General features: G+C 45.1%; 6 protein-coding genes, 1 long non-coding RNA gene and 2 other non-coding genes across 10 annotated transcripts; 4 read left to right on the top strand and 5 right to left on the bottom strand.

Annotated features, from left to right (window-relative positions):
- Positions 1–5,051: 5,051 nt before the first annotated feature.
- Positions 5,052–5,123, bottom strand: TRNAD-GUC. Its single transcript has one exon. It is a non-coding gene; the product is annotated as a tRNA-Asp (tRNA).
- Positions 5,124–10,489: 5,366 nt separating this feature from the next.
- LOC123442619 (nascent polypeptide-associated complex subunit alpha, muscle-specific form-like) lies at positions 10,490–14,988 on the top strand. 2 transcript variants are annotated; one of them, XM_045118709.1, is made up of 4 exons: positions 10,490–10,865; positions 10,978–11,029; positions 12,039–13,802; positions 14,248–14,988. In XM_045118709.1, the coding sequence occupies exons 1-4, from the start codon at positions 10,704–10,706 to the stop codon at positions 14,706–14,708; spliced, it is 2,439 nt and encodes an 812-aa protein (XP_044974644.1). In that variant the 5' UTR covers positions 10,490–10,703; the 3' UTR covers positions 14,709–14,988. The 2 variants fall into 2 exon arrangements, with proteins under 2 accessions (XP_044974644.1, XP_044974643.1); XM_045118708.1 differs by having other exon boundaries at positions 10,492–10,865; positions 14,206–14,988.
- A 699-nt stretch (positions 14,989–15,687) lies between these two features.
- LOC123442617 lies at positions 15,688–16,441 on the bottom strand. The gene is made up of 2 exons (XR_006630494.1): positions 16,161–16,441; positions 15,688–15,996 (listed from the first exon to the last, which is right to left on the bottom strand). It is a non-coding gene; the product is annotated as an uncharacterized LOC123442617 (long non-coding RNA).
- Positions 16,442–23,508: 7,067 nt separating this feature from the next.
- LOC123439299 (E3 ubiquitin-protein ligase SINA-like 4) lies at positions 23,509–24,888 on the top strand. Its single transcript, XM_045116037.1, has 2 exons — positions 23,509–23,912; positions 23,988–24,888. The coding sequence occupies exons 1-2, from the start codon at positions 23,643–23,645 to the stop codon at positions 24,669–24,671; spliced, it is 954 nt and encodes a 317-aa protein (XP_044971972.1). The 5' UTR covers positions 23,509–23,642; the 3' UTR covers positions 24,672–24,888.
- Positions 24,889–35,779: 10,891 nt separating this feature from the next.
- On the bottom strand, positions 35,780–35,851 carry TRNAD-GUC. Its single transcript has one exon. It is a non-coding gene; the product is annotated as a tRNA-Asp (tRNA).
- A 2,999-nt stretch (positions 35,852–38,850) lies between these two features.
- Positions 38,851–42,078, top strand: LOC123442615 (14-3-3-like protein B). The gene is made up of 6 exons (XM_045118706.1): positions 38,851–38,977; positions 40,362–40,811; positions 40,899–40,977; positions 41,105–41,227; positions 41,592–41,708; positions 41,805–42,078. Exons 2-6 carry the CDS (start codon positions 40,402–40,404, stop codon positions 41,862–41,864), a joined length of 789 nt encoding a protein of 262 aa, XP_044974641.1. The 5' UTR covers positions 38,851–38,977; positions 40,362–40,401; the 3' UTR covers positions 41,865–42,078.
- On the top strand, positions 38,984–40,245 carry LOC123442616 (F-box protein GID2-like). The gene has a single exon (XM_045118707.1). It carries the CDS (start codon positions 39,174–39,176, stop codon positions 39,825–39,827), a length of 654 nt encoding a protein of 217 aa, XP_044974642.1. The 5' UTR covers positions 38,984–39,173; the 3' UTR covers positions 39,828–40,245.
- A 550-nt stretch (positions 42,079–42,628) lies between the features above and the next one.
- LOC123442613 (sulfoquinovosyl transferase SQD2-like) lies at positions 42,629–46,652 on the bottom strand. The gene is made up of 10 exons (XM_045118703.1): positions 46,169–46,652; positions 45,915–45,981; positions 45,748–45,818; positions 45,174–45,291; positions 45,021–45,094; positions 44,235–44,290; positions 44,051–44,134; positions 43,856–43,943; positions 43,684–43,761; positions 42,629–43,513 (listed from the first exon to the last, which is right to left on the bottom strand). The coding sequence occupies exons 1-10, from the start codon at positions 46,279–46,281 to the stop codon at positions 42,949–42,951; spliced, it is 1,314 nt and encodes a 437-aa protein (XP_044974638.1). The 5' UTR covers positions 46,282–46,652; the 3' UTR covers positions 42,629–42,948.
- Positions 46,653–47,743: 1,091 nt separating this feature from the next.
- On the bottom strand, positions 47,744–51,816 carry LOC123442614 (EKC/KEOPS complex subunit TPRKB). The gene is made up of 6 exons (XM_045118705.1): positions 51,474–51,816; positions 51,314–51,380; positions 51,094–51,216; positions 50,859–50,942; positions 48,261–48,347; positions 47,744–48,163 (listed from the first exon to the last, which is right to left on the bottom strand). Exons 1-6 carry the CDS (start codon positions 51,542–51,544, stop codon positions 48,077–48,079), a joined length of 519 nt encoding a protein of 172 aa, XP_044974640.1. The 5' UTR covers positions 51,545–51,816; the 3' UTR covers positions 47,744–48,076.
- Positions 51,817–70,345: the final 18,529 nt, after the last annotated feature.

Here is a 70,345-nt window from a genome sequence, read left to right as displayed (position 1 = left end):
CGGTTTCCTTAAGGAAGAGTTGTATATGATACAACCCGAAGGTTTTGTCGATCCTAAGAATGCTAACAAGGTGTGCAAGCTCCAGCGATCCATTTATGGACTGGTGCAAGCATCTCGGAGTTGGAACAAACGCTTTGATGAGGTGATCAAAGCATTTGGGTTTATACAAGTGGTTGGAGAATCTTGTATTTACAAGAAAGTGAGTGGGAGCTTTGTGGCGTTTCTAATATTATATGTGGATGACATATTACTGATTGGAAACAACGTAGAGTTTTTAGAGAGCATAAAGGATTACTTGAATAAAAGTTTCTCTATGAAGGACCTAGGAGAAGCTGCTTACATTCTAGGCATTAAGATCTATAGGGATAGATCAAAACGCCTCATAGGACTTTCACAAAGCACATACCTTGATAAAGTTTTGAAGAGGTTCAAAATGGAACAGTCCGAGAAAGGGTTCTTGCCAGTTTTACAAGGTACGAGATTGAGTAAGACTCAGTGCCCAGCAACTGATGAAGATAGAGAGCATATGCACTCCGTCCCCTATGCTTCAGCCATATGTTCTATCATGTATGCGATGTTGTGCACTAGACCGGATGTTAGCCTGGCCATAAGTATGGCAGGTAGGTTCCAGAGTAATCCAGGAGTGGATCACTGGACGGCGGTCAAGAATATCCTGAAGTACCTGAAAAGGACTAAGGAGATGTTTCTCGTGTATGGAGGTGACGAAGAGCTCGCCGTAAAAGGTTACGTCGATGCAAGCTTTGACACAGATCCGGACGACTCTAAGTCGCAAACCGGATACGTATTTATTCTTAATGGGGGTGCAGTAAGCTGGTGCAGTTCCAAGCAAAGCGTCGTAGCAGATTCTACATGTGAAGCGGAGTACATGGCTGCCTCAGAGGCGGCTAAGGAGGGTGTCTGGATGAAGCAGTTCATGACGGATCTTGGAGTGGTGCCAAGCGCACTGAATCCAATAACCTTGTTCTGTGACAACACGGGTGCCATTGCCCTAGCAAAGGAACCACGGTTTCACAAGAAGTCCAGACACATCAAACGACGCTTCAACCTCATCCGCGACTACGTCGAGGGAGAGGACGTAAATATATGCAAGGTGCACACGGATCTGAATGTAGCAGACCCGCTGACTAAACCTCTTCCACGGCCAAAACATGATCAACACCAGAACTGTATGGGTGTTAGATTTATTATAATGTAATTCACATGGTGATGTGAGGGCTAGATTATTGACTCTAGTGCAAGTGGGAGACTGTTGGAATTATGCCCTAGAGGCAATAATAAATATAGTTATTATTATAATTCCTGTATCAAGATAATCGTTTATTATCCATGCTATAATTGTATTGAATGAAGACTCATTTACATGTGTGGATACATAGACAAAACACCGTCCCTAGCAAGCCTCTAGTTGGCTAGCCAGTTGATCAAAGATAGTCAGTGTCTTCGGATTATGAACAAGGTGTTGTTGCTTGATAACTGGATCACGTCATTAGGAGAATCATGTGATGGACTAGACCCAAACTAATAGACGTAGCATGTTGATCGTGTCATTTTGTTGCTACTGTTTTCTGCGTGTCAAGTATTTATTCCTATGACCATGAGATCATATAACTCACTGACACCGGAGGAATGCTTTGTGTGTATCAAACTTCGCAACGTAACTGGGTGACTATAAAGATGCTCTACAGGTATCTCCGAAGGTGTTAGTTGAGTTAGTATGGATCAAGACTGGGATTTGTCACTCCGTGTGAACGGAGAGGTATCTCGGGGCCCACTCGGTAATACAACATCACACACAAGCCTTGCAAGCAATGTAACTTAGTGTAAGTTGCGGGATCTTGTATTATGGAACGAGTAAAGAGACTTGCCGGTAAACGAGATTGAAATAGGTATACGGATACTGACGATCGAATCTCGGACAAGTAACATACCGAAGGACAAAGGGAATGACATACAGGATTATATGAATCCTTGGCACTGAGGTTCAAACGATAAGATCTTCGTAGAATATGTAGGATCCAATATGGGCATCCAGGTCCCGCTATTGGATATTGACCGAGGAGTCTCTCGGGTCATGTCTACATAGTTCTCGAACCCGCAGGGTCTGCACACTTAAGGTTCGACGTTGTTTTATGCGTATTTGAGTTATATGGTTGGTTACCGAATGTTGTTCGGAGTCCCGGATGAGATCACAGACGTCACGAGGGTTTCCGGAATGGTCCGGAAACGAAGATTGATATATAGGATGACCTCATTTGATTACCGGAAGGTTTTCGGAGTTACCGGGAATGACGAATGGGTTCCGGGAGTTCACCGGGGGGGGGGGGGGCAACCCACCCCGGGGAAGCCCATAGGCCTTGAGGGTGGCACACCAGCCCTTAGTGGGCTGGTGGGACAGCCCAAAAGGGCTCTATGCACCATAGAGATAAAAATGAAAGAGAAAGAAAAAAAAGGGAGGTGGGAAGGAAGGGAAGGACTCCCACCCACCAAACCAAGTCCAACTCGGTTGGGGGGGGGGGAGTCCTCCCCCCTTGGACTCGGACGACCCCCTTGGGGCTCCTTGAGCCCCAAGGCAAGGTCCCCTCCCTCCCACCTATATATACGGAGGTTTTAGGGCTGATTTGAGACGACTTTTCCACGGCAGCCCGACCACATACCTCCACGGTTTTTCCTCTAGATCGCGTTTCTGCGGAGCTCGGGCGGAGCCCTGCTGAGACAAGGTCATCACCAACCTCCGGAGCGCCGTCACGCTGCCGGAGAACTCTTCTACCTCTCCGTCTCTCTTGCTGGATCAAGAAGGCCGAGATCATCGTCAAGCTGTATGTGTGCTGAACGCGGAGGTGCCGTCCGTTCGGTACTAGATCGTGGGACTGATCGCGGGATTGTTCGCGGGACGGATCGAGGGACGTGAGGACGTTCCACTACATCAACCGCGTTCACTAACGCTTCTGCTGTACGATCTACAAGGGTACGTAGATCACTCATCCCCTCTCGTAGATGGACATCACCATGATAGATCTTCGTGCGCGTAGGAAAATTTTTGTTTCCCGTGCGACGTTCCCCAACAGGCCCTCTCTGCCAGGTGGTCGGGGGGTGTGGCGCGAACGGCTAGGCGTCACACGGTGTAGTGTGGCGCCTAGGTGTCGGACGCCACACAAAAGGGTCAGCCGGGTGACATATTTTTCCTGAGGGGTCACTCCATGAGTTCTTTCCCCCCAGGGATCATTTTTGTCAATTTTGCCTCGTTTCATGCCTCTGTTGTCACCTCTTTCACGTCAGGTCCTAAGCTGTTGAAATGGACAGCATTTTCGGTGTCTGCCCAAACTGATTTGGGCTGATTGTGACTGTGACTTACCAGATATTCCTGTCTAAGCTCCTACACATACACACAAGAAAAATTAGAAAAATATCAGTGTTAGAAAATTATAAATTAATTTCCCTTTTTAGTAAGATATTCCATGGTTGGTCAATTCAAAAGTCACTGCTACCTACAGCCTCCGTCACAGTTTAAAAGAAATGATTTTATTTACATGCATTTTCAGAATAGAAGAAGACTAAGACGCGTGACATTAACTATTTAAGTACAGAGATTGGAACAACTTAGCGCGGGAAGTCCCATATCTTGTCTTAGCCTCGCCTCACCTATTTCCTCATTATGAGATCAGAATGAAATAGAATGGAATCTCAAGTCTTAGCTAGATCAGGGCTACCACGTTCCCTCAGACGAAAAAGAAAAGAATACTAGACTTGTTGGACTCGCAAAGTAGGATCAGGCTTTTTCTACTAGAAACAGAGGAGAGCGAAAACTAAGTCAAAGGGGGAAAAGTTGTTTATAACATCCAATGTCTCCCACGAGGGTGCCTGAAACTCCAGTTTTTCTAGGAGGACGTAGGTATATATATATATATATTTAACACATTTGAGTTTGTAGGAAGATTCCCCGCTCTAAATTTTTTTCTATTTGGAGCTTCTTCCAAAGAGGTTGGGACTACTTGGTTAACTATGAGTATTAGTAGGCTGCATGTTCTCCTCGTTTAATGGTTGTGTGAGTTATGGTGTATTATCTTTTTAAATATTTAGGCGCCGTATGGTTATTGTGTGAGCACTTGTAAAAAAATTTAGAGTCAATCAAGATTTATCTTTGATCTCAGAGATCGCTCATGCGTGCCTTCTAAACCGTCTCAAAATATAAGACTGCGGTTCGTAAGAGCATCTATATCCACGATTGCAAATTTGGGCCCTTAAATGTCTGCGGACGTGTTCGGTCAGTGGCCGGCGTGTTTTCTATTTGTCATTCGCACAACCATACTTTTTTTATATATCCGGTCACTTATACGTGATTGGTGTAGAGGAAGAGAGAAAGAAAAGAATGAATAAAGAAAAGAAAATATGGTCGGAGATGGGCACTAGTAGAAAAACAAACGAGAAATTGAACAAAAAGCTGCCGAATTGGCCTATTTCTTGCGCGTACTTTACGTGAGATATATTAGTCCCGGTTTGTAAACGGACCGGCACTAATGTGACCATTAATGCCGGTTCTAACGGCTAGGGGGGCGGGCATCATTAGTCCCGGTTCGTGTTGAACCTCTAGTAACCGGTTCATGTCACGAACCGGGACTAAAGGTGCGGTGGCAGGCTGGGGCCCCACTAGAACCTTTGTTCTCGATCCGTGGCACGAATCGGTACTAGTCCCGCATCCGCATGCTCACCACTGCGCTCGTCGTTGCCGCATAGCTGCTGGACGTGCTCCTGCTCTACACATGCGTCACCATCGCCGTCCGCCGCATTCGCGGCAAAGGGAAGGGCGGTCGCGCGTCGCAGTCCTCCCGCGCCGCCGCGTTCGTCCGCCGCCACGGCCGCCCGACCTTCACCTACGAGCAGTTCCGTGCGGCCACGGACGGGTTCGACGCCGCGCGCAAGCTTTGCTGCAACGTGTTGTACAGAGGAGGATGAGCTTCAGTAACTTATTTCTTTGCCGAAGCAAAAGAATATGAATGTCCAGAATTACCAAAAATATACTGAGAAGAAAAAAGCGCCGTTGCCGGGGATCGAACCCGGGTCACCCGCGTGACAGGCGGGAATACTTACCACTATACTACAACGACTTCGTTGCCTACAGTTTCTTAATTACATTACTTAACAGCAGAGTTTTGCAGAGTGACATTTCAAGACTTACGTAGCGTGTGCGTTTTCTGTAGAACCATATCAACCAACATTGTATGCATGTATAGAGCAACAACGAGACATGAGCCCATCTAAGGCAACGAAAATTAGTGTGCTCCGGGGGTGGAGGCTTAGGGAAGAACATATTCCTCTGTCCTTGCAGCAAAGCTAAGGAAAATATCCGTATGTGAGAATATTCTATGGGGAAAAAGGTGCATACAAAATATCTCTGTCAGGCACTACAAGAAATTAAGATGAGGAACGAAGGATACAGTTGAAGAAAATTACTCCTTTCATTCCAAAATAAATGACTCAACTTTTATAAATTGCTTTTGGAGCTCGGCCTTCATGGAGGCCTTTAAATTTGAAATTCAAATTTCATGAAAATTCATAATTTTACATTTCAAAAAATTCTGAAAACAAATACAGAGATAAGTGAAGGCATAACACACATGTGTGTAAATTTTTAGAAAAAAATACGTTAAAATGAGGGATGTATAAAAAACACAAATCTGGAGCTTTTTAACACATACTATTCATCGTTTCAGGTCATGATTTAAAAAAAATCATATTTCAAGGTATTTTTTAAGACGAAGGGAGTGCTTTCTTGTTGGTATCAGGGTCAGGAGAGGGTATTTTTTAAGACGAAGGGAGTGCTTTCTTGTTGGTATCCGGTTATGTGTCTTCGGTATCATCGTCATTATCATCTCTCCCTGCTTCCAACATGTGTGTATCCCCTCTCCTGTTATCCCACCTCACCCCAATCATGACATCCATTATGCCAGTCAACAGCTCCTTCAACGGTTTAACAACTCGCAGTACACTTTGTTTACAATGATAATAGCATCTCCAATAACAGTGTATATTTGAATGTCTATATATTTACATAGACAATGATCTAAAAAATCCCTCATATACACGTTCAATTTTACAGTAGAACGTCTATATATAGAATGTCTATATTCTCTCTTCTATATTTTAATATTATTTTACAACTACCAATTCAACTGTTTTATTCCAACGATTCTATTCTAATGGCTATTTTTCCAACGTCTCTATTTGAACGGCTATATTACATGCCTATATATACCACCTATTCTCACCTCTCTAAAATCATGTCATCTTGTACTTCTTTGATCTCTCTTTCAACTCCACACATGTCTTTTATCCTACAACACAATGAGTGAAACATGATTCATTTTATATATGCTCATGCATTTGTCGTCGTGGTCTTCATCGAACGACGACGAGCTAATTCTTGCAGCATTTGCGGAGTGCGAGGAGGAAGAGGAGGCGAGTGCTCGACGTCATGGCGGTTCCATGCTGGGGCGACAATATTTGTATCGCGAAAGAGATGCCAGATTCGTTCTACTCTGGGACGACTACTTCAAAGAAAATCCAACATTTCTCGAAAGTTATTTTCGTCGAAGGTTAGTATTACTACATTATTCTCTATTGGCCTGTTTGTATCTCCCTATCTCATATTTGTTTATCTGCACATGTATAGAATGTCTTGTAATTTTCTTAATCGCATAGCTGAAGTAGTACTTGAGCATGATAGTTATTTTGAGCAAAAAAGAAATTATGTTGGAGCTCTTGAGTTGCATCCTCTGCAAAAGATGACAGCCACAATGCGACTACTAACTTATGGTTATGTCGCTGATGCCACGGATGAGTATTGTCGCTCCGAAGAATCTACTAGTCTAGCATCTTGCCAAAAGTTTGTGATAACTATTATAAAGTCTTTGGGGGAGTAGTATCTGAGATCTCCAAATGAAGAAGATACTGCTAGGTTACTTGACATAGGGGAGCAAAAAGGTTTTCCTTATATGTTAGGGTGTATAGATTGCATGCATTGGATTTGAAAAAAATTCCCTAAAAATGGCATGGCATGCATGAATAAAGGTCATGTGTATAAGCCCACAATGATTCTGAAGGCAGTTGCTTCGAAGGATCTTTAAATTTGACATGCATTCTTTAATTTATCAGGGTCTCTCAATGACATAAATGTTTTTCAATGTTCACTTGTGTTTGCAAAGCTAACCGAAGATGAAGCTCCAAAAGTGAATTATACCATCAATATATGGTCATCCCTACACAATGGGGTACTACCTTGCAAATGGTATATATCCTTCTATCTGCAAAAAAATTGATATGACAATACATCATCTAACTAGCAGCAATAATATCAACAAAATCATCAACAATGTGTTGGATAAATAGCTTGAGCAACAAATTCAGCATGCACACATATTTAGCAGCAGATGTGTCCAGGACCAGCCACACATATTTAGCAGCAGAGGTGTGATTTTCTTCAGTCTTCCCCAATCAACAGAACCAGCCACACACGGACAACAAATCCCGCCCTCGACCCCAACCTTCGAGCAACAGAAACGACAGCGGCAGCGGCGACCGATACGCGGCGACCCTTCCCTCGACTCCAACCCCCCGCGCTGCGCCCCTCCCTCCACCCAGACGAGGTGGCGGCCCGTGCCTCGACTGCAACCCCCACCGACGCGCCCCTCCTTCGGCCCAAACACGGTGGCGGCGACGACCAGATCCACAATGGCAGGCTTCTCTTCTCATCCCTCTCACTCCATGAGAAAAAGAGGATACCTCACCTCGGGATGGAGTGGTGTGGCGCGACAGGCCTGGACATCATGGAGGGCAATTTGGACGATGTGCATATTTGGACACTCATTTACACGAGGTGCTGGATGCTGGTTTTGGGCTCACGTTATGGAAAACTAGCATACATGTCTACATACACAAGCTATTGAAGATGCTCTAAGAACTTCAATGGGGTAATTAATGGATCTACATGTCTCACAAAGTTGCCTGGTTCTGAAATCTCGCCGAATACAACATTTAGATCGTGCATTACATGTAGGTCAATGAATGTAACATTTTTTCAAAACAAAATAAGAAAGTATTTCAAAGAGATAAACAGTCATGTGATCTACTCAATGTTGTTCGGTAGCATATTCAGCATGTAACAAGGACTAGGAGCGGGGGCTCTAAGAGCATCTACAACCAGACCCCTTAAACCCTCCTCGAACATCCGGACAGGCCGCCCGGTTACTCCTTGATTAATAAAATTTGATCCGGACGGGCCTCTCAAACCGGCCTCAAACGTTCGGGCTGACCGACACCTTCATTTCCAGCCCAAATAAGGGCCGGATACGGGGGAGCCCGGGAGCGTATGGGCACGTCCGTCACGTCGGACTGATGGCTTAACCTCACGCGGACTCGTCGGGAAACCCGATGGTTCAACGGGCGCCTTGAGTGTCGATGTCGTGTGAAAGTCGCGTGGCGCCGTGCCGGCTCCCCGCCCGAGAGGTCGGGGCCAGCTATTTAAGCCGGTCGGCGCCCCCCAACCCTAGCACGTCCGCCTCCTCCCTCTCTCCGCCACCACCCGAGAACTTTCCTCTTCGAGCCCGTCAGCCATGCCACCACGCCGCTGGCATTACACGATCCAGCATCGTCTCTTCCTCCTTCAGCAGGTCTGAATCCGAAGGGAAGCGCGACTACCTCTGGAACCAGAGGAGGATTTCGAGGAGGGGGAGGAGATGGGGGAGGAGCCCGAGGAGGAGCCAAATGCATGCGCGGGAGGAGGAGGCGCTGGCGGTCGTCGATATGTGGCCGGAGCAGCTGGCCATCCTCAATTCCATTCGCTCGGAGTCGGCTTCGGTGGTTAGGCGTCGGATGATGGAAGCGCGGGCGATGCAGGAGGCGGCGCAAGCGGCTCAGGCCATCTCTGACGAGAAAAAACGTAGTACGGTAGTTAGTGCGTAGGATATATTATGCATGCTTTTGTATGGATACGAGGGATGAAATATGAGAGAGTTAGATGTGAAGAGAAAAATTTAAGGCGTGGCCGATCAGTGTCCGCGAACGCGTCCAGATGCGTCCAGACGCGCTCGCGGACGTTAGCCCGGATTTGCAAGGTTCGGCTGTAGATGCTCTAAAGTAACACGGTGTAGCATACACTCACAAGAGTAACACAGTGTACACACAACTAAGATGATAACACTCGCTGCTGAAAAGTGACAGGTCACAGGTTGAGAAGAGTTCAAAGAATTCTGCACTTGTGACGCACGAAATCCTCGACAAGTACAAAGAGTGCCCACTCAGAATCTACAAGAGAGCTTGAGCTCACAACAGAAGCTTCAGGAAGACATGCTGTATACCACATTGTGCAAGGACATAAGAGAAAAACAAAGGGTCGGCCTCCAGATGTTAAATCACGAAAAAAGAAGGAAAAGGAATATCATCTGTGGTAGTTTTAGTTATACCTTGAAATAAGCTACAACAGCAAACAGAGGAAATTTATCAGTGACAGAAAACAAGAACCCCATCACTCCAGTAGGACTGCAAACATTCTGAGTACTAAATAATTTACTTAAGCAACAATCTATTATGCTTCATTCCATTCTAACACGTCCCGGTTCTGCTCCACACACACACAAAATAAACACTCAATACCCAATTCACTCCACAAAAATTACACGCATTTCGAAAGCAGATGATTTTACCTACATTGCTGCGCATGCATTCACTTTATACTCCCTCTCTCTCTAGATACACTTGTTGCAGAAATGTATAGAAATGGGTGTATCCAGAACTAAATTACGTCTACATACATCCATTCCTCCGATAAATATTTCCAGACGGAGGAAGTATACTATGCACTGTTCTAGAAAAGGAAACCCTAACGCGCACACCTACGCTTCTTTTCTTTTTTTGCGAATCGCACACCTACGCTTCTTAGATGGCCTGTGATTGGCAATTCACTAAGGTATCCCCTGTCGGCCAGTCTGGTGGTACAAACGACAAAGGCGCCCTGGATGCCCATCACTCATCCCGTTTGTCTGGTAGAATGGGAGGAAGGCCGGTACAAGCAAGGGGCCATACAGGTCTGAATCTGATGCTAAACTTGCATTCATAGACAAAACCTCCGTGCTCCGCATCTCCTTTGGTTAAAGGGCCAAGGAATGAGTAAAGCGAGACATAACCGAGCAAACAGAACAGCGTCCCTTACTTCATTTGAGGCGTTCCCCCGTCGATCGATTTGGTTACTCAAAGAGGCAGCGTCCAAGGAACAGCTTTCGACTTTGGTTTTCCACCCTTTTTCCCCCTTTAAACAGATAAATTGAGGTGCCTTCGCAATCCTGATGATGCGACCTCGTGATGGCAAGCAACCGCCTAAAGAACACAAGGTCGAAAATCGAAACCGGAATCCAGATTTACTTCGCTTTCGCCTTTTGCTTTCATCTCTACTTTGTTCTTTTTTTTTCCTTTTCTTTATCTCTGCCTCTATCCAATTCTGTCGTCCCATACACTCCACTCGCCCCCTTGGTTCTCACTTTAAGCATCTTGTCTTTGCTTCTTCATGGAGGCAGACGATGGTGACCTTCTTATATTAAAAAAATGGAGGCGGGCTTACAGTACTCACCTCACCTGCATACACCTCCGGCTTCACTTCTTCAACCAGAGGAGAGAGAGACAGAGCTCTGGCCACCATGGCGGGGCTCGGCACCGGCGCGGGGGCTCCTCTTGTGAAGGTGTACCATGAGAAGTCCATGATCCTGCCCGATGTGTCGAGGGTGCTTGCTTGCCTGTACGAGAAAAACATCGAGTTTGAAACCGTCAAAGATTCCTACAAGGACATACTCAGGCTCCAGGTACTTGCTCTCTTGGTTTCTGTGGCATACCCAGATTGTAGAAGCAGCAGTTTCTTGAATCTGTACACGTTGATCTCATGTCAACTTCTGGTTTTCTTCCCTGCCTCTGCAGTCAATGAGGAGTGTTCCGGTTCCATTCTACGACGGACCCACATTTCGACAAGGTAACACTGCTTGTTGCATACTTCAGCCATTTTAATTCGTTGATATGCACTCCATGATTAGTTGTTGCTAAGCATGCTTGGTTACAAGAAAACTGGTTTGTTTACAAGTTATATACACGCTCACTCGAATGAGATATAGCCTTCTGTCTCAAGACTCTCAAAATGAATGCCTTGTAGTTGTAGCTAGGAAAAGTTGATGTAAAAACATCCACCTGAACCCGGTGAGATAAATTCAGGTTATACCTTGTGAATCAGCCCTGCAAAAAAAAAAGTTCAAAAAATAAATAGAATTGACATAACAAACAATAGTTTGAGATCTAAGAAGGTTTTGATACGGGGTTCATGGCTGGCAATATAACATGCTTAGCTGCTTATATATTTCTTTAGCATTCTGGTTTCCAAAGCAACAACCCCTCTCATTTCTGTGTGCAAGTTGGAGTGAAAGTAGTCAGGATTTCCTCCACATCAATAGTTCGTGCATACCAGTGTATTCCTGCTCATCAATATCTAAAGTAGTGAAGCAGGATGTAGCAGGGGATATTATACTTAATAGATTCCTAGCGTGTGTGTCAATGCTTCTTCAAAACGATTATGATAACTTTATTGGTAATCAATAAAGCTTTCTCTTGGCTAAAGAAAATATTGCAAGCAGCATTAGCCTCAAATTGCTCCATCATCATGGTTTGTAAATGAAAATATGAAATGCAACACTATCAGGATTATCTTGTAAACATGCTACGGAAATGAATAGCTTCATGAAGCTCTTCAGTAGCAACATTGGAAAAATAATTAACATTTCAAATACAAGTATATCATGTTTTCACAATTTTGCTAGCAAGTTTAAAATGAGAGGGACGCTAAGAATTTATAACTACACTATCTCAGTTTTTACTGTAAAGTTTATGCAGGACTTTTCTACAGTAATAGATACTCAGTAACCAGAATAATTAATGATGCAACTTCGATCAGAAATCCAGAATACAGCACTAATCCATCTTCCAAACTGCAGAGTCGAGAGCAATCTGCCGCTACATAGCAGAAACCTACGAGCAGCGTGGGTATCCTTTCCTCCTGGGGAAGGATGTCCTGGAGAGGGCTTCCATCGAGCAATGGCTCCGGCACGAGGAGCACGCCTTCGATCCTCCGAGCCGGGCATTGTTCTGCCACCTGGCCTTCCCTTTCCCCGACGAGGACACGAGCGACATCGACAGGGAGAAGCGGAAGCTGGAGGAAGTCCTGGAGGTTTACGAGCAAAGGCTTGGCGAGAGCGAGTTCCTTGCTGGGAACAAGTTCACTCTTGCCGACCTTGTTCACCTGCCAAACACCCATCACATAGTGACGTCCGACGAGTTCGCCTACCTGTATGACTCGAGGAAGAACGTGCAGAGGTGGTGGAATGCGATCTCTGGACGGGACTCTTGGCAGCAGGTGGTGAGGGATATGCAGGACGTGGAGGAGCAGTACCAAATGGAGGAACTTGAGCAGCAGCAGCAGCTGGAGCAGCAGTGGCAGTGGCAGCCGGAAGGCCCGGAACCACCGGCAGCATATGGCGGCCGCACCATCCGCATAGACCCTCGAAAGCAGGCAGGCATGGAGTCGAGGACGATCCTGGTTCCGCCGCCTGGCAGCGGTACAATATCATCCTCATCTTTCACAGTTCAACCTCTTCCCGCAGAAACAACCTCTCATGGCCCAAATTCACCTGGCAAAATGAAAGAAAGTAACTTCTTTCCTACCACTGAGAAAACACCAGCAAAGTCAAAGCAAAGAAATCCCACCACTCAGAAGAAACCAGCTGCTAGCAGTGTTGAAACAACTACTAGTAACTTCTTTACCCCAGCTGCCCCTCCTAGCACCACCAAAATGTCTCAGAGAACTGATGCCGACAAACCCACCTCCAAAGATGCCTCATCTCCAACCAGACCCAGCCAAGGATCATCCAAAAAAGCTCCTGATAAGCTCCATCTCTCTGATGATGAGGCAGCAACCCTTAGCAAACCTATGCTTTCGCAAGAAGCCCGCAAACCCACCGACAAAACTCCATATTCGCAACAGCCCTCTGAGCAAGCGAAGAAGGCCGCGGCTGATCAAAAGGATGCTGCTCATTTGCCAAAGCATGTGGCATTCAGAGACATTCAGAACGAAACTGCGCCGCAAGCTAGAAGCCGTGGTGCCAAAGACAGCACCAAAGAAGGTAGAGAGGCTGATCAGAAGAGGGCTGCAACAGCACTAACCAGGGAACTGCCGCCGGGTTCTCAGAATACCCCTCAAGCACCGTCAGCTGATCCGAAACCATCTGACTCGGCACCAATGAAAGAGGGTGCCAATAATGAAGATGACCGGTTCTCAACTAAGAGGCTCAGAAAAATGCTTGAGGAAAGTGATCCAGCAGTACTCAAACCACAGTCGACAGATATGCAACCCCCTCCGGTACAGGCAGACGGCGCAAGAGATCCTCGCACTCCAGTCACAGCTGATGAAAGGAGAGCAACTTCACCGCCGAAAGGAGGGGTGGCTGGGGATGATCGTGGTGCCAGTCCGCCACGAAAATCACCATCCGCCAATGAGCGACAATCATCCCCACAGATGCCAAGCCAATCACCACCTGGTGAAAGCGCAACACCACCAGCACCACTGCAAGCACCAGCATCTGATGCTCCTGGGGAAAATGAGGCAGTCAAACCCTCAATTGCCGATCCAAGAGGTATATCTACTACGCCAAAGAGACTAGCATCAACTCCTGGAACTCAACGTCAAACGGCTACCGCAACAGGTAAAGTACTGACTACCGCAGTAGGCATCAAATAGTTACCTCAAACCAGGCACCAAAGGTCTTCCAGATAATACTAGTTCCAAATGTTAACATAGTTTCATGCACCAACCATCTGATACACACCTGATACATAATACGAAAAGGCTGCTTTTATTCGACGGTTCAGCATTCTCAACCCTCATAGAACCATTCATCATATCTCATATTACTAGAATGCTTAACATTGGACCAGTTGCGGTTATAGATTATAACTCAGTCCCAATTAGAATAGCTGATTCATAGTCTAAAGCCATGTTTCACATCCCTGGGCCATGTGCTAATGAGAGAAATCCTCTACATGAACCAGTATAATCTACGTCGTACTCTGTGGACTGATTGTGGGATTATTGGTATCATATTGCAGACCAACTTTCAGACCAAGCTCCAGCAGCGTCTTCTTTTGCAGATAGAAGGAACGAGAAGACTGGCATTGATGAAGCCCGTCAAACCGCCACAGTGGCACCTGATGTGCAGCCTGGTGGGAGAGCTCCCAATAGTTCTGGGAGTAAGCCGATATCTTCCAAGGATATTAGCAAGCAAACAGATGAAACATTATATTATCGCAGCTCAGAAACATCCAGAGAAATGCCATCATCAGCCCCTGAGAAGAGCATGAGACAACAACAGTTGCAAAGTGACAAGTCCATTACATCACCGCAAGGCATTGGGAAGCAAGGTTCTGAAGCTGCACCGCCGGTGTCTGGAACCGAGAAACCTGGGAGAACTCAAGGACAAGATTTAGTAGAGTCTCGGGAACAAACCTCCCCTGATACTCAGCAGGTGAAAAACAACAGAAATAATAGCAAATCGGATGGCTCAAGCAAACCCACCCAATTTGATGGTAATAAAGGTGATGTCCCTGAGTGACAGAGAGGCGGCTCGTCGACCAACCTATAACATGTTTCTATCACGTCATCCGGTTGCAGCTTCGTTGTTGTCGTCTTATCTACCTACCTAGTTTAACATGCTCGTTAATAAGGTCCATTATCTGTCACCCTTGGACCAAACCATGCTAGCCAATTTGTCTACTCCACCTGGTATATCGTTACTACTTTTCAATGGTGCATTTGTTTGCTGTTCTTTTCCTGAAAAATGACTTGTTTAGATGGTCCTTGCATTAGTACTGTTTTGAATAATGTGAGTGCAACATTTTATTCTACATAAGAACCATATGCCTTATCCATATGTGTTCACCTCAGTGATGTGCTTGTATTTATCCATACCTGTTCTGGATAGGCCTAGCTTGCAGCCCCTAAAAGGGGAGCCAAGTTACACAGATGCTCGACAGACTATACAGGAAGGGCAAGCAAGAAAATGTATAGAAAAATAGATACACTGGTACGAATATGATTTATGATCACAGTTGCAAACCCACACTTACTGTAGGAACAAATCTGAATTTGGTTAATATTTTTTATAATCAACTGTGGGTTATATATGTTATCAACAGCATAACAAATAGCAGAGCAGGAATGAACTCAACAGCACTTACCAAAAACATATTCAAGGAATTCCAAGGCTCCATCAAAACAATCGCACTCAACAGTTTGACGCTACCTCTGGATTGATGCTGTAGCTGGAAAGGTAACTCATACGATAAACTGAACAGACAACAAATCAGTAGCTACCAATGAGAATCATGTTAGTCCAAGTGTACACCTCATCTCTTTGATACTGAAGCTGGATTTCTCTCAAACAGCGCAAGCATTTTCCCACGGATTTCTCGGAAATCTCCATGTGAAAAGTGAAAACAGACACCGGTAGCACTAACAACACATGGAAATTGGATGTTTGCTCCAGTAAGTCTCAACAGATTGCATAGAAAAAACAAATAGTGCAGAAGAAATTTGGTATCAGGCAACACGACATATGAATATTTTTCAAGTTCGATAACATAACTGGTACATCGCCCCTAGCTCAAGTAATCTAAAGCTGCAAAGAAATCATCTTCAACTTTTACAGAGATAAGGATGGCAATCACTACCTACAGCTTATGAATCAGGTGCACTTCCTTGAGGATGCACGACTCCCATGGTATTATTCCCCTTGTCTCCTCGTTTCTTGGAGCAAACCCAACATAAGAGCTTTGTTGCAAAACAAGCAGCCATGAACTATCACTTGGACTTGTACACGGATGACTTGTACAGACCTCCTGCTAAAAGAACGCAAAGCCACATCCAATTGTCGCTGTGAGAGATTTTTCTTTGATGACATGCTGGATATTCGGATTGGGGCATGGAGCTCATGGAGCAGGAGCTTCTTGGATCCCCACAACATATCAATTTTGTCTGTATCAATCAATCGACCAAGCTTGTGTACCTGGAGTATATATGATGCGGGGATGGATGGAGGTGGCAGGAAACCGCCGTTCTTCCTTGTGCCGCCTCGTGGAACGAAGAGGCAGCGTCCTCCGTCCGCCGTTGTTACCACCACCTGTGCCGGCTTGGACTGGCTGGGAGAGGGTCGCGTCGAAGGAACCCTCGGCGCGAGGGAGGAACGACGAGCCGCCGCTGGGGGTGGAAGGAGAGTGGTGATCCGGGGCTGCTAGCGCCGCGGGAGACGGCCGAGAACGGAGGCGGCGACGGCGCACGGCGGCGTGTCGCGCGCGGGAGGGAGAGACACGACGGCGGGCGCGGCTATGCGACGCCCGCAGCGAGCCACACGCTAGCGTCGCCTGCAACTACTACTAGCTGGTAGTGGGCCCGCCCAGTTACAACATGGTCCTGTCACGCAGACGTCACGCTTCTTTTTTTAATATTCTGAATGAAAAATAAAATACATGTATTATGAAAACAAATTAGTAAATGTAGTGTAGAAAATGTAAATAAATGTCTGAAATGTGAATAAATGTCTCAGCTTTGTATTACCTCTAGTACAAAATTATATTGAGCCTAAGACACTTATTTTGGGACGGAGGGAGTATTTACAAAAACGTTCAAAACAAGTATTTCTGAAAATGTGAATCATAAATTTAAAAATGCTAAATGTATATAAAAATGTTTTAGATAAATATGAAAAATGTACAATGCGTATGATAAAATCAGAGGAAAACCATATATTTTGCAACAATGTTAATCATGTATTTGATAAATGCTAACTGAGCACAGCAAAAATATTACTGGTAATATACAAAAAATGTACAACGGTTATGAACAATGTAGACATGTGTTACAAGATAAAAAGGAAAACAATGAAACCAAAGAAAGAAACAAAAAAAATTGGAAATCGAAGAAAGAAACACAAAACCAAAGAAAGAAAGGAACTGGAAAAGGAAAACCAAAATATCACAGAAAACTCGATTAAAACTGTAGTACAAATAGTGCAAAAATGACTCTAAGAACCTGATCTCATTTCGAATGATTGTGTGTTGCTTTTCTTCAACTCCTCTTAATATAATTCATGGACTTGATTTATTTGGCATATCTAATGGGTGTGGTACTATCTGTTCAAGAGTCATCTCATGAACATAAGAGTCGCACAAGAACGTTGTGCTTGAGAGGTTCTTACAAGCCTTACATGTCTGCGGCTACTTCTTATTTTTATTACAAAAATTATTGTAGTGGACAAAACTTTGCTGAACTGATGTTCGTAATCATTTATTTTGTCAGGTACTTTTAAATGGCATTTTATAATTACAATAATAATAATAATATGAGCATGTGGTTGTTGAATGTAGAAAGGGGCTTGTTTGTTTGCGGAACTTGGGGTGATACAATAGTTGATATATGTGTGTCTTAATGTGTTCATCTTCTTGTCCTATACCATTTGTGGAACTTGGAGTACTTACCATTTAATGGACTTGTGCAGAAACTTGTGTGCCTAAAGAAACTTATAAGTCATAGTCGAACATGGTATTTTCATCAGCACGCATATGCACAAGGCCAAGGCAATGACAGCATGTGGCAGGCGCAAACGATCACGTGTGGGTCACAAGAGAGTGTGGGAGGATGAACAACATGATTTTATGAAGATCCTCGCCGCCGATGACATTACAGCCCCGGCAAGGGTCGTCGAAGTTGCGAGGGGCGTTGAGGATTCCATGATTTCCCGGTCGACAACGTGGGTTCGCGGTGGCGAACGAGGGAAAATCTTTTAAGGAGCGATGTCACATAGTACTAAATTGGAGAAGAGTTGGGAGTCGGAGTAAACTTAAGAGGAGTACAATTATCCTTCTCTAACTGTTTAAGGGATCGGTTTGATACTTGCCTATTTTCCTCCTCTAGAGATTTTTAGAAGATCGGTTAGAGATGTTGTGGTGCTCTACCTGGAACCGCATAGCTACCGGTCAATAGAGTAAGGGCAGTGCTAGGCGTCGGCGGACCGGCGCTAGCTTTTGCCAATCGGACCCCAACCGTTTGATACAACGATTAAATACCATCAGATTTGTTTACCGTTTCGTCCTCCCTCGCGAGTCAATGCCCCGAGCACCGCCGACACCCCTGCCCCGCGCTTGAAGCACGACCGCAGCGTCCTTTTCGCCGGTCGGCGCCCTCGGCAGATGTCCTCCTTGCCGGTCAGCACCCTCGTTGGCCGTCCGCATCGCCGGCCGCCGCCCGCACCCTCGTTGGCCGTCCGCATCGCCGGCCGCCGCCCCTCATCCCCAGCTCTACCCCCATGCAATAGTTGCGCCCTCCAGGTTGCAACTCCGTGTGTCGCTTGAAGCTTTTTCTTCTCTGAGATGTAGCACCGCCATGCCGTCGATCTGCAGCTCCCCGGTGTCACTGCTCCCATCATCATCGGTATGTTGTATCGTTTGAAGCTTTATTCACTGTGGTTGAAGCTATTTTCACGAGTTGAACATCAACGGTTGAAGCTTTTTCCATCAACGGTTGAAGCTTTTTCCACAACGGTTGAAGATTTTTATATGTCGCTTGAAGCTTTTTGCTGGTTGTAGCAAAAATGACAGGCTTTCCTCGTTGGTCTGTGGTTGAAGCTTTTCAAACATATGGTTGAAGCTTTTGTGTCAATGATTGCAGCTTTTTGTGTTTCGCTTTCATTGGTTGAAGCTTTTCATATCGTCGATTGAAGCTTTTTTCCTAGCCGGTTGAAACTTTTTTCATCATCGGTTGCAGCATTCGCGTTTTGCGTGGTGGATGGCCTTTGATTCCCCTCGTCTCTGGTTGAATCTTTCGATAATGCCGGTTGTAGCATTTTTGATCGCCGGTTTGAAGCTTTTTTTCGTCGTCGGTTGCAAAAAAGCGATGCTGGTTGTAGCTTTTTCAGGGGGGTGTAGCTTTGACGCATGAACTTGCAGCTTTGGCTTCGCAACCTCGCCCGCGATGCAAACTCCGGCCAGCAACCTCGCTGCCATATATCTTCTGGGAGAGGGAAAGGGAGAGGTGGGGCGGCCCTCATCGACGGCACAACGAACACAACGAAAAAGAGGAGTGGTGAGGGAGGATGGGGAACGGGAAGAAAAAAGCAGGTGGACCCACGTTAATATGCGGCCACGAAGCGCCGAAGCATTTTCTTATCCAACCGCGCACGTGCGTCCGGCGTAAGGTTTCTGCCGGCGCGCGGGTGGTAAACGTTTACCATAGAGTAAGGTCTCCTTTGATTGAAATAAATTTTACAGGATTTTCTATGGTTAGAATACTTAGGATTTCTTCTGTGTTTTTTTTTGTGAGAGAACTTTTTATCTATTCATCATAGCATGACAGTACACATAACACAAAAATAATAAAAAATGTATCCATGTCCTTAGACCACCTAGCCCGACTACAAGTACTTGAGCGAGCCCAAGGCGCACTACCGTCATCACCACTTTCACACTTGAGCGGGACCAAACTTGTTGTAGTAGATGGTTTGAAAAGTCGTCATGCTAAACATGAAAGCTTAAATAATCCACAAACTTCATCGACGTATATTAGGTGATAATCAGGATGAGTTGTACCATCATAAGGTTGCTATTAGCTTATCTAACATATCCAAAGGAATCTCCTAATAAATATTTTCAGTAGGTTCAATAGGTTGAGGAGAAACATTTTTAACTTCCGTTCGAGATGAATATGCCCCGAACAAGCCATTCAAAGGGTGATCGTCCATAATAACAAGCAACAGTAACTTTCAGCACGTACCGAAAATGTTTTTTTTATCAATTTTCACTTACCAAAGGCGCTTCACTTCCCGACAACGACGTCAGAAAAGAGTCTTGATGACCCACAAGTATAGGGGATGAATATTAGTACTTTCGATAAGTAAGAGTGTCGAACACAAGAAAATGACAAGTGGTTTTCAGCAAGATATTCTCTGCAAGTTCTGTAAGTAACAGTGATAAATTGTTTTGTAGCAAGATAATTCGTAACAAGTGACAAGTAACAATAGTAGCAAGTGTGCAACAAGGTAGTTCGATCCTTTTTATAGCAAAGGACAGGCCGAAAAATACTCTTATATAAAGCAAACGCTCCTGAGAACACATGGAAATTTCTATCTAGTCATGTTCATCATGTTGAGTTGATTTGCGTTTGTTACATTGATAATTTGATATGTGGGTGGACCGGTGCTAAAGTGATGTTCTTACTTGAACAAGCAACCCACTTATGATTACCCCCTCTCGCAAGCATCCGCAACTACGAAAGAAAAATTAAGATAACTTTAACCATAGCATGAAACATGTGGATCTAAATCAGCCTCTTACGAAGCAACACATAAACTGGGGTTCATGATAAAGTGTCGTGTAGTCGACGTTCACACGACACCACTAAGAGAAGCAAAAACATAAACATCATCAAAGTATCAAACGAATACCAACTTCACATCATTACTTATAACAAGACTTCTCCCATGTCCTAAGGAACAATATCAACTACTCACTCCTCATCGACATGTTCAAGACCAGAGGTGTAATAATGGTGATCAAGGATTTGAACATAATATCTTTCACCAAGTAATCCAACAAGCATCAACTACGAGATGTATTCAACATAACTAGTTACCCACAGGTACCAATCTGAAGTTTTGAGACAAAGATTGAATACAAGAGATGAGCTAGGGTTGGAGATGAGATGGTGTTGGTGAAGATGTTGATGAAGATTGGTCCTTCCACAAAGGAGAAAGCGTTGGTGATGATGATGGCTTCGATCTCCCCCTCCCGGAAAGGATTTCTCCCGGCAGAATCTCTCTGTCGAAGAGCAAAAGGGTCTCTGCATAGGTTTCTGCCTCGATACAGCAGCGATTCGTCCCGAAAGTATGTTTATGATTTTTTTAGGCCAAAACACACCATATAGGAGAAGAGGGGGTTGGGGAGGCCTGCTAGGCCACCACCAGGCAATAGAGCGCGACCAGGGGTGGTCGTGCCCTGTTAGCTCGTGCCCAGCAGGTGGCCCCGCCCGTGGTATTTTTGGCCCAATAGTTCATATATATTCCATAAACTCCATGAAATTTCAGGTCATTCGGAGTCCAGTGATTTTTCACCCTTTTCTTGTTTTTCAGGTCCAGAATTATAGTTTTCGACAATTTCCCTCTCTGTGTTGTACCTTTCAAATTCAGAGGGAAGAGGCATATATACTGGATAATAATAGCATATATATATATATATATATATATCAATAATAATTCATGATGCATAATGGACGTATCACCCACTCGCATTCAATTATTACCTTAAAATGTATCTTGCAAGTACTCGTGTGGAGATATGCAAGCCGGCGTATTCTGAGGAAATTTTGGAAGATCCCACCGTCTTTGATGAGCTAACCCAGCATGAATACAACAAATATGTCAGGAAAGTGACCCGAGTCCCTTGTGCTCGAGTGATGAACTTTTTGGTAAAGTGTTCCCCTTTGCGCTTTCTGTTGGCCATATTACACATATTTGCTTGCCTAGTATGTTTATGTCGTTCCCGTCCACAACGCAACCAGATAAAAAAAGCAGCTGATGAAATCCTGACTATTCTACACACAACCCCGATTGGAAAAAAGCAATGGGGAAGGTGCACTTCGAGCATTCATTAAGGTACATATCTCATTCGGTTGTTCGTGTTACATACGTTGCTAAGTTGGATATCTCATTCACTTGTTCAAGTTACACCGTTAGCGCCAAAGGTTAAGGCAGTTATCCAATCTTATCGGTAGTCATGACCCAGAATATTCAAAATCAGAGCTGTCTAGGTCCGCTACACCATCTAACCCCCATCTGACCATGTGGCTCTTCTGGAGGATGAGACTAGGCCGACAACTCATCCGTAGGATGAAGGTGTGGTAACCCAAGAGGTATGACAATGACACATATTCATCTCTTTGATGCATTGCTCACTTCATTATGCCACATGTTTTTACCATATCGTTTGCTTTTATGATAGGTTGATGATGACATGACACTACAAGACTATCATGTTCGGCCAACATACTTGTTGAAGCCTACGAAGGAATTCAAACGGTTCACGCGGTCACACCTGAAGACTACAATAATAGAGGCAAGAGGGCGGTCGGTGGAAGCTCGCGGATGGTGAGCTTGGATGATGATGTCAACGATGAGGAGGAGGAACCCAAGCCGGTTCCAAAGCCGATCGCTCCTTCCAGGAGGAAGAAGATAGCCAACAAGAGGGGAAGGAAGTGGTCGTCGTTGTTTTCTTATGAAATTGAACTAGTCGTAGTTTTCTCATGTTGATGAACTTGTAACAATCCTGAACTTCTTGTCTTTGTTGAATTTAAAGTGACGTTAACTCTTAGTAGTGTTCTACTTCTTGTTGAAGTGATATAGAAATTTTCATAATGTTGATCCTGATTGCTTTATGTAAGATGCATATTTTGTATAATTACTGAAAATGTTGAATGATAATCTATTGAATACCGACTTCTCTGTTTCGATAATACTGTGTAGTCTCTAAGACCACGACATTGCACACACATTTATAAAGTTTAGGATGAGGATGAACCAGCCTGAGCATTGGTAACAAAATGTGGAGCGCCCAACGACTAGACGCGGTACATTGTATGTGTGGTGCCTAGACATAAGGGGTTGCACGACTGAGTGTGGGGCCGAGGCTGGCCCAGGTATACCATACTTTGCCTTTATATATAGTGCCTAAGAGCCATGTGTTGTATAGTGTAACGTGATGTCTGACTGTCGGGTGTTACAGAAAAAACGTTAGCTGTGTGTATTATTTTGGTCGACGGTTCATCTTTCTGAAATAGTTATGTTCACGTGTTGGATTTGTCTATTTTGTCCCAGGGTTGCCATCGTGGCAACAGGTGCATCATTTTTCTTAGAAGCGGTCCTTTTTATCAATTCAACTCGGCATGCGATCTTTTTAATAAAATAAAAAGCTGTTGTGAGAATCCTACGTACTCCAAAGAGGGCTTAAGGGCTCCTATCATACAAAGGAATTTTATTGAATTTTCGGAGGATTTGGATCCTTAGGATTTTTTCCTACAATGGTCGTTTGATTCGTAGGATTGAAATCCTTTAGAATTTTTCCATAGAATTCATTTGTACTACATTTTGGAGAAAAAATTTCATCCACTCAAACCTCTTTGTAGATTCCTTTGTTTTTCATGTGCTATCAAACACACTTTCAAATTATGTAGTATAAAAAAAAACATGTCACTCTATTCCTATGTTTTTCTTATTCCTGCATTTTAAGAATCCTACCATTAAAGAGACCCTAAAAAGTCTGTGCACCCTGTCGCACCCCACGATGCTGGCTGCGCGGTGCACTGGTGCAGCCATGGCAACGGCAGGCATGGTTAGCCTCGCACGCTACCTTTTTACTACTCAATAACTCCCCAGCTGCTGCTTGTTTTACCGTGCACACTCCACCTCTCGCACCCACACCAAGAACAGGGCCTTGTTTCCTCCAGGATGCAGGTTGCAGCCGGCTGCAAGGGCTCGCCGGTGGCGACGGAGACGGAGATGGGCGACCCTCAGAGCGCCGAGGAGCCGAGGCTGGCGGCCGAGCCACTCCTCCATGCACCGATGAAGCAAGAGATTGCCGTGCACCAAGCGGCCGGAGACAGCGGCGCGGTCGTGGCGGCGGACCACGGCTCCAGGATGGAGATCGCCGTGAAGATGGACGTGACCCTGCTCCATTGCGCCCTCTGCTTCAGCCCCTTGAAGCCCCCCGTCTTCCAGGTTCGCCTCCCTCGTTCCTCTCAAGCGTTCGAGTCCGTGTCCATGACAGCAGCTGGCATTTGATTTCTCCGGCAGTGCAAGGGCGGGCACGTGGCCTGCGGCCGCTGCGTCGCGGAGCCCTGCGCGGAGTGCGGCGGCGCCTTCGACGCCCGCAACGCGGCGATGGACGCCGTCGTCTCCTCGACCACGGTCGACTGCGACCACGCCGGCTGCGGGCGCTACGTCACCTACCACGACCTCGCCGGCCACCGCGGCGAGTGCCCGCACGCGCCCTGCGCATGCACGGCCCCCGGCTGCGCCTTCGCCGGCCCGGCGCCGGCGCTCCTCGGCCACCTGACCACCCTCCACTCCATGCCCGTGCACAGGGTCCAGTACGGCAAGGTCCTCGTGCTCCAGGTGCCGGCGTCGCAGGAGCCGCGGGGCCTGCTGCTCGGGGACGAGGACGGCCGCGCGTTCCTCATCGTCGGCGGCGCGCTCGGCCCCGGCGCGGCCGTGTCGGCGGTGTGCGTCAGGGCGGAGGCGATGGTGTGGCCGCGGTACACGCTCAAGGTGTGGGCGAGCGGGCCGGCGCCGGCGCCCAACCGGAAGGGCAAGGCCGACACCGTCATGGCGGAGATCGAGGTGACGAGCAGCACGGCGCCCGGCGCCGTCGCCGTCGAGGAGCTGGCGTACCTGGCGGTGCCGCCCAAGTTGCTGGTTGGGGCAGGGGCGTCCCGCCGGATGTCTCTCAAGATTCGCATAGACAAGTTCACCTCCTGATGAGTTGCTTATTAGTCCGCTACTACATTTTCACTTAATGCAGGGTTTAGGTTAGTTTGGAAAGGTTCTCATGCATTGCAATTTGAAGATGATGGATTTTGGTTGCAGTTCAGTATAGTACAGTAGTAGTAGTTCAACATCACACCAGGTACTTTGCAAATTTTTAACGGTGAAAACTGTTTCGTGGCCGTTGGATTCGAAGCCTAGATGTTTGAAATTGTTGCATTTCTTAATACGGTTGTGCATCGTGTGAAGGTTCATAACTTTTGTGCTCCAAGAATTTTCATTTGCATTTGTGATCTGGGTCTTATTGTAGGTCAAGCGGAAATTGTAATTGGTGCGGCGGTCAGATAAACTGCTGGTCAGGTGAAAGTTGCGCATTTGCTAAGAATATTACAACATTCTTTAGAAAATATTAAATGAGCGAACCACTAGTTAACAAAACGAAATACAAAATACTTCTTTTTATTGTAAACTAACCTATGATTGGATGGTTAAAGAGACAATGATATCCTTAACTCATCAGGTTCAAGTCCTAATGCTTGCATTATTTTTTAATTTATTTTAAAATTTCCGATGATATGCTTTCGGTTGGAGGAGATGTTTCCATCGATGATGAGGGTTCAATTTTTCGGAGATGCTTGTAAAGATACGATGTGCGTGTTTAAGTTCATACGAATAGGCATATGGACGTGTATATAAATATTTCTGTCTATACTGTGTTTTTTTACACACCGACATATACGTAACCACTTGTGTAAATTATTTGCCGAACCACTCGGATGGCCCAGTCATTAAAAATGCACCGAACCCCTTTGTCGGTAACGAGATTGAACTAGGTATGAAGATACCAACGATCAAATCTCGAGCAAGTAACATATCGAAGGACAAAAAGAACAGCATACGGGATTAACTTAATCCTTGACATAGAGGTTCAACTGATAAAGATCTTCGTACAATATGTAGGAGTCAATATGGGCATCCAGGTCCCGTTGTTGGTTATTGATCGAAGAGTGTCTCGATCATGTCTACATAGTTCTCGAACCCGCAGGGTCTGCACACTTAAGGTTCGGTGACGTTTCGGTAATATTGAGTTATGTATGTTGGTGACTTAGAGTTGTTCGGAGTCCCAGATGTGATCTCGGACGTCACGAGGAGCTCCGGAATGGTCCAGAGGTAAAGATTGATACATAGGAAAGTGATTTTTGAACTCCGGAAAAGTTTCGGACATTTCCGGCATTGTACAAGGAATGACGAATGGGTTTCGATGATTCACTAAGTGGACCCACCCACCCCACAGGGTCTCATGGGTTGTGGGAGGACGTGGACCAGCCCCTAGTGGGCTGGCCGAAGCCCCCACTAAAGTCCAATGCGGCTAGGAGGTGGGAAGGAAATAAACCCAAGTGGGGAAGGATGGAATCCTACTAGGAGTAGGATTGGAGGTGAACTCTTCCACCTCCTCCCACTTCGGCCGAACCCTTTGAGGGTTTTGAGGCTGCCTACTCCCCTCCCTCCCTCCTATATATACTAGAGGATTTGAGGGCAACTCTAACCCTAATAAGCCACGTGTTGCCCTCTCTCTCTAGGCCGTTTTATTCTCTAGATTAGTTCAGTAGAGCTTGGCAAAGCCCTGCTTAATTAGGTCACCACCACCATCACGTCGTTGTGCTGGAGAACTCATCTACCTCTCTGCCCCTCTTGCTGGATCAAGAAGGCGGTGATCGTCATCGAGTTGTTCGTGTGCTGAACGCGGAGGTGCAGTTCGTTCGGCACTAGACCGGGATGAATCTTAATAGGATCGCGGAACGGATCGTGATGAGATCGTGGGACAAGCTACGATTTGGATCGCCAAGATGTTCCACTACATCAACCATGTTATATACGCTTCCGCTTAACGATCTACAAGGGTGTGTGGATTCAATCTCTCCTTTCATAGATGATCATCATCATGGATAGATCTTACGTGCGCATAGAAAAAAATATTTCCCATACGACGTTCTCAATAGGTGTTCGAGCAGTTCACGGGCATCAGCTCCATCATGTTCTACGCGTCGGTGTTGTTCCAGACCATGGGCTTCGAGAGCAATGTCTCTCTCCTTTACCCCGTCGTGACCGATGGCGTTAATGTCATCTCCACGCTCGTGTCCATCATCCTCGTTGATAAGATCAGCCACCGCAAGCTACTCCTCGAGGCCCTATGTCCAAATGCTCAAGCTACTCCTCGAGGCATGTGTCCAAATGCTCCTCGTCGATAATTTGGAGTCATCTTATACTCGATTTTACTTTGTACTACCTCCGACTCTAAAAGGCCTGTAAAGGAGTATATCCAAACTTGTACGGTCAAACGGCAGAAAGTTTCACTAAAGTCACCAAACTACTAGCATTCAGTTGTTATTTTTACCCGGTAGACCCGGCCACACGTACATTAATTCAGTTACATCTCACCGTCAGCAGGCACATGTGCATATCACGTCAATATTATCATCTAGAATCACAAAGACATGCAAGATCAAACAAACACTGCAGACGACGACCCAATCTTTGCATGCATGCATGCAACACTGCAGACGAGCCAATCTTTGCATGCATGCATGCATGCATGTGTTGGTCGATCAATCTGTATTCCGTAGTTAGGGTTCGTACCCCTGTTTGTCCATCGTCAGACGTAGGGCAGGGCGCAGCTGGTGGTGCGGCCAGCGCCGCAGCACATGGCGTCCGAGGAGTTCCCAGCGGCGGTGCAGCTGCCTGGTCCGGTGGCGCAGTTCTGGCAGCTCTTGCGGGTGATGTTGCGCATGGAGCTGGCGAGGGACAGCTTGGGGTTGAGGCGGACGGTGGAGTTGAAGCCCTGGCAGAGCGCGGCCGTGGCGTCGACGGCAAGGTCGGGGTCCCGCTGCTGCCGCTCCTTGACGGCCTCGGCGCACATCCCGCACACCCACTTGCCGATGATGAGCAGGACGATGTTGACGGCCCCCGCGCACAGGCCGGCGCCGATGATGAAGAAGACGGAGGCTGCCTGGTGCTGCCGATGGTGGACTGCTGGTTAATTCAGCATTAGTGCAGGGGTCTTTGCAAATAGACATGAGTTGACCCGTCCGATCGAGTTGGTAGGCAGTGATTGGGTGTGGACTAAATTTACACATCAAATGCAAGTTATAGGACTGGATAGAATTATTTTACGAATTTCTCTATCTAATCTTATCTTATCTTACCTACTAATAAAGCAAATAATGCTTCTTCCGTACGTCATCCAAATTGTCCATAAATTGACTAAAATTACCCACCAATGCCACCTATAAGTCATAAAAAACATTTAAACAGGAAAATCTCCTGACTGGGCCGGCTCATGTAGACACCTCATATATTACGCTCTGGGCGTTGGAAAAAATATGCAGCACACCAAAAATGTGCCATTTTGTTTATTTTGTTTTTCTACTTAGTTCCATTTTGTTTTTCTACTTTAAATAATTTTTCTTTTTAGTTCCATTTTGTTTTTCTACTTTAAATAATTTAGAACTTCAAACAACTTTTCTCAATTTTAAGAAACTGAGAATTTCGAAATAAAATATTCAAAAAAAACATATTTTTTTGAGAATTCAAAAACTCCTAAGGAGTTTTGAAATTTTTTTGCATATCAAAAATGTTTAAACTTTGAGGAATTGTCCATAAAATAAAAAAAAGTCAACAATTTTAAACAAAAGTCCGTGTAAAAATCTTAAAAACAGTTTGTGCCTCTGTTTTTAGTCTCATTTTTTATTTTCATTTTTCTGTTCCATTTTTAAGTTTAAATAATTTAAAACTTTAAAAAACTTTTGCAATTTATAAAACTGGGAATTTTAAAATAAAAGTTTGAAGAAAATATAAAATGTTTGTGAATTCAAAAAATGCTCAGGATTTTTGTAAATATTGACATATTCAGAAAAAAATTCATAATTTTGAGAACAATGTTGATGAAAACAATAAAAGTCCATGATTTTGCTTGTGTGTTATTTTCGCAATTGAAAAAAATGTTTGCTAATTCAAAAAATGTTCATGCGTTTCAAGAAATGTCCTAAAATTTTAAAGACATAATATGATCAGCACCATTGGAGATTATAATTGTTTTTCTCCCGTTGCAACGCACGGGTCCTTTTGCTAGTCTTTTTAAAAACAGAGTACAAGTCGCTCACATGTACTACAACTAGTAATAATAAAGCGTCGACGGCTTCTGTCGTCCGTTGTGGCTATTTTGTAGAAAAGCCACTGATGTTTGCTGAAAACAACCCGCAGTCCTGTTTTAAATCAGAAAACAAATCGTTATTTTTTTGCATTTTTCCAAAAAAAACCTGATGTTTCAGGTAATCAACCCGTAGTCCGGATTTAAGTCAGAAAACGAATCGTTTTTTGCTTTTTTCAGAAAACCCCCTGGTGTTTCGGGTAATTAACCCGCCTTCCGTATTTAAGTTAGTCGAAACGTTTTTTTTCTTTTAACAAAAAAATCTGACTTTTCAGTTAATCAATCCACATTTTATCTAAAACAAAATTATTCATATCTTTTAAACCGTAACTCCGATTTTAACATTTATATATGAAATTTGATTAAAAAATATATTTTATATTTACCTGTTGAATACTTCTTAAATGTTATTTTTGGTGCAAACTTAATCTGTAGTGCACGATTCTTTTTTTCCTCTCTTTCTAACGATGATACGAATTGCAATAAACATCCATTAAATTAAAACTAGATTGAGAGGAAGGAAAATCATCTTTAACCACACATGCACACCTTTGAAAAACCTCGTGGGGAGAACAACATATTTTCTCATCTTATTCCGAATGATTGTACATTCAAACGTGTTTTCGTTGTATGAGCACTAAGACCATCGTTGGCAACACAAATGTGGTGCCATGTGAAAATATATTACGTTCAGAGCGTGTGTTATTTTCTCTTCCGTTGCAACGCACAGATTTTTTGCTAGTAGAACTAAAAGATACACGAGTTGTAGAACTAAGAGCATGTACAATAAGGTACAGTCAGCAGGCTGTAAGGATTAAAATACAATATTTTTGCTGAGTTGGATGAGAGAGAAGAGGAGAGAGAAGGGAAGCGGTCGTGAAGAGCTAACTCAAACACGTGCTCCTAGATGCTTTGTGAGAATGAAAGGTGAGCCATATATAATAAAAATAGAACTCTTGTATAGCTAACTATTGTACAAGCTAGCTATAAGATGGACTATAAGACTGCTTATAGCCAACAGTTGCCTATAATATTAACCATGCTCTAAAGGATTACATCTTGTGAACAAATTGTAGGACTTGTGGTGCTATTGATTACTAACGAGTCAGCAACTCGTATGGTCTGCAATGACATCTTTAACTATCCAGCTCTGTGCTGGTTCCTTCCTAGCGAAGGAAAACGTACAGCGTCAAGTCGCCACTCCCCTACGAGGCTACGGGTATGGCAAAGCTGCAACGCTAGGCACTGGCATGGTTAGCGACGCACGCCACATCTTTCTTCTTTTACCACTGTCAGGTCAAATCATCGGATGAACTGTGTATATACACATGTGATCATTAAAGCAAACGGACATGTATTTTATCTGTCTTTTATACATTTGGATCACCCAGTTTCCTTTAACGTTTGGGTCGGCTATGGCTCACTTCGGCGTTTGGATCGGCCATGCATTCAACGCATGGACACACTTTTATATTTACGGCATGCATGCATTCATTTTCTATTGTATATAGATATTTTTATTTAAAACTAAAATATTATATTTTTATTTCATCAAAGACATTTTGATACATGCATTTACCAATTCATCGCTACGAGAACGAAGACCAAAGAAAACAAGAATCAAAATTAGACTGTTTAAAAGATGTTCAACTTCCAAAGCTTTTTCTACTAGTTGGACTAATATCTTTTCTATTCCTTATTGTTGATCTCTGGATTTTTGAGCTTGATAACTTCTTTCTCCGATTTTAAAAAACTAGACATTCCACTTTGATCTTTTCTTTAGTCTCATCTCCAACTTCAATTCCAGCTTGAAGTGCACGGACATCTAGCAAATTACGATCCGATCAAAAGATCGATGTATTCCTCTTACCAACACCTGCGTGCAGCACAGAGGCATTGTCGTGGCTGCATGGACCGACACCCGGCCAATCCATGACAAGGCACAGTTGCTGACAGACGGATTTGATAAATCCAGCTGACAGGATGCGCCAGATCCCATCATCGCAGATCTATCGCTTGGCCTCATGCATCGAATCGAGGGAGGCACCAAGCGGGTGGTTGTGGTGGGAGATGCCAACATCCAAATGGATGAAGATGTAGGAACTGGATTTTACATTATTGCTGGTAGTCGTGAGCTGTTAAAAATATGTTTTGACTTCTGCTTGTCACTTTCTGCTGGGTGTAGGTGGTGCTGGCACTATTTTTGTAATGCCTAATTTTTAATGCAAGTATTTGTGTCCATTTCCTTCAAGTATTACTTTAAGTTTTCACGTCAATTACAGTAGTAGTATTTTTTTTGCATCGATTACAGTAGTAGTATGTACTAAAACAAAGAGCTGTGTTGTAACTGTTATGCATCCATCCATACCTAGTAATGTAAATGATCCTAACTATTAGTTGTTTATATTATTATGTCGGATTCTCGTCGAAGTCACCAATGATGCAAATGGCAGTTTGGATTGTGCGTGCATGAGTTTTGTGCAAGAAGATTGTTTTGGAAGCACATCGACTTCTCTCGTTACAGATTTTTGAAAATCAGGATTCCGAAATGAGAATTTAGCTTTACTCTATATGGTTGCAGAAGCTACAGCTTGAGTCTCATGCAAAGCCAGTACCTGCTTTCTTTGAGTGGTGACTTGGATAATGCTCCGTATACTGTTGGTGTGACCACCAGGGGATCTCCGTCAGGTCTTACTGGGCTACTCAACTTGGGAAACACATCTTTCATGAAGAGTACTGTACAATTTCTTTCTTTCTTTTTTGAAAAGGAGGAACCGAGCCTCCGGCCTCTGCATCCTGTACAATGTCTTTTGCACACACCACAGTTATATTTTCGTGAAGTTCACCACTGAATTAATTGGCACAATCCTCTGGTATGGTGGTAAGTACGTACTCTTTGATGCTTCACTTAGCCCTTAAGAGCCCGTGTCTTGTTAGCCAAAGCGATTTTCTAGTTGGTCGGTTTTATGCGCTGCTTGTTTGGTTCTGAGGAGGTATCTGACATTCTTATCTGTTTATTTTCACCTTTGCTTTTGGTAATGTTACGTCAATGATGCTTGGTTGCATTCTGTTCGGTTACTTGTATATACCATACACCTGCTCAGAAACAAACAAGCAGCGCATAAACCAACCCCAAACCCTGAACCCAAAAGCTAAACCCAAACCCTAAAAAAAACTATACCCTTAACGGCCTAACCCCCCCCCCCCCCCCCACCACCACCACACACACACACACACATAAACCACAAAACTAACCCCTGAAAGGTTTGGGACAAGGATTTTGAATGACAAAAACACACATGCATTGTGTGTCAAAACCTAAAAAGGACAGTAGGAAAAGAGGGATAGGTACTTCACTCTAACAAGCACGATAGGCCATGATGAAAATTGAAACATGGTCTACTGTACCGGTGAGGTGCTCTATCGGCCAACGCAAGTTGGTGTGGAGATTTCGTAGAATATAGAAAAGAAAAGGGACTGATAACATGTGGAAAAGGTAGCACTGATTCCATTCGATATAACCATAGGCTAATGGAATGGCGCCTATTCTAACACATTGACAGTTAGGTCAACTCCAACAGACCCACAAAAATGCGTCCATGCGTTGAGGTTGCCTTAAGGTGTGGCATTCTATCATACCTATCAAGCTGTGTGGCAAATTTGGTTGAGGCATTCAGAAGGAAAGAGATGGGCATTCGTTATTGTGTCACTGACAAAAAAAACACAAAGACATGACACATTTAATCTAATCAGTACATTTCTACTACAACCTAGCACACCGCATGCTAATCCCATCCCGCCCCCCGGTAGGGGTTGGGTGTGCGCTAAGAGTAGAGCAGAAATTATATTTAATACTCCCTTCATTTCTAAATAAATGTCTCAAGCTTAGTATAATTTTATACTTGAGCTAATATAAAGTTGAGACACTTATTTTGGAACGACGGAAGTAGTATTTAAACAACCAACTCAAACAAGCTAAGAGAGACAAAAAAACTATAGACAAATTATATAATGCCTACATATACTACATCACAACATGGACTCAAGCAACACTGAGCAAGGTTTAGGGGCGTATTGTGAAAATGTCTAGTCATGCAAAGGAGTGGATTCAACTAACGGCCATCCTAACGCGAATCACAAATTTAGCTTGCCTAGTGTGTTTCATTTATACTAATTATGTTGAAGTTATTGTATTTTTTACGCGCTACCAAATCACATGGCACAGGGAGAGGAGGTAAAGGGCATACCATCACCAGCACTCAAACAGTCATGGCACGACACGACAAGGCGTGCGCACCACGAGGGAGCATCGAGGTAGAGTCTTCGATTATCAAGGCAACATATTATTTACACCACAAGAATATCTCGATGAACAAGGTTAAGATTTAAATGATGTGGTAGCATGCTAAATTATCGTAAGTTATGTGTTGTCCCTCGCTACATTAATCACCAACCTATGCAGTGGATTTCTTTATCTAGGTGAAAACACGAAGAGGAGATAAAGGACATACCAAAGCCGAAATCACCATGGCGTGCACAACCAAGACGAGAGCGCTGGTCAAAAATCTTCGACCATCGGAGCAACATATTACTTCAACCACATAAAAAACGCATCGAAACAAGGTTAAGCAACGTGCAAATAACAGAAATTTCTTTGTAACTTAATGAGAAAATACATTTCTAGAGTTCCTCCGTGAACTCATAATTGAAATTGCTAACTCATAAAAGTCGGATGAAAAAGTAAATTAGGAACGAATGGGCAAAAAGGGATGGGCATCCAGTATTATGCTTGTGATTTTTCAGGTTACATGAGACAAAACCCAGACCGAAAGGTAAAAACAGACAAGTTAAAGTGAGGTAGAACTAACATTAATTCTATTCTAACCCCGTACAGGTAAAACAAACAGGGAACACTAAACAAAAAAATAAAAATGATAATTAGATGCCAGGCAGTAGCTCGAACCATATAACCCAATAGATTTCATCTTGATTGAAATTTTGTACTCTCTCGCTTTTAGGGTACCAGCATATACTCTAATTAAAACACTCAAAATCTAAATTCTACCCGTCGCAGCAATCAAATATGTTAAGCCCATCTTGCTCTAATAAATCTTTGAATAAGTCAAATGGCAGCTCTCACCTAAAGCACATGGATTGTAAATATCGTACATATAAATGATGATTAGTAAATTAAAACATTTTAATATACACTCTTAGATTAAATGAAAAAATATTCACGTATTATTTTAAAAATACTAATATATTCTAAATAATGTCTACCAATTATAAAAATGATTGTATAATTTTAGAGAATACAAAAAAAAATTAAAACTATAATTTTTAATATTACTAGTTATAGAAACATTTCCATAATTATACACACATTTCTATAACTCATAAGTATGTAGTTTAAGCAAATGTTTGTATAACTAAATATTCGTAATTTAAAATTTAAAATGTTGATATGAATATTGAATCGTTGCTAATATTTAAATTATATAATTGTTTGTTTTAATATAAGTCACAATTGAAATTTATGGAGTTGGCGATGGCGACATGGACGGCGAAAACAAGAGGCGGCTCGGTGCCCAGAGAAATGTCAGGTGACCGCGTAAATATCCCTAGAAGTTTTTTCTTTCATTCAATCCAAAATTGAATCGGGTTCCATTGCCAAATAATAACAGAAAAAAAAGGAACAACAACGTGCCTTTTTGAGTCCCACGCAACTCTTAAGGGTAAAAAAAGGTTAAACTGTCACTTGCGCCGCTAACAAGTCCCTAACAGATGGAAACAAACCGAAACTAATCACAAGATGAGATCAACAAGAACCACCCAAAATAATGAAACCATGGAATACAACCCTCCAAGTCTTCACAAAAAGTTACTTTTTTTTCAAAATGGAGGCAAAAGTTTTGCATCATCCATTAAATAAGGAGAGGAAGGAGTTTAGAGTTTTTACAACACACCCACAAAATCGGCATGACAACTACTCGCCCACAAAAATATTCCCTAATTTCTTTGCGCCCTCGGTAACCCAAAACTTGGCCTCATTGACGATGTCGGTAAGTAGGACAGTCGGTGGCACACTCTTATGTCGGAACACCCGTGCATTTCTTTCACTCCAAATGTTCCATGATACAAGCATGGTAAGAGAGGCCAATGCTTGCCGGTTTTGGGTTGCGGTTGTCCGTTCTTTTGTCCGACCATTCGCAAACGGAGTCGTCCATGTGCCACTCGGATGTGTCCATGTGCGCGAGACCGAGTCTGTCAATGACGCCATTAACAGCCGCGTCGTCATTGTTTTAAGAGATGAAAAGCTATATTTTCTAAAGATTATTGGTTTAGTGATATGCCAGATAGGTTTTAATCAGCAAATTTTCGCCTCGAATATAAGTTTTGAAGGATCTCCTAGAGACGCCCTCACAGCCCAGAGTCGGTTCTCTTAAATAGGCATACGTGGGTTCATCTTGTCGACCGTAGCGAAAAGGAGCTTCACTTCTGGAGCTGTAGCGACATCATCTACTAACGGAGGCATGAAAGTTAGACTGAAAGAACACTTACTCACACTGCAGACATATCCAAACAAGCTACCTTTGATGGTTGTGTCGGCAAAAGTAAATTTTTGACACAACATTAGAAACACGCCATCTTTTCCTTTCGGAGCCCAAAATTAGTCACAAGCAATCACCACACTGATATTTGATAGAGCAAAATTGGATCTGCTCTTGGGATAGATGGATGGTGCCAAAATGGGGCAACCAAGCTTGCATACTTGAGCAAAGTTGGATTGGCTATCGGAGAATGCAGACTGGCGTGCGTGCGCGTAGACGTGTAGTACAGTGTACAGAGGAGGATGAGGTTCAGTAACCTGTTTCTTTGCTGAAGCAAAAAAAAGCGCCGTTGCCGGGGGTCGAACCCGGGTCACCCGCGTGACAGGCGGGAATACTTACCACTATACTACAACGACTTGATTGATTAAAATCTAGACATCACCTGTCTTAAAACATAATTAAAAAATTTAGAATAAATTATTTTCCATTTCACTCATATAAGTTTTAATCCGTTTGCGATGTCTTGTTTGTCTCCGCTTTCTTCATAATCAATAGCTATCAAAAATACAGTGTTGTTTGACTAGTTACTAGTTAGCTACTATATAAATTTATTAGTGAACAACTGCCAACTATAACAAATACGCTATCACAAATTTTCCATATTTCGTTTTGAGATCTGAATCCCATTTACCATCGATGGGACACCATTTCTTTTCATCTTGGCATGCCTACGACTTAGTTATTCTTGTTGTTCATTTGAGGTGTACAAGGTCACATATCATTATGTCAATGTGTCGCGTATGAGGTCACAAAGGAAAGGCTTACATATAATGATTGACGTGTCACGTGTGTGAAGTGTCGGCAGGGCACCTTCACTAAAATGACAAAAATAACAACACAAAGAGGACCACACCAATAAACAACTACTTCCTCCGTTCCACAATGTATTTTGTATAGATTTTTTAGGAAGTCAAATTTTACGAACTTTGACTAAGTTTGTAGAAAAAAAATATACATCTTGACTACTAAATACAGATTATTAGATACATCATAAGACATGTTTTTCGTATTATATATATTTCGTATCATATATATAAATACAATTTTTTCTAAACTTGGTGAAAGTTTGTAAAGTTTGATTTTTGGGAAAAGCTATATGCACTACATTATGGAATATGGAGTGAACCTAGTTAGGAAAGCTCCAACATGACTTTGTCGTAAACAATCGTTGATTGCAACAAAAGCAGGGACCTATTCATAGCGAAACTAAAATCACCATGTCTACGCTTTCAACGGATCTCACCGCGGCCACCTCCACTAAAATAACAAAAACAATAACACAAAAGTCCCATGAATAAATAAGCAACGACAAATCGTACAATAAGGAAACAACACGTCACACTCGTAGTTTCAAAAAACAAACTGACAATTGAACCGGTGAGGTTGTCGGTTTAGATTTTTACTGGTAGGACCATTGGTTCATTTGCGACGAAATACCGAAATACATAAGGTAATTTTTTAAAATTTGACCTCACATAAAATGTATACACGTAATATTATATCTAAACCATTAATAAATTTCAAATTGTTATTAGCATAGTTGGTTATTGGACCTTTAGCATGCCTTGATGAAGGCTAGTTGTTTGATTCCTTTTTGATGCACCCTAGTTTGAATATTTTGTGGGTTCTAACTAAAGACCGGTAGACCTTAAAGGCAAGACAGTGGTTCACCATTTTTCAGGTCGCCTCGCTAGTCCGATCGAGTTTTTAAAACCATGGGCACCCTTTACTCAGTCGTATAATTTGCTACAAGTGGGCCTAGTTAAGGTTAAACTTAGTTGCTCACAAAAATAACATTGAATATAAATCGTTGCGAAATTAGTCTATTTTTTTTGGCTTCTATCGCCTAAGCTTATTATTTCATTTGTCTGTTCAAAAGTCTATAATGTCCCGGGACTAAAATTGTATCATGGCTAACTGACTCCGACCTAGCGAATTTCATTGAGTTAATGGCACGTAACCACCACGACTGTCATCATTTGTAGGAAAGATGGTTTTCCATTTTTCTAATTTGCAATATGCACCATGTGTAAAGTTTTTTTTTTTGGCAAATCACATTGATCGCCACCTTAGCACTTCCTGATGCCAAAACTGACAAATGGGCCCATATGTAAGCACAATGTGGCACGACATAACAGCTCATAGTCATGCTATGTTAGTACCTTATTGAGCATGTTATATATGCTATTAATGTTAAACTGAAAAATTTCTCATTTTGGTGCCAAATGGATCAAAATGTTGCCACAACAACAAAAAATAGCCATTTCGCTAGAATAGCGGTGCAGCGACAGTATTTTTTTATGCCTAAAAATTATGTAGCGATGTGTTCCTACCTGCACTAATGCTTTCTGTTACCGGTGGCGTGCTACCACTTGGTACGCACACCATCAAGATCCATGTTATTGATATTAATGGTGTGCTGCCCCGCAACACCAAAGTAGTTTGAAATTCCCATCAGATATAGTTTTCGAGGAATCTGCTAAAGATGCTATTTAGCTCCCTAGAATTAGAAATCTCTCGGTTTTGAGATGTGTATCCCGTGCGTCATCAACCAGACAACTCTTTCTGTCATCTTGGTCTATAACTTGGTTATTTGTGTCGTTTGTCTCGGGTGTTCAATTGGGGCACATGCCGCTATGTAATTGCGCCACATATCGAGAGAGAGAGAGAGATGTAGAGAGAGGAAAGAAGGCCGGAGTTGTGGGCGTGTGGCGGTTGTGAAGTGTTGCCCCTCGTAATAGAGCAACATCATTTGTGTTAAAAAAATCTTGTGCCAAACCAATACCGCCTATCGTGATGGACGTGATCTAATACTGAAAACATATGCCGTTCAGTATTGTATTATTTTCTTCGGGTCTCATGCACGTTCACTAAAACAGTAAAATCACGAAAAGAGCAGCACCCAAAGACACACGAAAAGAAAAAGAAAAAACTAACAAGTAGACCATAGGAGGGAAACGGCTGGGCAGATAAGAAAACTGTATGTCCGGTTTGCAAGCGAAGCTGAAAGCAGGGACCAACACGTAAGAAATTAAGGTCTGGCTCAGGGGCCGCAGTGCACGCAAGAACGCCACAAAACGGACCTAGTTGTAAGCTCCGGGACAAACGAGGGGCGCGAACATAAGTCCAGCAAGGGACCTGCGCGGGAAATGTTAAAAATAATTGGAGGAGGTGGAGTCTGGTTGCAGCGAGCAGGCTTATAAATCGGTCCGCTCACCCCGTCGTCGTCCAGCCCGCCCACGCGGTCCAGCTCGGTAGACAGCCCAGCCCAGCCCAGCCCAGCCCAGTCCAGCTGGCCCGAGGAGGGAGACCATTATCATCAGCCAGCCAGCCAGCCGCCAGTTTCCTCCACACCATTCCTCTCCTCCAACTCCTCCTGACCTCCCACCCACCAACCTCCCCTTCCCTCCCCAGCTGCGCCGCGCCACCGCCCGCCGACGCCGCAGCTCCTCCGCCGTCGACAGCCGCCCGTCTTGCTCGAGGTACGGACGAGCTTCCCTTCCCCCAGCGATTCTCCTATCCAAATCCCTCCCGCTAGGGGACCTCCTACGAACGGCCGCACCATTCTAGATCTAGATCCGCCCCGTCGTGTCCGCAGGCGCTCGACCCCTCCCCGTCCCCCGCCCGCTCGAGCGGATCCGGCGAGGATCGAGTAGATCGACCCCTCTCCGCTCCGCCATGAAGTGCCCCTCCGGCTCCCCGGGCGGGCGCGACCCCTGGGCTCCTCCCCCCGGTTCCGGCTCCGGTTCCGGCGGAGGCGGCGGATCCAGCGAGCCAGCCAAGAAGCAGCAGCGGACGGCGAGCTCGAGCCGGGCCGACGAGGCGACCACCTCCTCCTCCCCGCAGCCTCCGCCACAGCCGCCGGGTCCTGCGCCGGACGGGGGAGACGTGCCGTACCTGGGGGAGGACCTGATGTTCGAGGTGCTGCGGCGGGCGGAGGCGCGGACGCTGGCCTCGGCGGCGTGCGTGAGCCGGGGCTGGCGGGCCCTCGCGCAGGACGAGCGGCTCTGGGAGGCGGCCTGCGTGCGCGAGTGGACCGACCTCGGCTTCTCCGAGCAGCAGCTCCGCGCCGTCGTGCTCTCGCTCGGCGGATTCCGCCGCCTGCACGCCGTCTCCATCCGCCCCATCCAGAGGCGCCGTGCTGGTGCGCCGCCCGCGCAGGGAAGGGGGAGGCGGCAGCAGCCTCCTGCCAGGCTGGGCCGGGACCAGGTCCAGCTGTCGCTGTCGCTCTTCTCGATCGGCTTCTTTCAGAACATGCCTAGCCGCCCCCCTCCTAAGAAGAAAGACGAGGGTGATGGCAGCGATAAGGGTGGAGGCGGGCAGTGCGGTTGATCCAGCTGGTTTGCCTAACAGCTAGTCTGGACAAGAGAGAGCACAGGAAGTTTGGCTGATTGATAAGAGACATGACAGAGATGTAGTGGAACTGCAAGGTGGTTGGGTTATGCTGTTCTAATATGGACAAGTGTATGGGTACTGATATGTCATAAAGTCACCTCGGAATGTGGATAGGTGTATGGGTACTGATGGGTTGGTGGTAGTTTAGTAGAAGCGTCACCGGACAGACAAACGGGGTGCCATACCCATGGCACATGGAATCGCTTCGGGGAGAAATGGCCCCAAATCTGTGTGTTCTAGATTCTGGTTGCTTGATTTTGATCTGTCAGTATATATAGTATGTTGGCTAAGTTGGTTTGAATCATTGTGTAAAATTCTCGCTTTAAAGATTTTGAGCAATGTTAAATCGTGTGATTGAAGTGGCGAGCTAATTTACCTGAGTAGCAATGGCTAGATTTAAGCTTCATGTGCTAGTTGTAATGACATGGTATCTGTCATTTAGCTAACTGAAATTTCTCCCAAATACTCCAGATTGACCTTCGGTGACCATTAGAAACCAGAGACACTGAAGATGGCGCAGCCTGCTGAGCTTTCCCGTGAGGAGAATGTGTACATGGCTAAGCTTGCAGAGCAGGCTGAGAGGTACGAGGAGATGGTTGAGTTCATGGAGAAGGTGGCCAAGACAGTTGACTCCGAGGAGCTCACCGTCGAAGAGCGCAACCTTCTATCAGTTGCTTACAAGAATGTTATTGGTGCCCGCCGTGCCTCGTGGCGCATCATTTCCTCCATCGAGCAGAAGGAAGAGAGCCGTGGCAACGAGGACCGTGTCACACTCATCAAGGATTACCGTGGAAAGATTGAAGTTGAGCTCACTAAGATTTGTGATGGTATCCTCAAGCTTCTTGATTCCCACCTTGTCCCCTCATCTACCGCTCCAGAGTCCAAGGTCTTCTACCTGAAGATGAAGGGTGATTACTACAGGTATTACACTAGCGAGCAGCTTAGAATCACTGCATGCTTTCTTCATTGCATATTAAACTGATTCCCTGGTTGAATGTATTTTTATAGGTACCTTGCAGAGTTCAAGAGTGGAACTGAGAGGAAGGATGCTGCTGAGAACACCATGGTGGCATACAAAGCTGCTCAGGTAGTTTGCTTGACCTGGATTTCATGGTCCTAACATTGAACTTTATTGGGTTTCATGCATGATTTATCGTGTTTAATTCTTTGGTGATGAATTTCTTGCTCAGTTGAGTTTATGTTGAATCTTTCAGGAGATTGCACTGGCAGAGCTGCCCCCGACTCATCCTATTAGGCTTGGGCTGGCACTCAACTTCTCGGTGTTCTACTATGAGATCCTCAACTCTCCTGACCGTGCTTGCGACCTCGCCAAGCAGGTTTGTTTTCTAAAATAACCTGCTGAGCTTGTCCTTTATGATTTATCAGTAATCTGAACTGAATATGTGGATCTGAGATGATTCAAAGTCAATACAGTTTTATCTGATATTTGGGCTTGATAATTGTGACAAACAATTGAGTAACAAGTGTTAGCTAACAAGGTACCAGTGTTAGGCGCTATACAGCTGGATAGGCAAATAACGGGTGTTGTTGAACCTGAAAGACTGATAAAGAAATAATGACTGTTCCACATAGGATGATCAACGAAAATTATGGATGTAGTATGCTTTTCAAAGCCTAAATGTTTGTGTTCCAAGATAGTAGAGCCAATATTGTAGGCTAACTCTCCGTTGCTCATGTCAGGCTTTTGACGAGGCCATCTCGGAATTGGACTCACTGAGCGAGGAGTCCTACAAGGACAGCACTTTGATCATGCAGCTTCTCCGTGATAACCTGACGCTGTGGACTTCCGACATCTCGGTACTTCATTTCGTCCCGAGCATACCTTATCATCTGCATCCTATCTTCTCACTGAACCAGTTCTAAATATGTAAATTTCGCTTTGCTTGGCTGCAGGAGGACGCTGCTGAAGAAATGAAGGATGCTCCCAAGGGTGAATCTGGAGATGGACAGTAAACATTGTCTATGTGTCCAGAAACTTGTCTTTCTTGCTTGTTCAGTGTAGATTGTAATGTCGTCAGTGTGGTTGTTGGTAATTGGAGGCTCCAATTTGTGTTGTGATAGGGAAGCTTGTAGCTGCCTGCCTTGCTTGGTTATCGGGCTGCACTGGTTATTGCCTCTTGTTGAACCTTCCTGTTACTTTGGTGGTTCTAGAAATTTCTGCTGCTCTTGTCTGTGTGGCCCCTTGTCTATTCATCTGCTTTTCTTCTTTAGGAAGGGCGTCTTCTGAACCCTTTCCACTTTGCTGAATCTTTGTTCGCGTGTTATGTGAGGAGTTTCGATGCATTTTTCACTGTGCACGGTGTTCTTAAAGCACATATCTTTTCTGCAACTGGATTCAAGGAATGACATGCCAGTTTTGTGATTTGCGATTTGTTGGCGGGAGTTGGTTATTATATGACTGGACTGAAGGAAAGCTTTTGAAATGGAGACGTAAGCAACAAATTTGCAACTAGTTTATGTTATATTAACCCAGATAGCTTTGTCCCTCAGGAAAATAAAACCCAGATACAATAGCTTTCTACAGGTGATATGCAAAATCTTATGATGCCATGATCATCATGAGTTGTAAAAAAGGTTTGCATAGCGACGACAGTGTCAGGTTCATACAAGGACACAAACAACTACCTCCTCTGTCCTGAAATAAGTGTCGTTGATCAAGTATAAATTTGTACTAAATCTGCGACAATTATTTTGAAATAAGTGTCGTTGATCAAGTATAAATTTGTACTAAATCTGTGACAATTATTTTGATACGGAGGGAGTATTTCCACTGTTTACTTACATATCTGGGCATTTCATCGCTAATATGGATTCTGCTTGCTTCTGCAACAGTACATTGATGCTGTGATGGATCATGCTCACATTTCCACTATTACAATACAAGCAATAACTGTATCCCAATTCCACAATAGAAAAACAGAAACTATCTCTCACCTATTGACATTGCACTATATACCAAGAATTTACAAGTAATCAATGGAATTGTCCATCCATCTTCCAGTCCCCCACCTCCCTAGATCATGGCTAAGATCCACCACTATTGCTTGATGCCGCGGATGACCTGGTTCGGCGTCGGCATGAACATTTGCGCCAGCCATTGCAGTGGCTGAACAATCTCCGCCTGTTGCTTCCGCCAGTAGTCGATTGCCGAGCTGTAGAACTCGTTGCGGATCATCTTGGATGCGGCCCTCCAGTCGCACTTCTCCATCTCAGCCCTGGCGGCCCTCCCCATGTCGCCCCTAAACTCGTCGTCCGTCAACAGCAGCCTAATCTTGCCAACACAGTCGTCGAGGTCCCCCGGAGCGAAGAGGAAGCTCGTCCTTCCCTCTACGTCCTCTGGGATAATGTCAGGGATACCGCCGGCACGAACGGCCACCACAGGGACACCCGACGACATGGACTCGAGGACTACTTGGCCAAGTGTTTCTGACTCAGAGGGCATCACGAAGACGTCGCCGCTTGCATACGCCTGCGAGAGCTCCTCCCCTTGCATCATCCCGGTAAACACCGCCGGCATCCCCTCGAACATCTTCTCTAGCTCTGTCCTATATGGCCCATCTCCGATGAATGCAATTCTTACTCCGGGCAACCGATCCATCACCCTGCTCAACCATGAACCAAGATCAGGGAGAAGTTGCTCATAGTGCAAGGCACAACATAGGGAAATGGTATTCGTTTCATTTCGGGTAGGAGCTTCACGCTTGTTAAAAGAAAAGTAAGCAAGTAAACATAGTAATGAAATCATGAATTGCAATGTATGAATGTTGCTCACATTTTCAGGAAGTCCAGATTCTTCTCGCGCCCAAAGCGTCCGACGTGAATTATCAACGGTTTTTCCGGCTCACCATCACTGAAAACAACATATCACACATAACAAGTGTCAGCAGTTAATCTGAGCCCATCTAGCACATAACATTCAAGAAGAAATGAAAGCGGGATTTCACCTTAGCCTCACGCGCATCTCATGGCTGCGGAACCTGGGGTTGAAGCTGGCGGAATCGACGCCTTTGTTCCAGAGGCGTATCCGGTTAGCTGAACAATTATGCAAACCAAATCATCAGCATGAGGAGAAACCATAAGAAGGTCATGACATGTAATGTAATGGAGTAGTAGTGTAGCAGACTGAATTATTAACCAACCTGAAATAACATGGGCAGTTTCGAAATCTTTGCTGATAGCAGCGGACGGCACCAAAGTTAGATCAGCGGCTCTGTGGAGGAACCCTGTGGAGAAGAGCAGGACCAGATCAGTGTTTTGGACACATAAAAGTTGACTGTTTTTCGAAGAAATCGCAGATGAAGCGGGCGGACGTGGATGGCTTACGGATGACTTGCCACATCGGCTCGACGAGCCAGCTAAACGTATATCTTGGAATGTATCTGCAGCAGGGGAATATAGATATCGTTTAGCCGCTACCAGGTAGCTTTGCTTAAGGTGGTTCACCAGCAGTGCTACTTCCTCCGTTTCTAAATATGTCTTTTTAGAGATTCCATTAGAAGACTACATATGGATGTATATAGACATATTTTAGAGTGTAGATTCACTCATTATGCTCCGTATGTAGTCCCTTAATAAAATCTTTAAAAAGACATATATTTAGGAACGAAGGGAGTACTTGCCTAAGTCTTTTTTGTAAGAGGTGGTAATCTGAATTATTTATTTGTTATGCATACATGCTAGTAAGTAGTAACCATAAATTGTTTGACATTGCTATAGCCACCACCCAGTTACTTATGTTTCGACGCGATAACTAAGCCAACCACATTATTTATTTACTCTGGGCATTGTAAATTGTTGAACTATATGACTCATCATCATAGGGCATTCTGAATTACTCCCTCCGTCCCAAAATAAGTGTTGCAGTTTTTGTACTAAATCAGTATAAATTTTGTACTAGCTCAACGACACTTATTTTGGGACAAAGGGAGTATTTTCGAACATGCTGGATTTACTTGTCATGTTCCCGTTGGGAAAATAAAATGAAGGACCTTGCAAAAAGGTAATTCATGGATACACAAGAATGATCAAGAGAAAGTAACCTAATAATGGAGGATGGTAAGTTAAGTACTGTACTCAACTAGCTGTAAAAAGTCAAAAGAAGCAACTTACAGTGGCACATGGGTGTGGTAGGACATCACCAGGGGGACACTGAGCAGTTTAGCAATGGCAAGCGCCCCAAAAACCTGAAAATGGAGCAGAGTGCTGCTTAGTGACTCTACACCTGACAAGGGAAAAAATGATGGGTGGTAGAAATGAAGTTACCATGATTCCAGGTGAGGATGCATGGATGATGTCAGGTTTGAACCTTGCAACCTCTGAGATGATCCTAGGGCTGAGTGCCAGCGACAGAGGAACCTTTCCATACAGTGGACATGGAAAGCTGGAAAGGATGATGAGTGAACGGTTGTAAGCATAAATAGGACACCGAAAGGTGCAGCAGATCATGTGGATCAATCAAAACGATCACATGCAGGACTCCCAATCTACTCCCTCCGTTCCTAAATATATAGATCTTTTCAGACTGACAGTAGTCTATAGTGAAATCTCTAGAAAGAGTTAATTTTTAGGAACAGATGGAGTACTACAGAATGATTATCATAGCATTCATCTGTTAATGCCTAATGCCTAAAACTTGGGAACATGTAGTAATCCTTAATTAAGAGCAATTCGTACAAGTATTCAAAGTTTTTATTTTATTTTAATGTTCATATCCCAAGACAAAACTATAGCAGTGTTGATATTTCTTAGGTTGTTGGCGTTTCCTTTTCACAGGAGAAGCTAAGGGGCTTTGAAAGCCATGGCATAAATTAGGAATAGGTTTCTTGAGAATTCTTACCTCCATGAACCAATGACCTTGGCACCGTGGAACTCCTGGGGAACCCCCTCATGGTTGGTCACAACAATGACCTGCAAGCAACACACACCAGAAACGTTCTGAATGAAGTCACACACCAATCCAATCCGCTGTCCTGTGATTGTGCTATGTGAGTCAGATGTTTGTACCTCGTCGCCCATCTCGCGCAGGTGCTTGATGAAGTTCTGAAACCGGTTCTTGTACCCAGAGATGTAGCTGCATGCATGGAAGGCCCACCCAACCCAAAATTAGCCTAGTTAACATGTGAGAGCATAGCATACATGGAAATTCAGCTTAATCACCGACAGCAGTGGCTATTAATAGCAAATGAAATGAATTATCCGTCAGTATGGACGCAATTCACAATTTCCATTTCAAAATATGCAATTCACAGTTTTCTTACGCGAACGGCGAGGGCTCGACGAAGAGCGCGACGCGGCGCGGGCGCGGGTAGGCGGCCTCGTCGTCGAGGAGCGGCGGCGGCGCCGCCTCCAGGTCGTCCACGCCGATCGCCATTGCCGCCACCCTCACAAGTCACAACACACCAAGCTGCAGTTGTTGCGTGTGTGTTGGAATGGGTGCTGCGTGTGGGAGCAAGAAAGACGGCGTGTTTGGGGCTGGGTATAAAAGAGAGAGAGAAGAGAGGTGGAGAGAATTCGAGGGGATATTCCGTAGGGGAAGAGGAGGGGAGGATATTGGAGGGAACTTTGCAAAGCATATGCTTTCATTTGCCTCCCCTCTCTCTTTCTCTAATTTTTTCTTCTTCCGCGGTGCGGTTAGTGATTGGATGGGGATCCATCCTGGGAAGCAAAACCCCCAAATCTCTCATTCATAATCATCCAATCTCTACTGATGTGCAAGTTTTCTGTTGTTGTTGTGGTTGCTGGAAGTGACGTGCAAGCGCGCGGCTGGGTTTGAACTAAAGCAGCGTCACTTATTTCGGGACGGAGAGAGTATACACCTGCAGTGTCAAGAATAACTTGTACTACTATCCAAAAAATGATTGGAGTCTAGTAGTAATTCTTGCTGCACAATAAGTAAGAAGAGGTCAATAATGTTAATATAATAGCGCGCTTTCAGTGCAGGGGTGATAAGTGAGAAAGCAAGACCGAAGCGAGTGACTCGAGAAATATCATGATGCTTGCACAAGTTTTTTTTTTTTCCTTCATCGAAAGGGAAAAGGGTTGAAAATTTGATTATACTACTTAGCTCTTTCTTTTCTAGAGTAAGTACTTACTTAGCTCTTTTGGCATTCAGTGCCCCTACTTTCTTTTTTTTTTTTTGAAATTTTGCCCCTGCTTTCTTTTTTCAAAATCCTAATTGCCCCTAGTGCTAGAGCTACAATTTGTTCTTCTATCCAGCAGCACCACTCCGAATATTGTATGCAAAAAAATATGAATTTAGCTGGTCAAGTGAGCCCTCTTACAAGGCTAGTGCAAAAATGCATTAACTTGTTTTCATTCTTTGATTGGTTTGGCCGCGAGCTCAGATCTGAGTCGTTTTCACCGATTCACGTGCTCTATGGTTGCTGTTCCAGGTATATTCCCAGCAAGTTGTTTGGCTACCATGGAACATCCACTAAAATAAAATAGAAAACTAACTGACAATAACTGCTACCATGGCCTACAGAGAAGCCCTGAAAGTATGGGAATAATTCAGCCGCAGAGATCAGATCTTGTTGCCTAGCTCAAGAATTAGCAACAGCCAAGCGATACTGGCAGACACAGCCAAGCCAGAGACCACATCTTTGGGATGCAGGATATTCATGTAAATTTTGCAGGAAACGGTTGAGGATATGCTGGCAAAGTGGCAGGGTGCAGGAACATTACCCTGCTGCCCATACTTCATTTGAGCAGGGACATTATCCTGCTACACACACACAGGTGAACCAAGAGTAAAAAGCACCAATTACATGGAGACAACATCATGCCGGTAGTACCACATAATCATGTGCATGATGATAAAGCCATACAACCAATGAACCAGAAATCACATATTTCGCTGATTTACTCGTGTTCTGCGATGTCACCGAAACAGCGGACCTGAGTCAACATCGCGATATCACTGCACGTTGCTTGAATGAAATCTTAACCAAGTGATCTTTAGATACGCTCAGCTGTGGCACTGTGACCATACAGATATTCAGTTGTCGCTACATCATCAAGGACTAAACGCTATCATAATGCAATTCCTAAGTTCAGGCTTGAAACACCCTGCCGCCACGAGCTTCACCATCGACAGGAGGTGTCCGCCCAAAGAAAAGAATTCGACACACATAGCTGGAAAACGTCCTGACCATCGTTTTAAGACCTCAGAGGGCGTCTCGAGCAGCGATCCTGCACACGATTGCCTCTGGGAGTGTGGATATTGACAGTTCCTGTGGAGTTATTTTGTATTGCTGCCAGTAGGGAAAAAGGAAATCCGGTCAAGGAAAGGAAAAATAAAATAATTATGATACTCAGTCATATAGCTAGTGTCAAGTTCAGCTAAAAAACCTTCAGAATCTTTGGTTGGTCTGCTCTTGTCTCCAGCTCCGATAGATCAATCTCGGTTCCGCTGATGAGCTTTTCCAATGCTTTCATCTGCGTTGTTACCTTTTCAAATTCAATGGTTGCTCGAATTCCACTATTAAGAATGATAATGACTCGCATAAATGCACAAGGAATATAAATGGCATGAAGCTGAGGGTGCATGCATAAAGTAACATTTCATTTTGAGATGACCACATACATAACACTGCTTGTTTAATTCATCTCATAGTGCTACTGACACATTTAGGGTGGTCTGCAATGAGCAGGAGAGGGAGATGAGCCCCATCAATTCCTTAGAAATTGTTTGCAGGCATGTTCTGAAATTCTTCCACACTGGTATGCACATTACTAGATAGGACAATCTGTTAACGCACCGAGACAGACCACAAGAGTCTTTGCGGTTTTGGAGCTTGGGCTATGGCGACCAGCTAGGCGATTACAGTAGGTTTCGCACCGCTGGCCACTCCGGCCGCGGTGCCCACCGCACTGCCGCAGACCTCGCCCGCTGCCACCATGGGAGCTGGCCTGCACACCGCTCTCCACCAGACGCCGGCGGAACTCTCGTCCGAGACCGTCCCTCCCCAACATCCCAAGCACGCCCGTGCGTGGAACTCCGTCTGCATCTAGCTGGTTTTGCCTGCCTCCCTCAGCCTCCGTTGCCTTGCGGGATGAGCTGCGCCTGGCTACAGCCTTCCGGCCGGGCTTCCTTGCCGCCTCCACCCCGGACATGCTGCGTCGTCGTCTCGTCAGGGTAACGCCGAGCGACGCCCTGCTGCACTACTCCTTGACGTCGACGGATTTAGGGCGCGCGTCGAGGAGGACCGCCACGACCATAGGCTTGTGGTTGATCATAATGGTCTGGCCCCCCGACACCACCACCACATGGTCGCGATGAAGCACATCCGTGGGCGGCGTAGGAGGCGGAGCCAGATCCGCATCCATGCCAGCGGTGAAGTCTCCATCCCCACCTGTTACTCCCCTCCCCACCACCGTAGCTGAACTCATCGTTCTTGGGGATGGAGAAAGGGCACCTCATCGTTCGAGGGGGTGCATCGAACGATGAGTTCAACTACGATGGTGGGGAGGGGGGGGGGGTAACAGTGGGGATGGAGACTTCACCGCCGGCATGGATGCGGATCTGGCTCCACCTCCTATGCCGCCCACGGATGTGCTTCGTCGCGATCGGGTGGTGGTGTTGTCGGGGGGCGAGACCATTATGACCAACCACAAGCCTATGGTCGTGGCGGTCCTCCTTGACGCGCGCCCTAAATCCGTCGACGTCAAGCTGTTCGCCGGCGTCTACGACCTTTGCATCACCGGCCAAAAGGGCGAGAAGTTCTTCTACCGCATCCCCATGCGTTCGGCTGGCTCCCCGCGCCTCATCGTTGCTAACCTTGCTTCATGCTCCATAGGGTATCTGAACAGGGTTGGCACGGTGGGGGAGAAAAGGAAGCCGCTGACCGACGCTGACGTCTTCTGCATGGACTGGCGCGGCCGCAACTTCGGCAATGTCGTCACTGGAGAGGCCAAGGTCATGGAGGCCATTGAATTTTTTGACTCCGGCGCCCTCACCGCTCCATCTCCAGCCCTGATGCTGGAGGCTCCACTGTCTGTGTCGCCTGCTGCTCCGCTTCCTCCTCCAGCCTCCACCACCCTGATGCTACCTCCCAAGGGGAAGTCATCCATTGTCTACTCGCCCCACAGCGCTCGGCTCCAGAAGCTTGAGGCCCCCAACCACATGACCATTTTGGACAAGGCCATACTTCGCAAAAAAATCCAAGCTCGAAGGACTCAAGACCGCTCCTTCCGGGGGCCTAGTGCCTGCGGCGAAGCACATGGAGTTGGCGGCTGAGGTTTCCACGCCGCTGCCTCACAAGGATGTGCTGGAGTTCGCTGATGCTTGCGGTGTCTCCGAGTTCGATTTGAACCAGGTGGCTCCCAAGTGTTCCGATGTGTAACGGCCTTTCAGACTGTAGCCGGCTGCGCATATTATGATCAAACGTCTATGAGAAGACACTTGCATTTCAAACTGCTCCTTTTGAACTTCATATTTCGTAGAAGCTCAAAGATGGCTCCGCAATTATTATTTTACCCAGCTATGGAACCAAAGATATCAGTCTACATTTGGTTTTGTATAACGTTTTTTTTTCAGATATCCCACTAATTCGTAATAGGAACCAGACTGTGACGCACATAAAACGCTTCAAGTTATCTACTGAAACCTTGAGTCATTACAAGAAGCTCTTGATTCAAGGGCCATAATTAGAGTGCTAACAATAGATGTCGAAAGCAAGAAAGTTTCAGCTAGGTTTTTCATTTTTTTTTCTGTTTTTACACTACAACTGTCAGGGCAATTAGGATGTTGCAAATCTAAGATGTACTGTATCTTACTTAACAAAATGGTCTATGGACTCCGAACCCATTGACATCTCACATACACTAGCCAGCTCAAGAATGCAACTTATCAAGCAAGATTCAAATTCAGTTCAAGCACGGTTACTAGCAAGAAACTGACAGGCTCGAAATCACGGCTGAACAAGGGGTGCATCCTGAACATTATACCTCTTCATCCGAAGCATCAAACCGAGCGGCTAGGATATACTGCGTGTCATCAGCGATACCGCATCGCTTCAGGGACTCTGTTATCTAAGAAACACGAAACCAAGCAAACTGTCACCACGCCGCGCTGGAACAGGCACCATCATCATGTAATGCAAGATCAATCACATCCTGAGCAACAGTAATGGTTCTATAATGCTGGAAAGAGAAGAAAAGGGTAACAGCCAGAGCAACCCACATGCTTGGAGCCAGAGCAGTTGTAGACGAGCTCCGAGTGCAGGGTCCTGGTGGTCAGCGCCTCCCTCGACTTGGAGAGCAGCGCCTTGTGCGCCGCCGCGAGGACCGGGAACACGTCCGGCACCTGACATTGCATCGGCCTGACTGATTGGTACCCTCAATTGCAGCGATTGGGTGTGATTTATTAGCATATGTATACAAAGCGGAGTGCGGCACAGTACCAGCGACGCGTTGAGGAAGGCGGCCTCCGGCTCCAGCTTCCCCGACTGCATCAGGTCGAGGAGCTCCCTGCATTCATCCGGCATCGTCAGTAATGGTGAACCCTGTCCAGCGGTACGGATTTTGGGGGTTACGGAAGAAGGGTGGGGGGAGGAGACGTGCCGGCTGTTGGAGACATCGGAGAAGAGGGCGAGGGTGACGCTGCGGCCGCCGGCCACCGGGAAGCTCCTCATGCCGCGCTCAGATGGGGGCGCCTCCCCTCTGCTTGGTGGCGTCGGGCCGGCCCTTCTCTGCCTCCCTTCCTCCTCCCGGCGTCGCCTTCTCCCCTCTCCCTCTGGCGCGGCTCGGGGCTCCGGTGCCCTGGGGCCGGCGGGCTGGCGGCGGATCTGGGCACTGGTGCTGTGGTGGTGGCAGATCGGCTGCGGCTGCGTCGGCTCGTCTGTAGGGGCGCGTTTGAGGGTGCTCCTATGCAGCGCCGCGAATGGGAACTGGCGCTTACATCAGCCCCTCGTGGGCTGGCCGGCCCACGAATGCGAACAAGACGCGAATTCTATTCCGTAGCAAAAAAAGACAACTACTCCCTCCGTATCTAAATACTTTTGTTGGGAACACTAGTCTAGTTCTCCCCAACTACGGGGAACACTAGTCTAGTTCTCTCCAACTACAAGTATTATGGTACAGAGGGAGTAGAAAAATAGCCATTTACTGGAAACCAACATGCAACCTTACACTAGTAAATGTGTTAGGCTAGCCACCACACCTACTTAGCACTAGTGACCGAATTCATCGCGGGTATCATAGGATGATTGTAGCCGCACTATTCATTGCACAAACTAATGTACTACCTTCGTCATGGTTTAGAAGGCACGGTTAAATTTGCGTGCATTTCCACAACACACAAGGTTTAAGCCGCATTGCATTTACTCCTAACACCTAATTAGTACTCCGTTGTACTACTTCTATATGCACACGTAGTGTGAATGCTATTTTTAACTCATTTTATAGTCAATCAATAACCACTTAGGTTCTAGAGAATTTCCATGCACGTCTTCTAAAACGTGACAGAGGGAGTACAATTTACTTCATAGCTTAGATTTTCGAATTTCTTGTATTCAGTTTGGGAAAACGTGACTGTTTTTAGAAAAATGTGAACAACAGTTGAAAATTCTCGTGTCGGGGGGATAACCCCGGGGTAGGCTCATCAAGCCTGCTCATTCATTTCCAGCCTAATGGACATGAAGATAGGGAGATTCCCAAGGCCCAAGTCTTCTGACCGGCTGGGCGTCGCCTGCCGGCTGGAAGACGAGGCGGCCACCTTTCTGGCCGGCCAGGCATCCCCAGCCGGCTAGAGCGCAGGCGGCCTCTCCTTCAGAGCCGGCCTGGTCCCGCCAGCCGGACTGGGGAGGAGGCGGCCACCCGCGAGCCGGCTAACCAAGCAGGCTAGCCGGCCGAGGATCACCAGTCACATCAGATCGTAGGTCAGGAAAGGACCTCACGATTAAAGGTAGCTACGCGTCAGCAAAGGTACTGGATCGGGACGCCCGACAGGTACGAGCATCGGCGTCCACGCCGCTGACCTACCCCGGCTCTGATCCATCACCTAACCTGATGTCGGACCGTCACACTCCCACTCCATTACTGCACTCGGCGTGGGGAACAGTGGATGCGGTCGTACTGCCTGCCCATGAAGAATCTCGTGGGGCGACGCTTGACGTACAACGCGTGCTTAGCGTCAACCTTACGTGGGAGCCCCATTGGCCAGGCGGCGGGTCCCACAGGTAAACGAGACCATGTAGCCGGCGGGCCCCTCATCGACAAGACAAGACCCTTGTGGGGCCCTGGCCAGCCGGCGAAGAAGCCAGCCGGGTCCCACGCTTGTACCCTTTATCCATATTGTAGGCCGACGGGTTCGTCTATAAACCCCCCTGGTCGCCCCCCATGCAGGGGGACCGATCACTGGTGAAAAGACCTCGATGACGCCTAGAGGGGGGGGGGTGAATAGGCTATTTAAAAACTTCTTCAGATTTGGCTTGAACCTAATGCGGAAATAAACTAAGAGGGTACTTGTCAAGCACAAATCCTAAATGCACTCGGCACTGCAACGTGTATCAACAACACGATCTACCAAGATGGACACAATACAATTACTAACAAGCACAACTAAGTTACACAAACTTACTTGAGCTATATCACACGACAAGTAGGTGAACGACACAAGATACTAGATCACACTATAGCACACGATATATCAAAAGCTGCAAGTGTGAATGTGTGGATATAGAGGGTATGCTTGAATGATTAATCTTGTACAAGAAATGGCCAACACAATATAATGAGCACAAACAATATGCAATGTATGTATGCTCAAGTAATACAAGACAAAGATAGAGGCAAGCAATAAAAAGATTTCAAATGGAACAAACAATCATATGGTCCTTCGAACCACATTAATAAAAGATATTGTGATAAAGGCAACATAGTGCTTGATCAAAAACTAGAGAAGCTCCCCATGATTTGTGCACTAATATGATATTTTTGTATTTGACACACGTGCACAAAATAGGATCGTTGCTCCCCCAGAATTTATAAAACACACAACGAGTGCAAGAAGATAGATGAGACAATAAGCATATCAATTGCACAAAACAAATGGTTGAGCAACATGTAATAGAAGCAACTTAAGAATAGGCTCACTTGAGAAGACTAAGATAAGGATGAGCATTACTCATCAACATAGTCTTGATGAAATGAGATACAAAGTGCAAGACATATCATTCCCACACACACATACTAGAAAATGGGTTCACAAGCTTACTAATAAACAAAATAAGAACCAACGCTTGTGACAACCCATTGTGAAGATAGGAAGTAAGAACCTTGTCAAGAGGAGGGATACTAATTGAAAATGGCAAAACCCTCATCAAGACAAGCATGAGGAAAAAATAATCTTCACGGCCAAAGAGTGCATCAAGATGTAGGAAAATAAGATACGCACTCAAAACAAATCCTTTCACGAAGCCACAAAAAACTAAAAAAGGAAATGCAACGATGGACGTGAAAGAAAAGAGGATATCAATTAGAGATGTAACTTCTCTCATGTGTAAAAGATTCTAAGTAGAAGACAATCATGATGATATATATCCACAAAGAAGGATGTACACACGAAATGGTTACAAGAAAGAACAAACTAGATATCCAAAAGGAAGTCATAAATATATATCAATGAGATCTTTTGCTTGGAAGCATAGCACATGGCCTAATATTTTCTTATTGTACAATATGAACTTCCAACATACGAACATCAAAGACATCCCAACTAGTAGTAAGACATCATCGTTCGGATGCTTTGAGAAAGCAACCAAGTACTACAAGAACAAATCAAGAGATTCATGCCATGATGCAACCTGGAAAAGAAAAGACAGGTTGGGTCCTTTGCAAGAAAAGAATGCATGAAGTGGATACTTGTTACCGAGACAACATTGGATTGATGTAGTAGATAGTTGTTCTTTGATCATCCTAACTTGGCTCCAATAATCACATGGTCTCAACATCTTCCTTATAGGTGAGCCGAGCATCCAATGCATCTCCAGTTGTTCCTGGAACAACAAAACAAACAAAATGGTGCCCAAACTCATTGGGACCAAAGAGTTAGAAAACCAGCAATACATAGGACAAACTCCACATACATATGTGCATCAACAATATGAGAGGAGTAAGTAGCAAATAGAGACTTCTCATGAGTAGATTGAAGCTCCTCATAGATCTTAGAAGTTTTGATGAGCTCTCCCTTGACATTATTGCATTCAAGGAGAAGGACCTCAAAATCCTTTTTAAGTTTATCATGAGCAACTTCAATCTCTCCTTTTGAAGATCTCAAGTTTCTACATGCTTGATGACTCTTCTCAAGTTCATGTTCAAGTTGTTCACTTTTAGCTTGTTCATGATTAAGTGAATCATTACAATTTTCAAAGTAAGCAAGAACATCTTGGAATCTTTGAAGAGCGTTATTTTTAGCTTTATGAAGAATTTTACTGATCACATAGATATTTTCGGTCAAATCATCATCATCATCTTCATCGCAAATATCATCGTTATTGCACAGGGAAGGTGATACCTCATTATTACCTCTTGCCATGAGGCACATGTGAACTGGAGGAGTTGATGATGATTCTTTTGGTGAATCAGATTCTTCATTAGTCAAAAGTACTTCATATTTCTTGATTTCCCCTAATTGATTAGTCATAGAGCAACTAGGGAGAAACAAGATATTTTGATCAAGAGGACACGAGGAAGCAGACATATCACCACAGACATTTTTCGAGGGATCTTTAGGTGAAATGCATGACCTATCAGCACAATAATTTACACTATGTGTGGTGCTAGATATGCTCGTGTCCATAGAGGCTATGACATTTTCATCGGCATATATTTCTTCACTCACCATGTCATTACCTTGTGAGATTGAAGATGTTGAGGTGTGCAAGCAATCGGATATGGAAGTAGTGGTGGACTCTTTAAGATCGAAAAGAGTGAAGAGCTCATGCACCAACTCCTTCATCATAATACCGTCTTCATCAATATTGGACCCACCATATATATCTTCAAGTTTAGTCCAAACTTCATGAGCTGACTTGCAAGTCGAGATAGACTTAAACACTTCAGGACTTATGGTTCGATGAATGGCAAGAAAAGCCTCACAATCAAGATACATCTGATTAGTAGATGAAGATGCATCATCCTTTTTGTCGGCAATCCCTACAAGAACAATTCGTAAAGTATTTAGGCCCATGGCCCGAAAGTGATGAAGCATACGAATTCTCCATAGGGTATAATTTGTGCCATCAAAGTCAAAGATGCCATTGTGCACTAATCCAATAGTCGACATCGATACTCTCTAGGTCGTGAAAGCTAATTAAAGAGAGACCTAGCTCTGATACCAATTGAAAAGACCTCGATGACGCCTAGAGGGGGGGGGGTGAATAGGCTATTTAAAAACTTCTTCAGATTTGGCTTGAACCTAATGCGGAAATAAACTAAGAGGGTACCTGTCAAGCACAAATCCTAAATGCACTAGGCACTGCAACGTGTATCAACAACACGATCTACCAAGATGGACACAATACAGTTACTAACAAGCACAAGTAAGTTACACAAACTTACTTGAGCTATATCACACGACAAGTAGGTGAACGACACAAGATACTAGATCACACTATAGCACACGATATATCAAAAGCTGCAAGTGTGAATGTGTGGATATAGAGGGTATGCTTGAATGATTAATCTTGTACAAGAAATGGCCAACACAATATAATGAGCACAAACAATATGCAATGTATGTATGCTCAAGTAACACAAGTAAACCACAAGTAAGGAGTTAGGGTTAAGGATAACCAAGGTCACTGAGATGAAGATGTATCCCGATGTTCACTTCCTTGGAGGGAAGCTAGTCACCGTTAAAGAGGTGGATGTTACCACGAAGGCACACCAACGCCACGAAGGCTCACCCTATTCTCCCTTTGAGATAACACCGCGAAGGCGTTTCTCAACCACTAGTGGTAAGCCTTCGAGGTGGCTTCCAAACCCTCACAAACTTTTCCGGGGGTAATCACACGGATTGATTCCTCTCCGAAGAACTCCTACCGCCTAGGAGTCTCCAACCTCCAAGAGTAACAAGATCACGGGGAATGCTCAAAACTTTCTCAAATCTCAAATAGCTTGGGTTGAGAGGAGGAGAGCGAGACGATCTATCTTTTGATTGGAACAACTCTCAAAGGGGCTCACAAATGCTCTTGGGATCTAAGATTTGGTGTGAGCAAATGTGTGTGAGGTAGAAGTGTGTTCTTATGAGGATAAGGCTGTGTTGGGAAACCCTCTCACGAAGTGGGAGGGGGGTATTTATAGTGGGGAGAGAAAAATAGCCGTTGGGGACACTTTAAGTCACATAGGGTCCGGACGTCCGACAGTTTCCGGAAGTCCGGGCGTCCGCGAGGGGTCGGACGTCCGACAGGGGTCGGTCGTCCGAGGCCTGTAGATATCACTGAAAATACCGTGAATTGAACAGCGACCGGACGTCCGGAGAAGGCCGGAAATCCGAGTTATTCGACTCAACTTCTTCTGGTGGGAGGTTTCGGATTTCCGAAAGTGGACGGACGTCCGGCCCTCGGACGTCCGGAGGGAGCCGGAAATCCGAGTTATAGAGCTCATGTTCTTCTGGTGCAGGGCTCCGGATTTCCGAAGCTGGTCGGTCGTCCGACCCTTGACCGGCCCTCGGACGTCCGGAGGGAGCCGGAAGTCCGAGTTATATGGCTCAAGTTTCTCTGGTGCATAGTTTCGGAATTCCGAAGCTGGTCGGATATCCAGGCCTCGGACGTCCGGAGGGAGCCGGAAGTCCGAGTTATATGGCTCTGATTTCTCTGGTATAGGATTCCGGATTTCCGAAGCAGTCGGTCGTCCGGCCCTCGGACGTCCGGAGGAAGCCGGATGTCCGAGGCACCGGTTCTGTTTTCAGATAACAGCAGAGCAGTGGAGATGTGGTCTGAGCAGAACAGTGGAGATGTAGTTTGAGCAAGTTCATCGCAAAACCTGTGATCCCCTCTTAATAACGCGGGATCCCTAAAGACTCAAGAATCATAAAAGGGGTACCGATGATCCATACTTAAGTGTATACTTTTATTCACTGATCATCACTCCGCACAACTAACGTCAAAGGAACTGATACCTTTGAGTTAGCCCTTCCACTTGAGCTTGATGTTGTTGTTCCTTCTTGGCTCAAGTTGAAAGCAAGACATGATGAAGTCTTCAAGTAGCTCTCCCATACACAATGCGGAAAGCCTAGCTTATGTATTCATCTTCATTTGTCCACCATGTGAACATCCACAAGAATCAAGCATGTAGTGCTCAGGAATGCTTATCTTGATCTTGTCCTTGTTAGAACATGAGCTTGTCCTTATCAACACATGATCATTGACAATAGTTTCAATGATATATTCGTGCTGCTCCACTTGAAATTGCACACCACAATCTTGATGACGATCACCACTTGACGTCATCCTTCATGGGTTGTATGAGATCTTCCTTTTGACGTAAGCCCAATGGAAGCACACCTAACCCCCACATAGGAGTCTCACAGAGACCATGGGTTAGTACACAAACACGTAATGGACAATGCTGACCATACCATGGGATCACTTGATCCCTCTCGGTATATCTTATATGCTTTGTGTGTTGATCATCTTGATTTACTCTTTGTATGAGATCTTGATCAACCTAGTGTCTCTATGACCATTCTTTGGATAATACCTTGAATAACATCTTGGTCATCATATAAACTCCTTGAACCCAACATATGGACTTCAAGAACTGCCTATGGACAAATCCTATAAATATAACTTAAGGCAACCATTAGTCCATAGGAATTGTCATCAATTACCAAAACCACATATGGAGATATATGCTCTAACAATCTCCCCCATTTTTGTAATTGAAGACAACCACTTCAAGAGAGTTTATACAAGGGAATAAGCATAACCAAGCACACACATACAAGGTAATAATGCATGTGTGCAAGATGTAAATGCTTACGCAATAAAAGCAAAACCAATATCCAAAGTAAACTCTCTAAACTTCTCCCCCATTGGCATCGATTGCCAAAATGGACGAAAAGTTTAGAAAGCCAATATAGTAGGTGGTCCTCCAAAAAGTGTGTACTTCTCAGCAAATAAGTGCAGAAAAATACACAAATACAATGATAAGTAGTTGGAGGAAAACAAACTATATTGAGGACCCAAAGAGTGCAAATAAAAGGATCGTATGCCACAAAGACATACAAAGATAGAGGCAAGCAATCAAAAGATTTCAGATGGAACAAACAATCATATGGTCCTTCGAAACACATGAATAAAAGATATTATGATAAAGGCAACATAGTACTTGATCAAAAACTAGAGAAGCTCCCCATGATTTGTGCACTAATATGAGATTTTTGTATTTGACACAGGTGCACAAAATAGGATCGTTGCTCCCCCAGAATTTATAAAACACACAACGAGTGCAAGAAGATAGATGAGACAATAAGCATATCAATTGCACAAAACAAATGGTTGAGCAACATGTAATAGAAGCAACTTAAGAATAGGCTCACTTGAGAAGACTAAGATAAGGATGAGCATTACTCATCAACATAGTCTTGATGAAATGAGATACAAAGTGCAAGACATATCATTCCCACACACACATACTAGAAAATGGGTTCATAAGCTTACTAATAAACAAAATAAGAACCAATGCTTGTGACAACCCATTGTGAAGATAGGAAGTAAGAACCTTGTCAAGAGGAGGGATACTAATTGAAAATGGCAAAACCCTCATCAAGACAAGCATGAGGAAAAAATAATCTTCACGGCCAAAGAGTGCATCAAGATGTAGGAAAATAAGATACGCACTCAAAACAAATCCTTTCACGAAGCCACCAAAAACTGAAAAAGGAAATGCAATGATGGACGTGAAAGAAAAGAGGATATCAATTAGAGATGTAACTTCTCTCATGTGTAAAAGATTCTAAGTAGAAGACAATCATGATGATATATATCCACAAAGAAGGATGTACACACGAAATGGTTACAAGAAAGAACAAACTAGATATCCAAAAGGAAGTCATAAATATATATCAATGAGATCTTTTGCTTGGAAGCATAGCACATGGCCTAATATTTTCTTATTGTACAATATGAACTTCCAACATACGAACATCAAAGACATCCCAACTAGTAGTAAGACATCATCGTTCGGATGCTTTGAGAAAGCAACCAAGTACTACAAGAACAAATCAAGAGATACATGCCATGATGCAACCTGGAAAAGAAAAGACAGGTTGGGTCCTTTGCAAGAAAAGAATGCATGAAGTGGATACTTGTTACCGAGACAACATTGGATTGATGTAGTAGATAGTTGTTCTTTGATCATCCTAACTTGGCTCCAATAATCACATGGTCTCAACATCTTCCTTATAGGTGAGCCGAGCATCCAATGCATCTCCAGTTGTTCCTGGAACAACAAAACAAACAAAATGGTGCCCAAACTCATTGGGACCAAAGAGTTAGAAAATCAGCAATACATAGGACAAACTCCACATACATATGTGCATATAGATATGAATTTGAATTTCATGCACACTTTAGCCAATTTATGACAAGGTGGAGTTTCCCCTATATATTGGGTCAGAGAAGGAAAGCAAGCAAAAGAAGTTGTATATAGTAGATATGTATGCTCAAGACTCTCAAGAATCAACTCAACACAAAGTTGATAAGTCACCAAAAGATAAGGTATCAAGTGATAATAAGATCTTAAACAAAAAAAGGAAATATCACTTGAAGGATATCAATTAAAAGATACCTCAAGGAATGAGATATCCATTGACACATGCCAAATAAAAGGAAACAAGAAACCAATTGAAGGAAAACAAACACGAGGTATCTAATTTCCAAAAGAGAGCTAGGTTCCAACAAACCAAGCCCTCGACAAATTTTCATGATGGCACAAAGCATCATAAAGAGCAAGACTTGCCTCCCATCAACACACACTTGATGGGGATCGAAAGATTTTATGATGGGTGAATAAAGGGAGTGTTCTAAAGAAAATAGGATAGCTCCCCCAAGGGACGTGCATTATATAGAATTTGCATTTAAATACAAAACGCACACGATGGGATCATCACTTTCTCTCTCTATATAAAAACACTAGACATGTTAAAATAGATCCATAAGAGGCAAGGAAGACAAACAAAACACAAAATCCAATGTAAAGATGATTAGCAATTCCTATCACATGATGGGAATACCAATTGTCAAGGACAAGAAGTATTTTCGAAGTGATACTCATTGGTAGATCACAAATATATCCAAGATCATCTTTACCCATAAAACGCAAGCAAATGACACTTGTAGAGTTAACATGCCACCTAGGAACAAGATAATTTACAATATCAACACTAAGTGGCAACACGTCAAATGTACACATTTTCTAGGTTTGTAATATGCACATAGCATATTACTCCCCCATAATGTGATAAACCAACAACATTAACAAGTGGCAAATTAAAACCAACAAGAGATACTTAATGGACCATATAGAATTTGAATTTCTCATGAGTAAGCCATACCACATAGAAACTAGATAATCTTGAAGTATCAAAACTAAGTGGTATTCCCCATGTATACACATTTATAGGATTGTGAGGTGTGCAAAGCACATCACTCCCCCACAATGGGATAATCCATTAATCTCTCACAAGAGCCAACAAAAAAATATAAACAATATGCAAAAAGGCTCAATACAAGACTCACATGTACATGATATGCAAACGAACATACACATACTCAATTACTCAAGATAAGCAAGTTGGAAGCACAACATATACAAACGCATGCAAGGTACAAAACCACAACATGCAAAGGGGGCAAGCACCTAACAATGTAAACAATTGAAGTATAAGTTACCGTAAGGAGGCACATTGGATATAAGATAGAAACTCGATAATCCAAATGACTTGGCTTGAGATAATATGAATGATGAAGACCCCTTAATTCTTCATTATGTATCCAAGTCTCTAATGTCCTCCATAGTCACCTATTGATCAAGTTTGAACTTGTTGGTCCCCAACTACGTTGGGTCCTAAGAGGTTAATCACAATAGGCTTGGCAACCCAAATGGTTCTTTTCTTGACACCATTTTGAGTACCAACAAACTTGGCAAACACATTGCCAACCTTATCCTTCCCAAGGGAATAGATATCATCAATAGTGATTGGGTTGGATAAGTTACCTCTTGTGCAAGACGAAGCGACGTGACCCTTCTCACGACATAAGTAGCAACATCTACCCTTTGCTTTCTTCCCAGTCGATTTCTCACCTCGGGGAGTGTTGGTTTGGGTCTTATTGGGAAGAGGCATTCCTTCAACTTGTAGTTGAATATGTGATTGAGTTTGTGGCCGCTTCCCTTGTTGCTTGTGACTTTGAGACTTCGTCTTCAGAGGGCAAGATCTAACATGGTGCCCTTTAACTTTGCACTTGAAGCAAATGATTTTGGCCGAATTCTTGACTTGTTCTAGGCCCCTCTTGTTCTTGTTTGAGTTTAACCCAACATCATTTTTGTCATTTGGAGATGTTTGCTCACACAGGACGTTGTTGAGTGTGGACATCCCTTCATGACATTGTTCCAGGTCTTTCTTCAAAGAAGTGACTTGGGCCTTGAGCTCTTCGATTTCCTCTGCACGGTTAGTATCAATGCAAGTACTAGAGGAAGTGTAAGCTTCAATGTTAGAGCAACAAGGCAAGGAAAGTAATTCATCACACGAGGTAGCAATATTATGAGTAGACGAATTACGAGGACTAGCACATGGAAATATAGTACTTTGACTAGAAGTAGTGCCATTGTCCACATGAGGCTCATTTGATGTTACCATGGTGATGATAGCCTCATGAGCTAACTTTTTCACATTATAGGATGTTAGAAGATCAGCATGAGAGCTTGTGAGCATTACATGGTTTTCTTCCAACTTCCCATAATTGCTAGTTAGTAAATCAAGTTGAGCACGTAGCTCAATATTCTCCTGCAATGTTGATACTTCAAATGAGGTAGAGTTAGATGTACAAGTATCATCAACAATATGAGAGGAGTAAGTAGAAAATAGAGACTTCTCATGAGTAGTTTGAAGCTCCTCATAGATCTTAGAGGTTTTGATGAGCTCTCCCTTTACATTATTGCATTCAAGGAGAAGGACCTCAAAATCCTTTTTAAGTTTATCATGAGCAACTTCAATCTCTCCTTTTGAAGATCTCAAGTCTCTACATGCTTGATGACTCTTCTCAAGTTCATGTTCAAGTTGTTCACTTTTAGCTTGTTCATGATTAAGTGAATCATTACAATTTTCAAAGTAAGCAAGAACATCTTGGAATCTTTGAAGAGCGTTATTTTTAGCTTTATGAAGAATTTTACTGATCACATAGATATTTTCGGTCAAATCATCATAGTCATCCTCATCGCAAATATCATCGTTATTGCACATCGAAGGTGATACCTCATTATTACCTCTTGCCATGAGGCACATGTGAACTGGAGGAGTTGATGATGATTCTTTTGGTGGATCAGATTCTTCATTAGTCAAAAGTACTTCATATTTCTTGATTTCCCCTAAATGATTAGTCATAGAGCAACTAGGGAGAAACAAGATATTTTGATCAAGAGGACACGAGGAAGCAGACATATCACCACAGACATTTTTCGAGGGATCTTTAGGTGAAATGCATGACCTATCAGCACAATAATTTACACTATGTGTGGTGCTAGATATGCTCGTGTCCATAGAGGCTATGACATTTTCATCAGCATATATTTCTTCACTCACCATGTCATTACCTTGTGAGATTGAAGATGTTGAGGTGTGCAAGCAGTCGGATATGGAAGTAGTGGTGGACTCTTTAAGATCGAAAAGAGTGAAGAGCTCATGCACCAACTCCTTCATCATAATACCGTCTTCATCAATATTGGACCCACCATATATATCTTCAAGTTTAGTCCAAACTTCATGAGCTGACTTGCAAGTCGAGATAGACTTAAACACTTCAGGACTTATGGTTCGATGAATGGCAAGAAAAGCCTCACAATCAAGATACATCTGATTAGTAGATGAAGATGCATCATCCTTTTTGTCGGCAATCCCTACAAGAACAATTCGTAAAGTATTTAGGCCCATGGCCCGAAAGTGATGAAGCATACGAATTCTCCATAGGGTATAATTTGTGCCATCAAAGTCAAAGATGCCATTGTGCACTAATCCAATAGTCGACATCGATACTCTCTAGGTCGTGAAAGCTAATTAAAGAGAGACCTAGCTCTGATACCAATTGAAAAGACCTCGATGACGCCTAGAGGGGGGGTGAATAGGCTATTTAAAAACTTCTTCAGATTTGGCTTGAACCTAATGCGGAAATAAACTAAGAGGGTACCTGTCAAGCACAAATCCTAAATGCACTAGGCACTGCAACGTGTATCAACAACACGATCTACCAAGATGGACACAATACAGTTACTAACAAGCACAAGTAAGTTACACAAACTTACTTGAGCTATATCACACGACAAGTAGGTGAACGACACAAGATACTAGATCACACTATAGCACACGATATATCAAAAGCTGCAAGTGTGAATGTGTGGATATAGAGGGTATGCTTGAATGATTAATCTTGTACAAGAAATGGCCAACACAATATAATGAGCACAAACAATATGCAATGTATGTATGCTCAAGTAACACAAGTAAACCACAAGTAAGGAGTTAGGGTTAAGGATAACCAAGGTCACTGAGACGAAGATGTATCCCGATGTTCACTTCCTTGGAGGGAAGCTAGTCACCGTTAGAGAGGTGGATGTTACCACGAAGGCACACCAACGCCACGAAGGCTCACCCTATTCTCCCTTTGAGATAACACCGCGAAGGCGTTTCTCAACCACTAGTGGTAAGCCTTTGAGGTGGCTTCCAAACCCTCACAAACTTTTCCGGGGGTAATCACACGGATTGATTCCTCTCCGATGAACTCCTACCGCCTAGGAGTCTCGAACCTCCAAGAGTAACAAGATCACGGGGAATGCTCAAAACTTGCTCAAATCTCAAATAGCTTGGGTTGAGAGGAGGAGAGGGAGACGATCTATCTTTTGATTGGAACAAGTCTCAAAGGGGCTCACAAATGCTCTTGGGATCTAAGATTTGGTGTGAGCAAATGTGTGTGAGGTAGAAATGTGTTCTTATGAGGATAAGGCTGTGTTGGGCAACCCTCTCACGAAGTGGGAGGGGGGTATTTATAGCGGGGAGAGAAAAACAGCCGCTGGGGACACTTTAAGTCACACAGGGTCCGGACGTCCGACAGTTTCCGGAAGTCCGGGCGTCCGCGAGGGGTCGGACGTCCGACAGGGGTCGGTCGTCCGAGGCCTGTAGATATCACTGAAAATACCGTGAATTGAACAGCGACCGGACGTCCGGAGAAGGCCGGAAATCCGAGTTATTCGACTCAACTTCTTCTGGTGGGAGGTTCCGGATTACCGAAAGTGGACGGACGTCCGACCCTCGGACGTCCGGAGGGAGCCGGAAATCCGAGTTATAGAGCTCATGTTCTTCTGGTGCAGGGCTCCGGATTTCCGAAGCTGGTCGGTCGTCCGACCCTTGACCGGCCCTCGGACGTCCGGAGGGAGCCGGAAGTCCGAGTTATATGGCTCAAGTTTCTCTGGTGCATAGTTTCAGAATTCCGAAGCTGGTCGGATATCCAGGCCTCGGACGTCCGGAGGGAGCCGGAAGTCCGAGTTATATGGCTCTGATTTCTCTGGTATAGGATTCCGGATTTCCGAAGCAGTCGGTCGTCCGGCCCTCGGACGTCCGGAGGAAGCCGGATGTCCGAGGCACCGGTTCTGTTTTCAGATAACAGCAGAGGAGTGGAGATGTGGTCTGAGCAGAACAGTGGAGATGTAGTTTGAGCAAGTTCATCGCAAAACCTGTGATCCCCTCTTAATAACGCGGGATCCCTAAAGACTCAAGAATCATAAAAGGGGTACCGATGATCCATACTTGAGTGTATACTTTTATTCACTGATCATCACTCCGCACAACTAACGTCAAAGGAACTGATACCTTTGAGTTAGCCCTTTCACTTGAGCTTGATGTTGTTGTTCCTTCTTGGCTCAAGTTGAAAGCAAGACATGATGAAGTCTTCAAGTAGCTCTCCCATACACAATGCAGAAAGCCTAGCTTATGTATTCATCTTCATTTGTCCACCATGTGAACATCCACAAGAATCAAACATGTAGTGCTCAGGAATGCTTATCTTGATCTTGTCCTTGTTAGAACATGAGCTTGTCCTTATCAACACATGATCATTGACAATAGTTTCAATGATATATTCGTGCTGCTCCACTTGAACTTGCACACCACAATCTTGATGACGATCACCACTTGACGTCATCCTTCATGGGTTGTATGAGATCTTCCTTTTGACGTAAGCCCAATGGAAGCACACCTAACCCCCACATAGGAGTCTCATAGAGACCATGGGTTAGTACACAAACACGTAATGGATAATGCTGACCATACCATGGGATCACTTGATCCCTCTCGGTATATCTTATATGCTTTGTGTGTTGATCATCTTGATTTACTCTTTGTATGAGATCTTGATCAACCTAGTGTCTCTATGACCATTCTTTGGATAATACCTTGAATAACATCTTGGTCAGCATATAAACTCCTTGAACCCAACAAATGGACTTCAAGAACTGCCTATGGACAAATCCTATAAATATAACTTAAGGCAACCATTAGTCCATAGGAATTGTCATCAATTACCAAAACCACATATGGAGATATATGCTCTAACAACTGGCCAGTCATTCAACACCACACACTCACCTACCAACAGAGCGAGGTAGAGACGAGCCGGCTTTTCCCCTCTTCCTCCTCCCAACACAGCTCCAGGAGCAACATTGTACTTTGTTCCCATACATCAAACACACAAACAGGATTAGGGGTGTTATCTCTACGAAGAGCCCTGAACCTGGGTACATCGTGTGTCCCATGCGTGTACCAACCTCGTTCCCAGCGCCCACCTTTGCCCCTTCGGTTCTCACCGACTTTAACCTACCTATGGCATATGTTGTGAGTATTCACCAACATTTGGCGCCCACCGTGGGGCCGATCGCGGCATTGGCTGGCTTCATGCGCTGGGCGGGGCCCCGCACCTACACCACCGGATGCATCGCGTCCGGATTAGTTCACATGCCCGTGGAGCTTGCTTTCGACGAGGCGACGCCCATGATGATCGACGTCCCCGTCCGCCATGCGGATTCGGACGAAGATTCCGATGACGAGGCGCTCCCTAGCGTCGTCGTCGCTGCTATGGAGAACCTCAGTGTTCTCTTCAGCGATATTCGCCACAACGACGGCCCACGCTACTTCGGCGAGGACTACGACGTTGAGGCGCTCTGCGCCAGCTTCAGCAGGCTCTCTATCGCTGAGACGCCTGCTCACGACGTTTACCCCAGTAACGTCCTCATCTTCGACGGCCCTCCACCGTCGATGGGGTTCTTCACCCCATGCCACGTCGCTGCCGTCTCCAACGCCGTGGAGGTGATGGTTATCGGTGCCGGCACCAGCACGGCTCCCGGCAAGGCCTCCGCGGGCGCTGGCGAGCCCGCTGCGGCCGCCGCCGACACTTTTCGGGGCGCCATCGCCGGCCTGAAGACACTGGTCGCCGCTTCCGCCGACCCTGCAGACGCTCGGGCCTCGCTGGAGGAGGCTCGCAAGCGTATCTTGGAGGAGGGCATCGCTGTGGCCTCGGCAAAACGACGGTTGGAGGCTACACATCGTGAGTATAACTCCGCATACGGTCTTACTCTGATTTCCGAGGCCCCCAGCCGGCTTCATCATGGAGGTTTTCCACCCGGACTGGCTGGCGAACCCAGTGCTGGTGCTGAAGAAGAACAACACATGGCGAATGTGCATCGACTACACTAGCCTGAATAAGGCCTGTCCGAAAGACCCCTTCGCGTTGCCTAGGATAGATCAAGTGATCGAATCCACTGCAGGCTGCGAATTGCTGTCATTTCTGGATGCTTATTCAGGCTACCATCAAATCAAGATAGATCCAGCTGATCGCCTGAAGACCTCCTTCATCACGCCCTTCGGGGCCTACTGCTACACCACCATGACGTTCGGTCTGAAGAACGCAGGTGCGACATTCCAACGCTGCATGCAGCACTGCCTACTGCCACAGATTGGCAGAAACATCCACGTCTATGTGGATGACATCGTCGTCAAGACAAAGCAGCACTTCAGCCTCCTCGATGACTTGCGAGAGATATTCGCCAATCTGCGCGAATACAAGATCCGGCTCAACCCGGAGAAGTGTGTCTTCGGGGTCCCAGGCGGCAAACTCTTGGGTTTCTTCGTATCCGCCCGCTGCATCGAAGCGAACCCTGAGAAGATTAGCACCATCGAGCGGATGGTGCGGCTGGCTCGGATCCTCGACGTCCAGAAGTTCGCCGGCTGCTTGGCGTCCCTCAGCCGGTTCGTCAGCCGGCTTGGCGAGCAGGCTCTTCCACTCTACCAGCTCATGAAGAAGACGACGAAGTTCGAGTGGAACGACCAGGCGGACGAAGCCTTCCGCGGCCTCAAGCAGGTAATCTCGAGCCTACCAATCTTAGCAGCCCCATCTGAAAGGGAACCCATACTCATATACATCACGGTGACCACTCGAGTGGTCAGCGTAGTGTTGGTAGTTCAGCGCAAAGAGGAGGGCAAGGCCCTGCCAGTGCAGCGCCCTTTCTACTACCTTAGTGAGGTCTTGTCCGCCTCTAAGCAGAACTACCCTCATTATCATAAAATGTGTTATGGTGTTTACCTTGCTGCTAAGAAATTAAAACAATACTTCCAAGAGCATGCCATCACTATGGTGAGCATGGCTCCGCTATCAGAGATCATGGGCAACCGTGATGCCACGGGCAGAATTGCCAAGTGGTCCATCGCCATGGCGGACCACGACATTCGGTACGAGCCTCGCACCGCCATCAAATCACAGGTGGTGGCCGACTTCTTAGTCGACTGGGCCGAGACCCAGTTCGAGCCGCCACCTCCAGACTCCACGCATTGGCGGATGCACTTCGACGACTCGAAGATGCGGACGGGGCTGGGAGCCGGCATCATCTTGACGTCCCCGAAAGGGGACCAGCTCAAGTACGCTCTCCAGATCCATTTCGCCGCCTCCAACAACGTCGCCGAGTACGAAGCACTGGCTCACGGCCTCCGGCTTGCCAAGGAGATTGGCATCCGGCGGCTCATATGCTTCGGCGATTCGGACTTGGTAGTGCAGCAGGTCTCTGGCGAATGGGACGCCAGGGACGCCAACATGGCAAGCTACCACTTCCTCATCCAGCAACTCAGCGGCCCCTTCAAGGGTTGTGAGTTCCACCACGTTCCCAGGGCGGAAAATGAGGCGGCAGATACACTGGCAAAGATCGGCTCCACAAGGCAGGCCATCCCAGCCGGCGTCTCCCTCGAGCAACTCCACAAGCCGTCTATCAAGCCGTCTCCGGAGTCAGCATCAATCTTCGTACCAGCCGACTCTACGATACAAGCGCCACCGGCTCCGCCAGTTATGCCGGCTACGGACCCCACGCCAGCTGCACTAGCGGCACCGGCTCCAAATGTGGCACCGACTGAGTCTGCGGTGCAAGCGCCGTCGGCTCCACCAACTACGCCGGCCTCGGATCCTAATCCGGCTCCATTGGTCCACCCGACTCCAACAACGGCACCAGCTACAACGACAACCCCGTCTCTGCCCGGGCTCGAACCCTCCGAGTGGGTGGACGTCATGGAGATAGACGATGAGCCGGCTGCAGCAATAGCACCGGAGACACCAGCTCGGGGGCTGCAGAAGCCCCCAACAGTCAAGACGAAGCGGAGGCGACCCTTATGTCGGCTCCATCATGGGGTCAGGCCATTCTGGCCTTCCTTCTTCGCGGCGAACTTCCTCAGAATGAGGCGGAGGCGAGACAGACCCAGCACAGGTCCGCCGCCTACGCCATCATCAATCGCGAGCTGGTGTGACGCAGCACGACCGACGTGTTCCAACGCTGCGTCGAATCAGAAAAAGGGCAGGAGATCCTCAGAGACATCCACCAGGGGGAGTGCGGGCATCATGCCGCCTCCAGAACCCTGGTGGCCAAAGCATTCCGCCATGGATTCTACTGGCCCACGGCCCTCGAGGAGGTTGTGGATCTGGTGGACAAATGTGAAGGCTGCCAACGCTTCAGTGCACAAAGCCATATGCCGCCTTCAGTGCTGAAAACCATCCCATTATCATGGCCATTCGCCGTCTGGGGACTGGACATGGTTGGGCCCTTCAAGACGGCTCGCGGAGGGATGACGCATCTTCTGGTAGCCGTCGACAAGTTCACCAAGTGGATCAAATCCAGGCCTATCAAGAAGCTTG

The sequence above is a fragment of the Hordeum vulgare genome, chromosome 3H (assembly GCF_904849725.1).
Source record: "Hordeum vulgare subsp. vulgare chromosome 3H, MorexV3_pseudomolecules_assembly, whole genome shotgun sequence".
In the NCBI taxonomy this organism is placed as follows: domain Eukaryota; kingdom Viridiplantae; phylum Streptophyta; class Magnoliopsida; order Poales; family Poaceae; genus Hordeum; species Hordeum vulgare.
This window is presented reverse-complemented; position numbering and strand designations above follow the sequence as displayed.

Bases quoted from the DNA above. Each gene is read 5' to 3' on its own strand.
- LOC123442619 (XM_045118708.1), top strand. From the start codon at position 10,704: ATGGCGGGGCTCGGCACCGGCGCGGGGGCTCCTCTTGTGAAGGTGTAC. The intron at 11,030-12,038 runs GTAACACTGCTT...TCCAAACTGCAG, and splicing joins CGGACCCACATTTCGACAAG to AGTCGAGAGCAATCTGCCGC. The intron at 13,803-14,205 runs GTAAAGTACTGA...ATCATATTGCAG, and splicing joins TCAAACGGCTACCGCAACAG to ACCAACTTTCAGACCAAGCT.
- LOC123439299 (XM_045116037.1), top strand. From the start codon at position 23,643: ATGCAGGTTGCAGCCGGCTGCAAGGGCTCGCCGGTGGCGACGGAGACG. The intron at 23,913-23,987 runs GTTCGCCTCCCT...TTTCTCCGGCAG, and splicing joins TGAAGCCCCCCGTCTTCCAG to TGCAAGGGCGGGCACGTGGC.
- LOC123442616 (XM_045118707.1), top strand. From the start codon at position 39,174: ATGAAGTGCCCCTCCGGCTCCCCGGGCGGGCGCGACCCCTGGGCTCCT.
- LOC123442615 (XM_045118706.1), top strand. From the start codon at position 40,402: ATGGCGCAGCCTGCTGAGCTTTCCCGTGAGGAGAATGTGTACATGGCT. The intron at 40,978-41,104 runs GTAGTTTGCTTG...TGAATCTTTCAG, and splicing joins TGGCATACAAAGCTGCTCAG to GAGATTGCACTGGCAGAGCT. The intron at 41,228-41,591 runs GTTTGTTTTCTA...TGCTCATGTCAG, and splicing joins CTTGCGACCTCGCCAAGCAG to GCTTTTGACGAGGCCATCTC.
- LOC123442613 (XM_045118703.1), bottom strand. From the start codon at position 46,281: ATGGCGATCGGCGTGGACGACCTGGAGGCGGCGCCGCCGCCGCTCCTC. The intron at 45,982-46,168 runs GTAAGAAAACTG...CCATGCATGCAG, and splicing joins GTCGAGCCCTCGCCGTTCGC to CTACATCTCTGGGTACAAGA. The intron at 43,762-43,855 runs GTGAAATCCCGC...TGTTGTTTTCAG, and splicing joins GAGATGCGCGTGAGGCTAAG to TGATGGTGAGCCGGAAAAAC.
- LOC123442614 (XM_045118705.1), bottom strand. From the start codon at position 51,544: ATGAGGAGCTTCCCGGTGGCCGGCGGCCGCAGCGTCACCCTCGCCCTC. The intron at 51,381-51,473 runs GCACGTCTCCTC...GGATGAATGCAG, and splicing joins TCCGATGTCTCCAACAGCCG to GGAGCTCCTCGACCTGATGC. The intron at 51,217-51,313 runs GTACTGTGCCGC...ATGCAATGTCAG, and splicing joins CCTTCCTCAACGCGTCGCTG to GTGCCGGACGTGTTCCCGGT.